Raw genomic sequence first — 70,662 nt, 5'->3', positions numbered from 1 at the left:
CTGCATCGTCTGACTACAGCCAGTGCTTTGCCCATTTTATTGACAATAGTGTCAATATGCTTTGACCAGGACAGTTTGTTATCTAGGGTGACTCCCAGTAGCTTGGATACCTTTACTTGATTGATGGATGTTCCATCTATGCACAGTTTAAGCTCTGGCTCTGCTCTAAGTGAATGATTTGACCCGAAGATGATACTTTTTGTTTTAGTTAAGTTGAGAACCATCTTGTTTTGAAGGACCCACTTTCCAATGTAACTTAGCTCCCTGTTTAGGATGAGTGTCAGTTCTTCTGCTGTTTGCTCTATTTAATAGATAACTTCCCATCCAGGTAGCTGCAGATGGTTTAAAGCCATAGCACACCAGTTTTTCCAGAAGAAGGTTATGTTCAAGGAGATCAAATGCTGCTGTAAAATCCAGAAGGACTGCTCCACATAGCATTTTGTTGTCTAGATCTCTGTACCAGTCATCTGACATTTGCGTCAGTGCTGTGCATGTGGAGTGTCCCTTTCTGTAAGCATGCTGGTACTTTGTTAACAGATTATTTACTGAGAAGTATTCCTGTATTTGATCAAATACAGCCTTCTCCAGAATCTTACTCAGTGCTGGTAACAGGCTTATTGGACGACAATTCGGGCCACTAAATGATGTTTTCTTATCTTTGGGCAGGGGAATAATTTTAGCTTCTTTCCAGGCTTGAGGAAAGATTGATAATTTCAGACTGGTGTTTAGTATATGACAGATTGGCTGTGCAACATAATCTACAGCTATTCCAATCAGTTTACCATCTATCCCATCCATCCCTGGTTGTTTGTCACCACATGCCACTTTCACCAGCCGAGTCACTGTTTCCGCTGTTAGTTCACTAAACTCAAACTGGCAAAGTTTGTCCTTCATATAGTCTTGGATGTTGATAATGGTTGAACTGTTGTCAACCCTCTGTGATGATTCTTTCCTTAATGTATTTACCTTGCTTCTGAAAAAATTATTCAAGTGATCTGCAATTTCTTTGGGTTTTGTGATAAAGGTACCCCCACTTTCAATGAATGTAGGTTGTGGAGAGGTGTTTCTTCCCATTATACCATTAAGCACACTCCAAAGCTTTTTGGGGTCATTCTTTGTCCTGATTAATTGCAGAGCATAATATTGTTTCTTTTTCCTTTGATTGAGTTTTGTAACTTGATTTCTCAGTTTACAGTAGTTTTCTCTGTCCTTAGTACAACCACTATTCTGTGCCTTTTCCTTGGCCTTATTACGCTGAGACATATAGTTTTTTTGTTCCACATCAACCCATGGCGCCCTACAAGTCCTCACTGTCACTTTTCTAACAGGTGCATGTTTATAAATGACTGGTAAAAATTTCGCAATAAAAAGATAAAGTTCTTTTGAATTGTAGACCTTAGACCAACATATATTTCTGACCTCTTCCAGGAAGGCTTCCTCAGAAAAACCTCTGTAGGACCTCTTATAGATAACTCTAGGTCTGGCTTTGGGAACCTTAATTTTCCTAGCTACCACTACAATATTGTGGTCACTACATCCTATTGGGACTGATACAGCCTTGGTATACAAGTCATCTGCACTCAGATAAATGTGATCAATACAAGATGCTGTGTTGATGCCCTTGAGGTTTGTGCTTAGTCGTGTTGGTTGTGTAACCACTTGTTTCAGAGAGCATGCATCAGTTATGGTGGCCAGTTGGTTCTTTAAGGAACAGTTGGGCGATAGCCAGTCAATATTTATATCTCCAGTGAAAACAATTTCCATATTCAATTCACACACCTTATCCAGCATTTCACCCATGGCTTCTAAGTAGTGTTGATCTGAACTTGGTGGCCTGTAGCAGCAGCCCACCAAGATAGGTTTAATATGGGGCAGGTTCACTTGAAGCCATAGCACCTCAGTTTCATCATACATAAAATCCTCCCTAACTTTCACTGGAAGATGGTTTTGAACATAAAAAGCAACACCTCCCCCATATCTGTTTCTGTCCTTTCTGTATAGATTATACCCTTGTATGCCCACAGCCTCATCCTCAAAAGTGTCATCCAGATGGGTTTCTGATATTGCAAGTATGTTAATTGAGTTTAACACCAACAAGTCAGTAATTTCATGCACTTTGTTCCTTAAGCTACAAATATTCAGATGAGCAATCTTCAAACTTTTCTTTGGGAGTAAAGCAGCAATATACATGAAATGTTTCATCACTGTAATAGTGTGTCATTGCGAGTGTAAAGCTGCACAGTGGCCCCCATACATTCATATTGTTTATTATTACTAAACGTATCATTATTGCAGTTACAGAGGGAAAGTAACACAGAATTAATATTGACAATTTATTGAAAAAGAAAATGAGGGGGAGGAAGGAGAGAGAGAAAAATACATAGAAGAGGAGGAGGAGGAGAGAGAAGAAGAAGAGGAGCAACAACAACCAAACTTTCATTTATAGTGTTTTAGTTTTTATGACTCATAACTCAAACCTTCCCTCGCTGTGCTGCCTCCAGACAGGCGACTCTATCTGTAGAAAAAAAATATACAGAGATAAATAAAAGACAATGATAAGCAGACCAGACGGTGTTTTAGTTTCTCAGCAGCAGCAGCAGAGACATACACACAGCCAGATATTGTTCTCAGCAGTGGACGATAATTAAAATAAACACTTATTTACATTTGCCAGGTGGACACGACTTTGCGTGAAGGTTGATGTTCAGTCAATGTGTTAAATATTCACCGCACACTAGTTTGAGGCGGGAGTTTTATGAGGCTCCAATAGTCTCAACCTAATCAATCAAATCCAGCCGTCGTTATTTCACACAAGAGCTAAACCTATCAGGCTTTTTCAAAACAGATAAAAGTAGATTCAATACATAAAGTACATAATAGTACATTAAAATATATTAAAATACATAAAATACTGTCAGATCTGTGGCCTCAGATCTTATCATGACTCAGCAAAGTTATATGAATAACAGACTATGTCAAAAGTAATAGCTTCTTCTAAAATTAAATGTGTTAGAATCTTTTACTGTGAAAATTACCAAAAAAATTATATTTTGCATTTTCATAATAAACTTGAAATGTCAAGAAATAATAATAACTATAGTCAAACTTTGTAGAATATACTATCTACTATCGTCGCTATTGAAAATGCCTTGTGTGGCTGAAATTGAAATTATAGAATCAGTTTTAGTAACAAGGAAAATTCTTTCTCTTCTTATAACATGAACACATTGTGACTCTGGGGAGATTGTGCCAAACACGGTTTCTGCTCAAAAGAAGAAACCACACAAGCTCTGCGGCGCCGGCTGTGTTTAGGAAACTCAAATAAGCTTGAATTGGCTAAATATTGATGTTACACCAACGCTCCCAGAATGCAACGCTCCAGCAGCTGCCACAGCCATCACTGACTGGATGTGATGGACCAGAGGAGCTGACTTCATTCTTTGTAACTTTATTCACGATTATTTAAATTTTTTTAACTTTTCGTCGATTTCTCAGAAAACTAATCCATGGATCTTGATAAAAACAAATCAGACATGTTAAAGGATCTAATATTTATGAGTTTTTGCAAATTGGTGCAAATCCAAATTAAAATCTGGATCTAGTGAATTTAAAAATGGTTTCATTAGGGGACTGTTGGGCCTGGGGGGGTATTTGCCCGTTTCCTATCGTTTGCTTTCAATTCTTCATTTCTTACAATTAAATCACCTTGTTACTATGTTCTGAACAGAGCTATATAAATAACTTACATCATTATTATTATATAGTCTGTCCCTGATACTCTGCTGTTTAATTACATATTAACATTTCTTTACACCATTATTTTCTACGATCTACAACCTCTTGGGCTCAAACTCCAACATATTCTCAATCTTCCAAGTGCTTATATATGTTCTGGTTCACTGTATCTCATCATTACTGGGATCACTTATGTTCAACTTTATCATACAGTTGAAGGTCAAACTCCTGATAATAACTAACAGGCTGGAGTCCAGAGCTCTACACTTATTAGCAGCAGTCATTAGCAGCTTCGAAGGGACCTGGGTACTATTAGAACAGGATTGGTTGATTTGTGCCAGATGCTTTTCTATACATTTGTGTCGAGATTCACATTATTTGGGAAACTGTTGCTGCTCGACACCTCGACAGAAGCAGGTTGTGAATAAAACATCAACAGCAGTTATCCAGGGAAAGAAAGCAACAGCCTTTCACTAGCTTCTCTATTTTTACCAGCTAATCTGAGGATGTAGTTCACAACCTTTACCACACTAGTTTCTGTCTGCCCTCATCCCATTAAACCTTAAAATAAATAAACTCTAGAGGTCACTGCTTGTTTTAGCCTCCTCCCATTTTCCCCACAGGCATTAATAAAGTTCCAACTTTTCATCTCTGCTCATTTTATGCCTGTATTTCTTAAACATTTATGCGCCGTGACCACCAATTGACAGCGGTAAATCCTCCAGCGAACTTCTGTATAATGCTGGAAACGGTTAAGGTAACCCACAGGTGTAGCAAAAATCCTCACGGCTGCTCCATAAATCTGTCCCACTCTCCTCTCTCCCGCTCTGTCTCTCGTCCCCCCACAGACATCTGCATGGTCTGGCAGTCAATTACGTCCCCTCACCTTCAAAGAGCCTCCCTCCATCTCTGCATGGGAGGCAGCAGAGGCCTGTATCTTTATCTGATCTTTGTCCTTTCCCAGCAGCAGGAATGGTTGGAGCTGTCATCCCAAACCTTCACTTAACCTCCCAGTGACCCGCCAGAGACAAACCTCCACCAGTGTGTAGAGAGTGGCGTTGACTGGTTTAATACCACACAGGGTCATCATGCTGGTTAGGACCACATGGCGTGCGTGAAAATTCATTGAGAATGACAAAAGCTTGAAGAAAACAGATCAATAACATGAGATGACAAAAAGATTCCATCCTCAATAGGAAAGACTTTTTATTGTGGAACAGCAGAAAAGCAGAATCTATTTTGGTGATTTTTTGTCAGTGGTCGGCTCTCCCTCTGGTTTATGCTGCAGTGTGATGAGTGATCAATGAGTCCAATGAGTCATTTGCTGACCTGCGATCGGGCCACAGGAGGCAGCACACAGGGGGAATCAGTCAGAGTTCATAGTCCGCCTCCATTCATCCTCACATTTCTTTATCCAAATTCCTCTTGACCTCTTGTCAAGCTCCTATCCCTCTTCAGGCACCTAACCATATCTGCTCAGATCAATACAGGAACCTAACAGGAGCGCTCGTCCCAAGGCACCGACAGACATCAACACTTGCCTTTATCAGCTTTGCTTTCTTTTAATCCTCCCCCTTCTCTTTTGAACATTCTTAAGAGACGCGACTTTGGTAACATGAGGAATGGCTCGGCGAGGTCTCTGCTGCATCACAGCCCCACATCCTCTCACTGTACTGGAAAGAGCCAGATCGAGTTTTGATTGCCTCTGGCAGCTCAGTTCAGCGATCCTCCAGAGGAGTGAGATCAATCCGTCTCTTATCTTTCTGATTTATCCGTCTTGCTCTTTTCTCACCGTCTGCTCATCCCTCTCCCTAAGTACCCTTCTCTTTAGGACGTCCACTTTATCACTGGCCATAGCCTCTCTTAAGGCGCCAAAGAAGCCGTGATAGTGGGCTGTGTTGTGGATCATGAGCAGGACTCCGGCCAGCAGCTCATTGGTCACCAGCAGGTGGTGCAGGTACGCCCTCTGGTGGTTCTTGCAGCAGTAGCAGCCACACCCCTCCACCAGGGGCCTGAAGTCGTCCTGGTACCTGGATAGAAGTTCGAAGTGAGTCTAAATCAATTTAACAGGCGCATAAAAGGAACAAATAAATATTCAGAAAGCGCCACTGCTCATAAAACCCTTTACAGTCGCACAAAAAAACAGCCACAAACCTTTTGTCTTTGAGATTTATCTCAAAGGACGTCATTTGTGTTTGATCGTCAGGATTAAGATCTCCGTTCAGTTGCGTCTTCTCTGCAGTGTCCCTCTCCTCATCGTCCAGCTGCAGCACTGCAACAACATGCAGACGTGTCATTAATCCATCTTCAAACCCTTCACACCCTCACCTCACCCTCATAAACTCCCTTTGTGCAGAACTGTTACTCTCCGTCAGCGAAACTCGACCGCCAACACGTACAGTTTATTAAACCCCTATCAACCACAGCTGTGACCTACATTCTCTCCACTATGATAAAATAATGACTGATGTTCTGACGACTGATGCCTGTCTTACACAGATGGGTGTTCGCTGCTAGTTGACTTCACTTAAACTGATGAGTACAGAGAAAAGTGACAGGGCTGGTGAAGAGCCGTCTTTTATCGAGGGGCAGCTACAGACACGAGGGACGATGAAGAAGAAAGAGACAGAGGGTGGACACAGGAGAGGAAGACAGTGGTCGGCAGTGATGTGAATTATTAAACACAGAGATTAAATGGCAACAATAGAGCAAAATTGGATTAGTTGAAGCTGGAGTGGGTGAAGCAGGGAGCAGAAAGGAGTATAAACAAAGCATTAAAAAAATTGATACCAGAGGGGGTTCTGCGTGGAGCCCGAGGAGGGGGCAGACAATCATCAGAACAAAACAGACGAAATGAGGCTTGACCAAAGTTAAGAAGATGTCAAGGGGCGAAAAGTTACTTTTGCTGAAGAGCAATGGCAACGAATACAGAAACTGAAGCTGAGAAGAAAAGGGTTTTAATTTTGAACCCTTTTCTTTGAGTTAACGCTATTAAAAAACGAATTATAGCACCTTTTACAACAATTATTAACCACTGTCAATGTTTGGACATGAAGGATTAAAGGAAAACACACAAAGAAAATCTTTCCTAATTGAACTAATAGGTGATATAATCAAGTGTCCACTGGTTTGTGATCTGATGTTTGGAAAAATTTAGTTCGTTTTTTGAGGGAAACTAGAAGTAGCCATATTTGGAGAAACTCTGATTGCAGTCAGGAACAAAGCACTGTCGCTGACAATCCTTTTACACTATAGGATACTGTTAAGGCGTGTTGGTTTATCCTATAATATGAGAGAAGCCGATCCAAGATTTTGGTTCAATCAAATGTTTTATTTAAAGATACAATGAAGAGTTATTCATAGCTATGGACTATTATCACAGCCTATGCTAATTAAGTTAGCAGTAGGAAGATAATAATGGCCCCGAACAGCAGGGGTCGTGTATAATTATAACAGTAGATTTGATGTGATTGGTTATGAATATTTGGAGGGGAGTCCCCGCAAATCACTTTGGATCTCCCTTATTGGTCCAGCCGCAGTCCCACGCCTCTTGTCACCGAATCCAGGAAGTGACATAGCAGCAGCTCTCCGTCATGCTCCTACGCTACTCTGCCGGTTGCTAGGGCAACTCTATCTACCCTGACAGTCTGATGTTGTCTCGTAATTTAGCCTTGAGTAGAAAATGTCTTGCTCCAGCCATCTTGGCTGCTGCATATGAGCCATAACAAACTCTCTTGGACTCTCCTATCAGGACAGCTGTGAGAGTGACCATCGTTGTGACTCCAACCTCGAGACTTATCAGACAGCTCTTGGAACTCTATGTGAGTTTAATGAATCTGAGGGAATAACACTTTAATAGAAATGAGAACTAGTGAAACATTAATTCTTAATTTGTAGATTAAACCCTAGGAAGGAAAGGTTATTATTAAAATCATTTGTATGATTGCCTAATATATAGCTAAAACTACTTCTATCTTTTTTGGTTAAAAGATCTTTCAGCCACAACCTATAGTTAAAAGTTTGAAATTCCTAACAATACAGACACAAACTATAATATATTGCATTAGACCATATTAACAACCAGGTAAAATTAAAAAAGAAGTCGCTGGAGGTCGTTGGAAAGTGATAATTCACGAGAATCTGTTAGATGAGGCGAGCACACTCCCTCCCTGCAGTTATTTTAGTTACGGTTTTACAAGTTTTCTAGTTCTTACAATTGCTGCAAATTCTGCGTTTCTACATCATTAAGTTTTCCTTTTTTTTAAGGAAAAGAAATATCACAAACACGTTGTCTGTTGAGTAAATGTCCAGTTAGAGAGTTGTTTGGTTAAACGCACTAAAGAAGAAAGGAGTACATGAAAATGCAGAATGAAAGAGTGCCACAGAGGAATACTTGGAGAAGGAAGGAGGAAAGGAAGGAAGGAAAGGAGATGATTAGCATGAAGGACGTTAACTGTGAAGTGAAGGTGTCAACCCCCTCCCAACACCCATCCTCCTCTACACCCCCACCGGTGCCTCATAATTGGCTGAGAAGGGAACTAGAGTTCCTCTGCAGGTTTGACACCATCGCTGCTCTCACCTCCACTGAACTCCATTACGCTACCTGTGCAGAATCGATTAGTGCTGTCTGACACCTGATGCTGCTGGATACCAAACTTCACTCAGTCTGTCAGAGCAGTTTAACACAACTTTTTAATGAAGCACAGAAGTCCGCGGCGCTGAGCCGAGGCGCTGCGGTTCCCCCAGCTCTTGTCATAACACTCCTGTTGATGTCCACTTGGGACAGCGATCCCGGCTAAGGGCCTGGACTTAATTGTTGCCTTAAAAAGCAGCTGGAATGTGACACACCATTGATTTCATTTCATCAACTGAATATCTCCCCAGCCAATTATTCATCTGACCCGGGGCTACATAAAACACCGAGTCACGACACACAAACAAACAATGCACAGAGTTTCACTGCTTGCTGGATCCAGGCCTGAATTTTTTAACGCAAAATAAATACCCTCATGGGCCGAGCAACACGACCACCATACAGACACACACGCATGTTTCCTATTAATTACTCAGAAACTCACACTGCAGTCACTTGGCCTTTTTGCTCGACAAATTAAAAGCGTTGTTCATTTACTGAAGACACGCAGCTTTTCACAGTCTTCAAACTGAACCATTTGAGTCGGATTAAAAGGAGAGAAAATGCTGTTCTGAGAGATGAATGCCTCTTTACATTTATATAGGAAGCAGGAACATTGACTTTATAAGTGTTTTCAACTGAACATCAATGGCTCCTCATATAGAAATTAATCCACCAGAGTAATTACTGAGCGTCTTTAAAAGAGCGCCAATGCTCTGCACCATTAACATATCAAAGTGGTGCCTCTTCCCAGCTTTGTAGTATTCATTCGCATGTGCTCATGACATTTCTGTGTATATACATTAAAAGAAACATTCTCTCATCGCTTTGTCCATAACTAATTTCAATCAGAAACAATACAAAGGAAATTATTAAGGTAGGCAGGGTTTCTGTAGGTTTCAACAAGTAGATTTTAAGACCTTTTCAGAACAAAATGAATTAAATTCAAGACATATGTCAAGTTTTGGGACTGGTATATCAGTCCCAAAATGAGAGACCCTTTACCCAAACGCCCAAATGACACAGTGAGGCTCATAATCAAGGTGCTAAAGAGGAATGCCAGATTTTCCACCTTTTTCCTTCATCGCACTCTTAACAAAGTCGTTCTGTGGCTTTGGGCAATGTTGCTTTAGCTAAAAGGTTGCTTGCTTTGACAGGAGCAAACCTGAAAATAAGCACTGAAGTGAGGCCAAATTTCAAAATGTCTCATTTTAACCCCTTTTCACCCCTTTGTCCCATTTAAAATCTGGAATTAAAAAAGCATGTGAAAAAATACAATGACATTTACATAGGTTAGTGCCTGAGAGGAAAAGGCAAGCTGTTCTTTCAGAATAAATCTGTACATGCATGAATTGTATATTAATCTATAATGGGGGAGTGAGGTTAATGCGACTCAAACAGGAACGTTAGCAGCAGTTAACAAGACAGAGCTACATCGCCTTATGTTTCTAATATGTCTGAGCATGTTTGAGCATCTAAACGATGTGTATTTATTAATCAAGTTTCCTGCTGAGGGACCACATATAAATTAAAAGAACCACAGCTGTAACTAAAACAAAACTGCTAATTAAAAGTATTATTCACTATTGTCTGGCATATCGATTTACCTCCTAAATAGCTGGAAATTAAAACATTTAACTAGGACTACTCCTCAGCACAGCTATTCACCACACCTATAGGGGGCGCTCTACCTGCGCTTTCCGGGTCCGGGGAGATGTCGAAGCTGAAGCAAAGAGCGCAGCCACGCTCCGTCACCTGGAACGGGAAGAAGCTCTCGAACAGGTCCACGCCGGCCTCCACGCAGGCCAGCACCTCGTCCGGTCGCCCGACACCCTGCAGCAGTCTGAGTCAAGGACAAAAACAACACTGAGCCAAATAAATCATAAAAATAAATGTAACACACACACACACACGTCTACAACATATTATTGGTACACAAGAGTCATCTTTTCTCTATTTATGTTCTTTATAAAAGCACTTGAGAATGAGTCCACGTCCCTTTCCAACAGGAAGCAGCGTTTCTAGAGCGACCAGCGGTGATGGTGCCCCATGGTATTTGAGGAGCTTTTTTACAAAGTGCATCCGGCTCCTTCACACAAACTGTCCCTCCTCACATCCCTTCTCCCTCAAACTTCTCTGAGCCATGACCAGACGTCCGCCAGCGACAGGAGCGTCTCCAAGTCCGAGGCTCTGAAAAGGGGATTTACTTGGAAGAACCAGAGACTCCTATGGTGAGTTTGTCCTTCAGACTTTATTTTCTCAGACTGTTTGCAATATCTTCAGAAGAAGTCATTTACAATTACAACAGCTTTCACAGGATTTAAAATCATCTCAAAGTTTCTGCTTTATCAATGAGAGCTAATACATGGGGCTGCAACTCGAAATAACTTCAATGGATTAATCAATCCTTTCTTTGTATAATTATTATTTGTTTTGTTTATCTAAAATGACTGACAAATGACAGAGTTATTATGAGTGTCTATCACAAGCTCCCAGAGCCCAAGATGACTTATTTTATTTGTCTGTTATCTGATGTTCATTTTTGAATGTTGATTAATTGTCTCAACTCTAATTCAATTGATGAAGAAAGCAGCAACTCCACAGTTTTATCAGATGATTCAAAATCGATAAAGAGAAAAAGTCCTTTCTAATTTGTGATTTCAGCATTTTAATTTTAAATAGTAAATGGACCATTTGTATAGAGTTTTTCCCACAGACCACTCCAGTACAGTACAATTACATTCACACATTCATACAGTGCTTCGACGCACAGCACTTTGTCTGCCACACACCACTCATACACTGGTCGACACAGTCGTTAGTGGCAATTTGTTGGTTCAGTGTCTTGCCCCCAATTTGAATTATATGCTATTAAGCTTTTCTCAGCACACAATCCGTAATTGCAGGACAATAAACATGTAAATTGTAGTAAAACGAACAACCCGGGCTGGGTTGGGCAGAGCTGCTCGGTTTTCACTTGTAATCAGTCAAGCAGGATAATTAATTGGTTGAGTAGGACCCACCAACTGGACCCACTCATCCTGTGAATCACATTGTTTTGCACACAAACAGCTGTGATGTATGGGTAAGTGCACTTTAAACTACACTTCTTCACTGCTTGGCTCATTCACTATTAATGCAGAAAACAAATGAATGAACAGTTTATTGGTCCATGAATCAGAAACTATTCTAGATTGTAAGAAAAAAAAATCTCGTTAGAGCTTTACAACTGATCAACTGACAGCGTAACTGACCGTTCGTGAAACTGAACTACACGATTTTTGGACCTATTCTCCAGTTGCTGAAGACAAAAGCCCCAGATCAAAGGCAAAAGGACATCCTTCAAAAGCGCGACTGGAGGGGCTGGTCGAAACATCACAGACTCTGAGTACATTTCGAGCTTCACACAGGATGGCGTGAAGGTTGTGAGGGTACATGGAGAACTAAGATGACATTTTTGCACTGCATGTGTCTTTTATCAGGGAAAACACGCAATAGCCATGAGTGTGAAGGACAGGGTAACACAGGCTTTGTGTGGTGAGGTTAACATGGCTGTTCTCACATATACTGTTGTGTTTTCTCAATCCTGGCCTTAAACTACAGTTACACTCTTATAAATTGTTCGTCAATCTGTTGGATTTTTTGCCTGTGTTGTTTTTGTTGCATGAATGTGTGTAAAAGAGATGGAACTACAAGCCTATATTAAGCTGTCTGAAACTAATAAACAAACTTTTGCCAAAGTTTTCTTATTGATGTCAAGATAATGAATAAGAGTTCAGAACAGAGGGTACAGTTTGTTTGTTTACTCCCCCTCTATTCTTCTTTTGTATGGTTCTACTTGATTGCCCGTCCTCACTGAATACTTTTCAATTACACACCAGGGAAGAGTGTATGATTGGTGGGAAAAGAATCCCTTTAATCAATAAACGTATTTCTCATGCAGTTACTAGAAGTGCTGACCTGGGTTTGTCCTCAGGCAGCTCTTTGGTCACAGCAGTGATGAGCTGGGTCCTCAGGGCCGGGTCTATGGAGCCCGCCCGGAGGCTGTCCAGACAGAATCCAGCCACGGGCCTCTTGGCCGTCTCCCTGGCCGAGCGCACCCTCTCTTCCAGGATGTCTCCTCCCTCCACCACGCCGAACACCTCCACTCCCTCCAACTCCTGACAATGACAGACAGGTTGGTGATTAAACATCAGACAGAAAGATCCTGCTAGATAAAAGGAAGAGAAGAAATTAGATGGACAAAGAAGAAGGAGATTACTGCAGAGAACCAACAGATATTTTGAACAGATTACAGCCCCATTTTCTAACCACACACACGGTGCATGATGAGGTTTGCAGGGACACATTTTGAAATGTAAAAGGTAAATGCCGCTTTAATCAATAGCTGCTGAGAAAAACACAGATTCTCAGAAAAACATGTCCAACTAGAATTACCACCTTTCTGTTGTGTGCTTTAAGTATTTTGTCATGAGTGTATGAATGAGTTATGGCCACAACCTCGTCTTGTGAGGTCACAGTGACCTTGACCTTGTGACATTTGAACACAAAACATAGAAACACGTCATCGTTGAGTCCAACTGATCATTTCTGCCAAATGAAAGTGTGTTTCTATCTTTGTGTTTCGGAGAAATCTCCTTCACAAAGCCAGGTCACACTGACATTGGACCACAAAGATTTAATCAGTTCATACAATTGAACCGAATTTGAAGGACTACCCACTCAGCTTCCTGTTCATGAAAAGTTGGACAGACGAACAGATAAACAACCTGAAAATAAAATGCATTTTGTGCCATCGCTTCATTGTAAATTCTTTACGAGGTGCAGTGCTCTTTCCAACTCAACCCCAGCACCTCAAGCTATGGATTGCATCTAGCTCTATATATGTGTCAGTCAAGACAACTGACACATGAAAAAAGCTCTACACTGCAGCTTAAAGAAAGAAAATCAGTTTAACCCAGTTTACAAAGTAATTTAAGACGGAAAAAGAGCAACAGTGTGTGTTTAGTGGCTGTTCAGTTTGTGTGTGCGTACCTGTGAGTTTTGGTGCACCAGCAGACACTGGTCCAAGTGAGCGAGAGTTCGATCCACAGACTTTCGAACTCGTTTGAGCGACGTGTTGTTCTGCCACGTCTCTCCGTCGGCCATGCTCTGGTACCAGTCTGGCTGCACGACCTTCTGCAGAGCCATGAACCTGGCCACGGTCAGCTCTATCCTTCCACCGCTGCCCCACACTGACACCGTCTAGAAACATCAGAGGGAGGACATTTTCACTTGCAAACACACATTTCCAAGTAAAAGCTTTGGTGATGCTTCAGCTATCTGCAGGCACAGACTGAGATGAAACAGAGAAAAAAGTGGAGCAACAAATGAGTGGAATCCCATTATGTTGATTTGTTCTTGGAAGTAAAAGGTTAATCTCACCTTGTTGGTAATATAGCCTGGCGGACAGGGGGCGGCCGGGTCGTGGAGCGAGCAGTACAACAAAGTATCATGAAGACCTGCAGAGAACAAAACCCAGAATCAATGTGCATCAGTCACAAAGAACTAAACCAGACAAAGAGTTCTGTTCAGCAAAGGCTGAGCACAAAGCAAGGTGACAGAGCGAGATGTTTTATTACTAATGTGAAAACTCCGGAGAGAGGGATGAGGCCCGGTGGCCTTATCAGCAAACACAGCTGCAGCAGAGGATCAAAAGGTGAAGAAACGAAAGGTTTAAAATGCCCTTCTTATTTCTAATTATTCAATCACTACTCTTCCCTTCTGGGACTTTGGAGACAGCACTGTTATAATCCCCTGACCGTCTACAACGACTGACGCAACACTGATTACATTTATAATTTAAACTTGCGTTTGCCTGAAGCAGGGTGAGAGGCTTAGCACCACTACTGATGTACAGCAAAGCCAAATTAGGCAAACTAATAGGATGTATTTAAGGATGGACGACACATCTCCACTTCCTCCCACTATCCAGAAATGAAATCCACATTTTTTAGCCGGAGTGTAAAGGAGATGGAGCCGTGGTAGTGAAGTCCTGGCGATACACTCCCTCGACCAATCAGAGGCAGCTGTCAATCATTACATTTCAGCCCATATTTTTGGCATCAAATAACTAAATAAAACCATCCTAATGGAAAATGACCACATCCTCTCCTGCTTTTGATGAAAGTAATATTCCAACAATTATGAGTGTAGTTTTTTTCCCTTTCCTCATCTACAGCATCATAATCTTTGCAGTGGAGACGAACTTCTCCAATCACACTTTAATCGAGCTGTGTTACCAAAGGTGCTGCAGTCAAATGACAATTAGAGTCTGAAGAAAACACATTTAAACTGTAATTGTTTTCAGGAGACACATGACGACCAGTGAATTAAAGGAATGAGGAGAAGACGATAAATATTACAAACATCAAGAGGTGGCAACGTTATAATGATGATAATGTTAAGTGCGAAATGTGTGTGGGTGTAAACACAAACTACTGTTGGGGATAATAACACCAATATCACACCTTGATTAAATCTGCTAATACAGATTCCAATCTGATACAAGGTTTGGCTCTTTTAAAAAAACATGTCGACAAAAACCTTGAAAGAAAAAAGTTGAAGAATGAAGAGACCTTCAATCACACTAAAGTTTTTTAATCAATGTCAATGACAATTGTATTTATATAGCACATTTAAAAAAACTTGGTTGACCAAAGTGCTTTACAGGTGTCATGGTATAACAAAAGGGCAGTAAAACGTAATACATCATAGTGCAAGTAATACAAATAAAATACAATTATCAATGTCAAATAAATAAAATTAAATAAAATACAAGTTATACGATAATCAACATTTTGGACCATTGAGGTCTTACATTCAGATTACTGAATTGTTGACTTTCCTTGACTGCAGAGAAACACTGATTTGTGGGTTTAAAACCATATGTCCCCACATCTGATCCAGTGTTGGGCTACATACGAGAGAAAACTGTTAATTAATATGCACGTGTAGTTTGATGCATTTAAAGTAAAACTATGCTGCTTAGATATCAATACAAGCTTTCATGATTTGAATGAATGTCGTCGGAATCAGTGAATCTATTTTCTTCTGATTACTGTCTAAAGAGAGAAAGAGGAGAGGATGAATTGAACATGTGACTGAGATAAAGTACCTGCAAACTTCCTGAATCCATCCTTAAACTCCTCCAACACCTCGTGGTGCTCCGCTCTGCAGGGGGGGGGGGATGGAGATGCAGGTTAGATTTCAAAGACAGGGTTCATACACATTTTGACCAATGGATTTCCATGACTTTTCAATAACTTTAAACCAAATTTCCATGACCGAACATTTTGTGAAATCTCGGTGTATACACAAAAAGTGACAAAATGTAGTATTCAAACTAACAATGAGAATTCCAAGGCACACAGTATACCTTAAATGACACAACCCCAAGTATGCCTGCCTATATTTTGAGCGTATTTCTTTAAAAGCATATGAATTATTTAAAACTCAGCGTAAATTAACTAGGGATGGGCATTCGATTAAATTGTCTAAATCGATCATCTATTAATTATGCCCATCCCTAAAATGAAGGACATGAAAATATGAATATAACACATTTCCATGACTTTTCCAAAACTTTTAGAAGTTTATTTTTTTCCATGACCGTACGAACCCTGCAGAGAGCCCAGTGTGTGTGTGTGTGTGTGTGTGTGTGTGTGTGTGTGTGTGTGTGTGTGTGTGTGTGTGTGTGTGTGTGTGTGTGTTGAACTCACATGTTGGACAGGGAGACCTGGGTGACGGAGGGCAGGTTGCTCAGGGTCTGCAGGGTGTCCTGGGTGAGGTGGGGGACTGTCCCCAGGTGTGTGTACAGGAGACACCCCGGGACCTCCAGGCCGAGCTGCTTCGTCCTGCCGAGCCCCCTCAGGACCCCCAGCCGACCTCCTCCCTGAACCAGCCGGGACAGCTCCAGCCTCATCCCGGTGCTCCGAGCAGTACAACGCCTGGAAGTCCTGTTATCGTTCTGTCGTTTGAATGAATGGGGCTGTTAGCACTGAGCTAACGCTAGCTACAAGCCTGGGCTGTAGAATACGTGAATTAGCCAGGTAGCTAACTAGCCTCCCGCGTACGTGTAACGACTTTGTACAATAACTCGCAGTAAAAACTAAAACAATCAAAACTACACGTTCACGACTATACTTCAGTTAAACTCTTCTAAAAGTCAGGAGTTCATTTCTTTAGCTCACCATCAACACTCAGTGTGACAGGAGCTACAAGTCGCCTAATGATGTCGTCATCACTGGGCTCAGGGAAACTTCCACACAAAACAAAAAAGCAGTAAAAAACGTTAATGTATATAATATGTTTAATGTTTTAGCTGGGTTAAAAAAACTCTTAAACTTAATCTACGTTTCAATTGTTTTATTTTTATGTTACAAATGTCGATTTATGTTGTGTTTGTCTGTTTCTTATTTTTTATGTCACTGGTTTATTTGTATGTGCTGTGTGCTGATAGTTGGAGCCAATATTTATAGATATATAGAAAGCTGGTTAAGTATAAGGTAATATTTAACTAATGATATATAAACCAGGGGGATATTAAATAACTAGCCTCCCGCGTACGTGCAAAACTTTGTACAAGCTCTCGCAGTAAAAACTAAAACAATAAAAACGACACGTTCCAGACTATACTTCAGTTAAACTCTTCTAAAAGTCAGGAGTTCATTTATTTAGCTCACCATCAACAAACTTCCACACAAAAAAACAACAGGTATTTGTTCCCACTTGAGCTAATGAGCTGTTGCATTGCATAAAAACAAGCTAATTATTTCATCTCACTGCTCCCATGTTTCCTTTTGTTCTTCTACTCCCACATGTTTACAGACATCGTTAAACGGTATCGTTATATTATATGATTACATATTTGTGTGGGCGAAGAGAACACATTTTAAAAATGTATATATTAAAAAAAATATTAATTAATTTAATTAAATTGCGGTGCGAATTTGAGCATGTTAAAGCCCTCAAAATGCCTATTAATTTACCTGAAAAAAAAATAATAACAAAAAGCCAATTCATTTGCCTGAATTATAATAATAATCCTTACAATTTCAATAGGGCCTGTCAGTCCTCGGGCCCTAAAGCAGTAAAAATGAATGTATATAATATGTTTAATGTTTTAGGTGGATATACTTTTTTTTAACTCTAACCTAGATTTCACAAATGTGGATTCATGTTGTACTTTTCTGTTTCTTAGTTTTTTCTCACTGATTTATTTGTATGTGTGTGACACCATATTTACATTGGCCATTGTGTGCTGATAGTTAGAGCCAATATTTATAGATATATAGGAAGTTGGTTAAGTATAGGGTAATATTTAATTAATGATCTATAAACCAGGATGATATTAAATAAGTTTGTACTTCTTCACACTCCTTTTTGAATATGCTGATTAAAGAATCACTGTTTGTGAATAATAATTGTTTTTCACTTGTTTGAATAAATTCTCTATTTTTATTCACACATGTTCGACATAAATAAAAATGAATGAATATGTATACGACACCATAGATGGTTATTCAACACACTTACACATTAAAAACTGTTTCAACTATATCATTTTTATCTTTATTTCGTATTTTCTCTCTGTGTTTGGCACATTTGTGGAGGCAAACATTGTTACTATAGTTACCAAGGAGACGCTAGTGGGAAATGTAGTCCTGTGATGTTCCGTTTGTCCGACAATTATCAAAGGAAGGAGGCTAATTTACTACATTACCCAGAACCCAATGCGATCGAACGCTCCGGCAGTTGTGTTGACATCCCTTGTGTTTCGTCAGGGCTTTTTGTTGTGACTTCTGTGAGACTTTTCGTCGATATAATCCACATTTAAAGTATTTGAAGTGGTTAGACTTATAAATAGATATGATGTATAGAGTTATGATTTCATGGAATACACTACAGTGGAGGTAAAAGTCAAAAACGAAGCAGATGATGAGTTTCCCAGGTCACAACCCTGACCTGTTCAGGTGGAGGGGCCACGACAGGAGTAAAACATGCGCAGATAAGGTAAGTTTACTTTCCTTCACCCTTTGATACACAACCTATAACCCCTTCTAACGCACAACATGGGTCCAAAATGACCAGTTTTCATTTATTGTGTTGTTTCAAGTGAGTGTTTCTTTGCTGTTTTCTGTTATAGCTTATTCTTCCTTCTTGATTTTGGAGAAGTCTCCTTTGATGATATGTCATGAAAGGAGCCCTCTTCATTCAGGAGATCTTGATTCCGAGACACCCCCACAACTCCAGCTTGATTCTGTAGAACATAGTCTAGGTCTTGAGCATCAGAGATTTCAGACTCAGAATCAAGACCAAGAACTGCCCCCTCATTTTCCTCATCCGGTTCTTCATGCAGCATCTTTATGAACATGTCAACCGTGAGTCTGAAATGATTGGGACCAGCAATACTAACTCGTTATATTCATAGTTTCGTCTTAGTGTCGTTCATTTTAGGGATAGGCATAATTAATAGACGATCGATTTAGACAATTTAATCGAATGCCCATCCCTAGTTCATTTACGCTGAGTTTTAAATAATTCCTATGCTTTTAAAGAAATACGCTCAAAATATAGGCAGGCATACATGGGGTTGTGTCATTTAAGGTATACTGTATGCCTTGGAATTCTCATTGGTTAGTTTGAATACTACATTTTGTCACTTTTTGTGTATACACCGAGATTTCACAAAATGTTCGGTCATGGAAATTTGGTTTAAAGTTATTGAAAAGTCAAGACTTACATGCATCAGATGTGCAAAAGCAGCTGTGTGAAATGAATGGTAGTTGTTTCGTACATTGAACCATGTGTGTAAAAGTGTTGTAGAAATACAAAAGTAATGAAAACAAGATATTCAATGAATACTTAGAATCTTAAGTGATAAAATACATTTATTTCAAATATATAGTAAAGGAATACTCATGAATACCGATAATGTTTGACCCATGTTGTGCATTAGAAAGGTAATGATACAAAAAGGATTTTTATTCAAAAAGTAACATAGGAAAAATTTAAATAAGGATATGTTAATTGGGGAATACCTGAAATACTGAATGATAACATTAATTTACTGAAAAGATATAGAAAATAAAAACTGAGCAGGGTCACTTTTGACCCATGTTGTGTATCAAAGATTAAGTTAAAAGTCTTCACAGATGTTAACATGTGTCTAGGAAATAAAACCCAAGATGCTCACCTCCACTCTTCTCTTATCTAAAGGGGACGCATCAATTATGTTTTCAGTGTCTTCAATTGTTCTGGATTATCAAATCTCATGGATCATAATTGTACAGAGTGCCCTGTTGCATTTATGAATGAAGTGTAAGTGCTAATGTTAATACTATGTGGCTTGTTTCAGAGGCCAGTTTAGAAATGTCACACAGCAGGCCTCTCTCAGATCCTCACATCACTGCCGCCTGAGCCAGAGATTGCTGCTCGTAAAGCAACGTCTGGGAAATGAGTTTTGAAGTAATCTGCTGGCTCAGGCTCAGCTTTCCTGGAGAACTAATCCGCCGGCATCAGAAATTGGCCCAGCCGTCACATTTGCACATCTTCACCTGCAGTTCAACGTCTCTCACTCGCAAGCAGTGTCAACTCACCTGAATTTATTTTTTTCTTCCAATAACAGGTGCACGTGCAGACTGGGGATATTGATCAGTGGAGGAAGGTGAGGGCAGCTACAGATGTGGCTTAAAGTGTTACAGGGAGGTTGGCTACAGTCTCATGGTCCTTAAACTTCTTTAGAATATAAGCAAATGTGGTCAGGTTGAACATCAAACCTATTGGAGATGATCTAGTAGTGTTTATATCTTTTTTTTATACATGCTTCTCCAATATTATCTTCCGTACCTCCTTAGGAAATTCTCTTCTTTTCTTTCCCCTGTCCACATTCAGCACGGTGCACACAAACATACCAAACAGCACAATGACACATTTTCTCCATATAAATAGGCTGAATGAGTGATTATAAGATTGAACACGCTAATTATAAATTCCTCAAACATAACATTATAATCTCCTAGGTTTTTCACATCCAAGCATCTCTATGAGTCATCATTTTCATGCCATTGTACAATATCTCTGTTCTTTTTGAATCATTGAAAACCTAATATATTTAGCTTTTCCGATTACATCTTTTGTCCATTTCCTCAGCGGGTGGAGATGGCCTCAGAGTTTTCTTTATCTAAAGTCTTCTCCCACAAGACACCTCAGTCAGGAAGCCGCAGCCGAGCCGTTCCACTGCAAAGCTCTGACCAGTTAAAAGAACACGATGATGCTTACAGCGAAGGTAAGTTCGCCCGTTGCCAAAAATAACCAGAGCTGCCCACAGAGGAGTTCTTTTCCTGTATAGCAGAGAGCTGACCCGGTGCAGCAGGTCCAACACAGTCATTCAGGTTGTTGCTTGTTGCTTCTTGCAGCTCAGGCTCTTCTTAATGGTTGGCTGGGCAGTAAGATGCGGTCGGAGCTGGAGGAGGTGGAGGAGGAAGATGACCTGATGTGCTCCACTGGGAGGAGACGCCCCACTGCACAGGCTTATACTCTCCCTACCGCCCGAGACTACGACAGCTTTGATGGTAAAAATAAAACTGTGTTCCTCACCCAGATAACCTGTGGCTCATTATTGCTATAAATCACCAGTTCGGAAAATCTGCCCATCGATCATACCAACCAAAAAACGTACTTTGCGTACAAATGATCTCACGTTAATGACATACAATCCCTCATACAGTCGTTTGAAAACTCCTCACTTGTGCTTTTGCCCTCACTTCTGCAAAATACTTAGATCTCTACAACTGCCTGACAGAGGATGAGGAGTACGGCTCTGTTAAAAGCTTCCTACAAGGCCTGATGGAGCAGGAGGTTCTAGACAGTGGGACGATGGAGGAACTGGTGCTGGATGTCGGACAAACGAGAAAGAAGTTCAGGGACCCGCTCGTCACCATGGAAGCACGACACAAGCTGGTACGTGACGCTCAACATTCTTGAAGATGCGATGACTAATGCTGTGGCTTGTGAAGTGACCGAATCAGCTGGAGAGAAGGGGGACCCACCGTTGTGTTCTCATTTGCACTAATTGCAACTGATTGTCACTGAAGGTGCGAGAGAACAGGGCCCGGCTTGACGCCCAGAGGCAGAGCCAGCAGAGAGAGAGAGAGGCTCAGCGGGGAGCCAGAGAGGAGGAGAAGAGGAGGGAGCGAGAGGAGGAGGCCAGGAAGAAGCAGGAGGCGCACAAACAGGAGGAGCTGGTGCAGCAGGAGATGGTGCGACTGCGGCGTCAGATGGAGGAGATGAAAGGCCCGAATCGACAGAGGTACGGTCTCCACGGCAACCGCCAGCCCTCTGCTGAAGTAGTCACAACAAACCGATATCTAAAATTACCCCCAAGTTTCCTGACTGATTGCGTTGGATTTGATTTTGGTGGCTCCACCTGCCTATAGTGGGGAGAATGGCTTAATGGTAGCTTCCTGACAAGTAAGCCTGTGATGAGCCAGCTCCATGAATTGTGGAAGTGTCCCCACAGAGGCCAGTGCTGTGTAATCATCTCTCAACGTGTGTGTTCTTACAGGCCCAGGTCTGTCTGCCTCACAACTGTAACCCTGTCTTCAGTAACTTCACTGGAAGCAATCAAAGGAGCAAATATTTAAATTTGATACATCATGAGTGAGAAAATGATAAGAAGCTAAAATATTCTTCTTGGAGTAAGGAAGTGAGCACAATGGAATTATTATTTTTATATTATAGCCATAAAATGCTGGAGTAACTAAGTTTTACGGGACAAAGAGATATAATATTTAAAACCAAAAAGGTGTTTGCAATAAAATGTGATGAATTCCTGCACAGTTGTGGAAAAACATTAGTGAATCTGTATAAAGCTGGATGGAGGAGAGAGTCTGTTTTATTTCTTTATGTGGCGATTACTATGATTATTTGGTGAATTATTGAGTGGAAATATCCAGTTTTTATTCATACCGACATTCTGCTATTTCTCAAATATGTGTTGTTCATCTCAGGGCTGGCTGTGGTAGAGTCAGTACTAGTTGTTTGTTTGTTTATTCCACAGGGAGAGAGAGAGAATGGAAGATCAGAAGTCGGCCAGTAACCTCCAGTCAGCCCCAACACATTCCACGAAACAGCCGAAGCAGCTGGAAACACAGCAACTGTACAGGGAACAGAAGATTCAAACCATGCTCCACCTGAGCAACCTTAAGGTGTGTACCTGTGTGTGTGTGTGTGTGTGTTTGTGTTTGTGTGTCTGTGTGTAGTGTTTCTGGTGGAGGAAATGTAACAATGCTGATGATATGTGTCTGTTCAAGTGTTTGCAGAGGCATTTTTCGAATTGGTATTCAGTCGTGTTGGACCGAAAGCTTCGTATGGGTAAGGCCGGGGCCCTCTCTGACTGGAAGAGGAAGCTGAGAGCCTGGCGAGGCTGGCGGACGGTGGTGTGGGCGGAGCAGAAGCAGCGAGAAGTGGCGAGTACAGAGGAGAGGCTACGGACCGATAACAGGCAAGAATCATGAAGTGGTAGAGTGCATACCTCCGCCAAGGCTCACAGAGTCCTTAAAATCAATCAAGCTGCACCAAACTGCACACTCATATATATCAGTCCACTGAATATACAAAAATTGTCTCATCAAGATGCATGTGGCCATCCTTGGGGAAGGTAATAAATGATGAAACGTCCCGTTAACCTGTCAACGCCTTTATCACAAATTACACCCTGTCTATCACATCCTCTTTTCCAAATTAGAATATAAATTGTGATATTATCTATTCAGTTCACTCACTGATAAATAAAACATTTATATCCTGTTACTTCCACCAAACAATAATTTATGTTTGAATATTAAATCCCATCTGTCTCCTCCTCCAGACAATGCCAGCTGGCTGTGGAGAGTGACCGAAGGCGGCTGCTGAAACATTGTGTGAACGGGTGGCGGCTGTGGTGTCGCAAGGAGAAGGAACAACGAGAGCTTTTGGCCCAGCAACAGGAAACCCGCCGAAAAATGGCGGCTTTAATCAGCGCTGCATCAACAGGCAAACTCAAGCCCCCAGTAGCCCCCCGTGATCGACTAGTTATGTCCCCACCCGAGGCAACGAATCCACCAAAGACCACGAAGAAGGTGACAGATGCACTCACACATCTGCAGATTCAATGTAATAGTGGCTCAGATATAACACTGAGTGGAATCATGACGAAAACATAAGGACTGTTCTCAGTAGATTCAAGATTCAAGATTTTTATTGTCAAATGAACAGAGATAACATGAAGTAGTCACTGTCAATGAAATGCTTGGGTCACACACTCTCTTTAAGCAATGCTCAGTAATTTCAACCCCAAAAAATAAAATAAAAGTAGAAATAGTATAAAATAGAATAAAAAAGAATAAAATAGAATAACAATGAAATAGAATAGTAGGAGATGTGAAAGGCCTCATCACTGAGGCAATAAACAAGCAGTTCTCTTCCAAGTCTTATCTTTTTGCATGCGGTGAACTGAACCTTTTTCGGTGCTTCAGCCAGGGAGAAAAAGTTTTCCTGCTGAAATGTTCGCAACTCTGGAGAGAAGGCGAGCAGGAGGAGAGAAGGGAAACAGAGAAATTAGAGGTGTAGGCCATTGGAACACAGCTCGAGGGACAGAAAGAGGAAGTTGGAACTGCAGGAGTTCATGGCAGAAGGGAGACATACTTTCCTTATATATCAGGATGTAGAGATAGATTGGAGCTTGGTGCTGTTTCTGTGTGCCCCCATAAGCTCTTTATAGACCTCGGCCTAAAGGCAGTGTCTCTGTCCGTGATTCTGTCATCAATAATTTACCAACTTCTCCTCTGTTCTATTACATTCGCTTTAGGGGGATCACCACAGGTCAGGCTCTTTGGCCCGCAACGCCTCTGCACTACATCAGGTTAAGATGCCTGCGAGAGCAGCGGCACAGCCCACTCAGCCGTGGCAGGTGACCCGAAGGCATGCGGCTCCGACTGCTGCTGAGCTCCAGGACGCACGGCAGCAAGGTGTCGGTGGCGAAGCGGAGAGCGACACGTCACCCGGCGACAGGTTTGAGAACAGACACGCCATCCAGCAGCAAGTCATCGCACAACAACGGAGGCTGCTGAAGGTGCAGCAAGACCAAATTGCACAGCTGAAGGAGGAGCAGAGCGTGAAGGGTTTGGAGGAGGAGCTGAAGAGAAGTGCACAGTTGTCCCAACCATCAAAGGGAAGAGGCTCGAGACCAAAGAGCCGCGACTCTGAGCCCGCAGAGCAGAGGTAATGTGAAAGGCACTGAAGATGTCTGTGGGCTTATCGCATTCACACTCAGTGGTTTCCAGTCAGAGAGGCCTCGCGGTCCCCTTAAGTTCAATCAAGTCCCAACAAATTGTTCCCACTAATTAATATCTGTCCCCTAAATATGCCTGATACATGAATTATTCCCTGTGAAATTGGTGAAAACCCCAAAAGTGGTTTGCCCCCTGATCCGGATCCACACACAAACATTAATATGTTCTTTCCTGACGCGATTCCTGATCTTCCACCAGGTTTTATGGTAATCCGTCCTGTAGTTGTTGTGTAATCTACCAGACTAACTAACAAACAAACATAACCTCCTTGGCAGAGGTCGTTATCTCACTTTGCATCATTGTGCCGTCACGACTGCTTTGACATTCATTTGCACAATTAATTCTGTAACTTGGAAACAGCGGTGGAAACCTCAGGCCCCATTAGTTAGCAGTACTGGAGCTCTCAGCCATTTCACACAGTCCTCATCAGCACATGGACTCCGCACAACAGATGTTACATATCAAATTGTCTTTGTATTTTATAGACTAACTTTCCATGTAGGGCGACAGTGTGAAAGATTAATATCTATGACAAGGATTTAATTGAAGTGACATGGCACGTCCTGTTTGAGATTTCGAGTGCTGTCGACTAATTTGAAGTTTAATATTTTTAATTATTATGGATTCACTTGCATTTGAAAATGTGCCTGAAATAACATTTCAGAAAAGCATTTAAAATAAGGCTTCAGTTTGTTGAACTCGACACTCATTATTAATTTTTCCGCCTCCGGGTAGAAGCATTTAAATAATACACCACATCCAAATCAGCATTCATGTAAAAGTTCTCAATAACCTCAAAAAAACGCTCTATCATTAATGCAGCAGTTTCAATAGAAAGTAATTTACTAAATGACTAGTTCACCCTTCCTCTATTCCTTACTGTTTGGTCGAGCTCATGATGTGCGCCAGTTTTTGTTTACTATCGATTTTCTGCACCAACGTCACAGCAGAGCAACAACAGAAACAGTCGGGCAGATCCCTTTAAACATGCTGCATCATCGTGGAGCAGATATTAAACTTCATTTCAAATTTAAACAACATTGTTTATACATTGTTTGTATAATCAGTAACTGAAACCCTGGACTGAATTATTTTTGATTGATTGAATATTTATTTAAGCCTCGGAAGACACATTGAGGGATAAGACCCTCATTTACAATGGTGCCGAGGGTACAATAAAAAAGTTGATACATTAAAAGTTAATACATTGAATAAATAGGAATGAAATAAATATGCATATATATATACACAGTAATACAAGGTATAAAACAATTCAATAAAATACTATAGCCAAGTCAACTAGCAGTTAGTACAGTCACTGCAGGAGAAGTCAGCTGTACATGAGACCAGACTCGAGAACTCCGTCAATGAAGCAAATGAGCGCAAAGATTTTTGGATCTCATTCCAAATGTAGGGTGCTTTATAACAGAAAGCTGTCTTCCCCAAGTTGGTCTTAACACTATTTTACATTATTGATTGAACACACACACACACACACACACACACACACACACACTGAGACGAGAGGAAAGCAGCATTTTTATGGCTCCACGCCGTCGAACAGCCAGCGGTCAGAGGAATTACTTGAGGAAATTTCTTCAAATCTGGTCCATACGTTCCCTTGGACACACACGGATGAACTGATTCGAATTTTGTGGTCAAAATACCCTGTTATCTTTCAAAGCCTTGTGAACATGGCATCTTCAGAACGCCTTCTAAGACTCGGACTCATGTATTAACTGATGGCCACACTAAACACATATTTAGCCTCTTGAACAGAAAACTTCAAGTCTGGCTTTCGGGAATTTCCTCAAATATTGATCAGTTGACACTTGGAACACAAAGATGAACTGATAAGATTCCAGTGGTCAAAGGTCAAAGGTCACAGTGACTTCATAATACTCTGAAGAAAATGTACGTAGACTGAGACCGCCCTGGTTGGCGGAGACATCAGCATCGGACAATAATCTTAGTTTTTTTAATTGATCAATCGAGTCTTTGCTGATGTATGGGATTATTTAGTCACTCGGACAGTGTGTATATACTGTGTGTATGTGTTATCCTGTACTGTATGATGCCTGGTCTCCCATTCATCCTTTCTCTTTAAAGCCCCCCTGACAGTGCATTATAAGTTTGACAGCCTCTCTAACTCCACATACCCTCAAATGTGCTATTAGCTCTGAAACTCTCTCAAGATGATGAATAGTCCTCAGCTTCGCTCCCTTCTCTCTCCAGAGTGGAGACTAATGGCACAACGAGTTGGCAGGTTTGTGTGTGTGCGCGGACTCTTGAGTGGCCGAGCATGGGAAGAAAGTTTTAACCTTTGTCCGTTATTAGCTTTCCCCGTTAAAAGCAAATCACACAGGAGTAGAAGCAAAGAAGATGATCAGTTACAGGAGAATTAAAAGAGGACAGAAGAGCAGGAGGTCGTGTAAAGTTAAGGTTTTGAGCTTGTGTAATTATATTTCTGTGACAAAAGATGAAATACGCTTTCCAATAACCCTCTGCAACCCATCGACTGTATATAAAGATGGACGACATGTCCCTTCTTTCTCACACTATCCACTAATTAGACCAGAATATAGGGAAATATGCGATCTTGCACACTTGGCGATGGAGCAAGGTCCAAGCACTCCACCAATAAAGAGTGAATCACCTGTTTTTAAAAGCATCAAATAACAAGTTAAAAAGAAGAAACATCTGTATGATAAGAACTACCTACAATTTATTTGACATGAACTTTGACTTTTTTAGATTTGCCCATGACCCATCTGCTATTATGGAGGAGGCCGAGCCTGAAGCCAGGTGTGTGTCTGTGGTTCAAACCTGTTTTTGAACTTTTCGTATAATTAAAAAGCAAAAAAGTCTGAATAACATTTCCCAGGCAAGGATCAGGAAGATGTGAACGCGCAGACAGGTGTGTGACGGCTCTTTGTCTCTCTAACCTCTGGCTGTGATCGTTACTGTTGCAGGGAACAGAGAGATTCTGCAGAGACTGACAGTCCGTTGACGCCTCCGAGGAAAGCTGTCGCACGCCAGACATGCCCTCCTCCAATCCTCTCCGGTCAGTCCTGCACTATTCAAGCTCAACACAGCGACTCACATACAGTATTACACAGGAACACAGAGACTCTTATAGAGGAAATTGCTTGACCTTAGGTCACGAGTGTGGAGACGGGCTGCAGACACTATAGCCTGTAGGCAGATGTATAGAGAAGTCCTTCGACAGTAGCACTGCTGCTACCTTAACATCCACGTTGAGAATATTATACAAGAGTGAAGCATACATAAACACTCATATCCTTTGTATGGAGGGATGATTGTCCTCAGTTGACAAAGCTGGTTAGTACATTACATACAGAGGGAGTTTGAGGATGGACAATACTCTATTGTCTGCTTGTGTTAAAGGGACTCTTACCTTTGTTGCATTTTTACACTTTTTTTGGATAAGGTTAAATTGGTATTAATAAGGTAATGACACTCTAAAATGCAAGACAGACCCACCAGGAGTAAAAACAAACAATTATTTCACTCTCATAATATTTAGTGAAAACTTCAACCAATAAAATTCTTCGGACCGAAGGACCTTATTGGCCGACAGACCTGTCTGTTTGCTGCATGGACATGCAGGTTTTCCGTCTGCTTCTTGTGGCGCATTCGGGCCCGCGTCATCAAGGCATGTGAATGTAAATGTATATAACTTACCGAATCCATTGCTTTGGTAAACAAAAACTCACGTGCGTGCGCGGAGGCAGTATTGTAAGTCTGCTTGTAAATAAAGTTTCTTCAAAAAAAACATCGCGGATGGGAACGAGGGGGTGGGACATTGGAGGAAGGCGGGATGATTTGAATGTGCTGTAATTCTCAAATGCAACCAAGGTAAGAGTCCCTTTAAGACGTTGTAAAGCTGCGATGAGGAATTCTTTCTGCCATAATGCATAAAAAAGTTAATAAATGTATATCTTGAAAAAAATGCTACACATTCCTGAGAATAACAGACTCACCCTTATCCCTTTAGCCATGGAGGCCCGCGCCCGCCAACGCACAGAGCGAAGGAAGGAGATCGAGGAGCTCAAGAGAAAGAAGGAGGAGGAGAAGCTGGTGAGAGATCGGGAAGTCGAGTTCAGGAGCGCCGGAGTGCTTTGTAGCGTCGGAACAAGTTGTAATTGTCTGACGGCGTGTTGTGGGGGGGGAAAGAATGTAACCAAAGAACCCGATGTTTTCCAGGTTGAGTTGAAAGAAGCTGAGGAGCAGAGAAAGAGGGAGGAGGAGGAGGAAAAACAGCGAGCAGCAGAGAAGAGGAGGGAGGAGAAGAGGCTGGAAAGAGAAGTGAGACGTGTTACATATTTCATGGATGTTCACAGAGTTATGAGCCGAAATACGTGAAGCTGTCGAGGAGATGACTGCTTCACGTATTCCGACTCATATTTATAAGCTAGTGACACATTGTGACACATTGCAGAATATTAAATGAATGTCACCTTCTGTGTGTGTTTTCAGAGGGAAGAGGAAAATAAGAGGCAGGTGAAAAGGCAGCAAGATCTCCTGCAAGTCGCCCGTCAACACTACAGAAAAACCTTGTTGCTACGGAGAGGCCTGGCGCCGTGGAAACGCCTCATTCAGCTCAAACGAGCCAACACACAGGTAAATCACCTGTCGTACGTGCACACACACACAGACACAGACACAGACACACACAATATTTCTCTTAAAAACTTAATCTGCTCTCAGTCCTCCCAGAGAACCCAGGAGGCGTTCTTGCATCTGGCCTCAGCTTTTAAAAATCTTATTCAAATAGGAAATTGTGCTTTGGGCGTTTCATTATCTCACATGTTGTCGGAAACGAATTTCAATAAGCAGACGAGAGAAATGTTGACATCCAGAGGTAAAGGTGACACAAGCCTCCCAGACGAAGTAAATGCCAAGAATGTGAATAATACAAAAAAAGCCTCCACGGTTATAGACTTATAGACTTGCTTGAACATTAAATAGAACACATATAATAGTGCATGAGAAGCTGCTGTAGAGGTGATGTGCTCCCAGACTCCATTGAAGGCTTTTCATCATTCAGAAGTGGCCACAGCACACACACATTCACAGAACCTGCTACTTTTCATGTATTTTCTCTTTGCTGTCAATCACAAAGGTAGAAATCATGTTTGAAAATGTCATGAATTTCCAACTTATCACTTCTATCAGTATTGTATAGTTAAAATGTCCTGAAAAGTACTGATGCACAAAGTTAAAGTTATTTACCAAAGTTGCATTTGTTTGTAAAGAAACTTCCCATGATGCAGATTTAAATGAACACAACGTCAGATAAGTAAATGTGCAAAGTCGTGCATGTTGTTTTCTAAAGTCTTTTAGAGAATGTCAGCCAAAGTAATTTCAGAAGATCATGTTACTTCTGGATACTGCTTGTTTGGTTCCAGCTCCGTGTGAATCTCCGCTGCATCATTTACAGTCTCTCTCCGAGCAGCAGAGTCAGGTTGTTTTGTCGAGTGCAGACATTGACCCCAAAATATCAGCGCTTGTTAAACGCACACAATTTGCTGACAGTGGAATGATATCAGCTGCTGATCATGGAGCGCAAGCAGCTCTCCTGCTGTCACTGCGTAGCCGCTCCTTCTGAATCACAATCGGGGGTTTATCTCCAAATAGGTTCACACGTATACAGGGAATTTGCTGCCGTGTGCTTGAGCGTCAGCATAAATATACATATATAAAAATAGGAAAAACAGTAAGAAAAATACTCTTCACACTAGAAAAAAAAATGTGTGCAGTACGAATGTTGGATATGTATAATCTTATGTGAACAGGTTTGTGCAGTATGAGTGTTATTGGCACCGGAAAGTGATGGATGAGAACGTCCTCCATGTTTTAACTACATATAACAAATCCACATTGTTTGGAGACCTGTTAACTTTGGTTGATGCTGGAGAGTTTTGACCAAATCACCATGACAATAACAGCAGTTAAAAAAAAAACGTTTTTACCATTTTACTGTGGTATATATATATTTATTTTATTTGTTTTTATTTGTTCTATGACGAATATTCCACCTTAGAGTTATCCATCTGTTGGTGCTGTACTTTCCCTGATATTAAGCACTTTGATTTTCAGAGGTGCTATTGAAAGTTTATTATTATTATTATGAAGTAACACAAACCACATGCTGTGTATCCACAGGCAACCCACTCCGACGCCTTTAATAGTCTGATGATTGTGAGCAATGAGCAAACTGTTTTTGGTAAAAATACTCACTTGGCAGCACAATGAAACCCGGCAAGCCAACAGCAAAGACACAAACCACACAGATAGCCTCCATGCAACAACACTTATACTCTTGGAATGTGCGATCAAAGCAGAGACACGCACTCAGAGTGAAAACATCCACACCAGCTCACAACACAACTTTCCAACTGAACTCCCTCGACGTCCTTGTCCAATTCATCTTCCAAATGTCCCCGTCCCTTTGTCCCAACATCATAAGGAAATAGAGAAAATCCTCTGCATACATGCTTCACAGCGAGATAAAACCTCCTCTGGGCCGTTCAACATTTCATACCACTCCGTTATTTCTACCTGGCACATGTGATTGAGTTTGGATGCATTCACCATTGCCGCTTTTTCTTTTCAATCACCGCCAGCTGGCCGAGAGTCATCACAATCTCCTCCTCCTGAAGAGCTGCACGCTGGGCTGGCAGCAATCAGCAAGAGAGGCCGTGTCTGGGAAAGAAGCTTCTGCTGACCGACTGCACCGGCACCGTGTGCTTCAGACCAGCTTAGGCTGCTGGATGAGAGTGTGTATATACACCCACATTCACACAAACACACACACAAACTCAACAAGGACTGCAGCTGCCCCCGAAATCTTCTGACACTAACCTTTCCAAATCTCCTCCAAAAACAAACGTTATAAAGTGATGTTCTTGTTTAAGTCGGTGCAATGTCTTTCACCTCACCATAACTTCTGTTGATTTAACTGCCCAGTTGATTCAATAAAGGGGTTGAGTGACATTGAGCAGCATTTTCCAGCTTTGGAAGTGAAAGATAAATCATTTGTGTGGCAAATGTTGCACTTTTAAACTCGAGTGACACACAGTGGAGTAAAGCTCGGCCCAGGCCCAACAATTCAAACATGATTATCTCATTGTTAAAGAACAAAAATAAAAGAAAAAAAGATCTGAGCAATATTCCATGAAAAAAATTAACAAATATTTTCAATATCGAATTTCGCAAAAAACACTCGTACCCCACCTTTTCACCAAGTTTCAATAAAATCAATCCAGTAGTTTTAGCATAATCCTGCAAACAGTCACAGACTAAGTGGGCGTGGTCTGTTTCAGCTGAGGGACTGGCGGCAGATTCAGCAGCAGCGAGCCGAGCACTTCCATCGCACTCGCACTCTGAGGAGGTTTCTGCTGGCGTGGCTGCACCATGTGACCCAGGAGAGGCTGGACGACTGGGACCGTCGGGAGCTGGCTCAGGAGCACAACAACAGGTCTGCTACACAGCACTGGGCCACATGTTCACCGTATGGATGCTGCAGTGTGTTCCCCTGGAGACACCTACACACAGGGTGTCTTATAAATACAAGTTGGAATGTAAGATCAGACCGATGGGACTAACAGTACACAACGATATTTAATATAAAGACTCTCAAAGGCCTTTTCTACATTAAGTTTAAGACTGGGCTCTATTTTCCTCTAGTGTAAGTACGACAGATAAAGATAAAGAGTCGACACTGCAGCATGCATTGAATAAGAAGTTGTTGGACATTTACCACGATGAAATATGAGCTGTGGTGACGCACCGACATATTTTATCTTTTTTACAGCAACTGCCTGAGCACTAGATTGTAAATTACACCGTCATCTCGTCTTCAGCGGAGTGACTTGCATCTGTCTCTTTGGGTTATAATTAATGGAAGTCGGTTTCTGCTCTTGCCAACTGATTTGGTGTAGAGAGTGGTTCTGGACTAAATGGTTTCTGACCCAGAGTATCAGAACATTTATTTGCAGCATTAATCCTCTTCCCCTCTATCTCATACTCAATTAATTTTGTAATGTGGCTCTAACGAGACTCAGAATTGGTTGCTATGCTACCAGATTTTCCAGGCTGTCGTCGGGCACAGCAGAGATTTGTGATAAATGGAAACTTTACTATTTTATAACAACTTTAACTAACATAACTGTTACCGATATGGACCTGTTCCTACTGAGTTCAATGATTAATGATCGCTGTAGCAATGTTCCAACTTTCTGATTTAACTGTCACTGCCACTAAATATGAACTTCAGCTTGCAAGGCGAGGTCGGCTAAATGACCACAGCCTGCCGGTGGATTTTCAATGGCCGCCCAGCTGCCACTGTCACCGAGCCCCAAGTAACGTCATGTGAAAACTCATTAGGTGTTGTCAACTTGCAGGTCTCTGTAATTTAGCTTCGTATTGCCCACTTGCTCAGTTCCCATCTGTCCCTCCATCTGCCTTCCATTTAGACGGGTGCTGCGGCGATGCTTCCTGGCCTGGAGGCCGCTTCCCTGTCTGCTGCGCAAGGAAAGGCAGCGGGAGATGCGGCGGGAGAAGCTCGGACGGAAAGTGACCGAAGTCCTGCCGGATTTCTGCTCGCTTCCACCGCTGAGCCTCTGGGAGAGAGAGTCGGAACCGCCCACCCACACAGAGGACACACAAACTGTGCCGAGGACACTCGTAGAAACACAAAGAAAGTGAATCGAAACTCTTTTAATAAAAATAAATAGAAATCCATTTCATACAAACACATGTTGACCAATGTAATTATTGGATTCAAAAATGTTTTTCAATCCCTGTGACAACTTAAAATCAGCGAAAGTTAACTTCTCTAGCTGACAATGTATATTGATTTATGAGCTTCTTTCATAATAGGAGTCAGGCTGAACAAGGTCAGAGGACTATGTAATAAATTCATATCTTCCCCATCGTTCATTATGTTTAATGCAATGACAGGTCACAGAATTTTAATTAGACTGATGATCTGGCCTGTGCAGGGAAGTTTCATTTACCTGTGACATAAATATGCGTGGCACGTTTCGGAAGACCAGGTGAGCTGTTCACCTTCGTGAAGGCACTGCAGATGAATGCGTGTGAAGGATGGAGGAGGAGGAGGTGAAGTGTGCAGAGAGACCATCCTTCTCAATGACGTGCAGCCCATGTGTTACTGGACTGATGCAGGAGCATCATTATGTCGCTGTGCTCAGAGTAAACACCCTAACGAGGAGCCGCAGATCACTCGCTCTCTCGTTCCTCTAGTTTGTCGGCTCCGACCAAGGCACTGGAATGTAGAGGAAACACAAAGGCAACGTTCGGATCAAAGGAAGACATCCAGTGTTACATTAAAGAAAGTGAACGCATCTTGTGTCCTCGTTATTGCTGCGGGATAAAGTCAGGGAAAGTCAGGTGGCATCTGAATATCCGCATAGAGTCGGTGATAAGTCCTCCAAACAAAAGACGGCCAGCGAAGGTAAGTCAGTGTGAGAGGAGCCATGCTGCCACCCGGTGGACAGGAACAGGATAGCAGCCATTATAACCCACCACAAACAGTTTTTTAAATCAGGCTGCGTAACAATCTCTTACACCAGGTCTGTCCGGTCGGTAGGACTCAGTTTGTCCCCCATGGCCATGAACTCGGCCCAGTTGCCACGGAAACCCCGAGAGTAGACGCCCGTGTGGACCACGAGCCCCCAGCATGCACTGCGGGCGGTCCTGTCTCGCAGGGCGCCGCGTGCCTCTCGCTCGGTCACGTTGTGGCTGACGTTCAGGACCTGCACCACGAGCAGGTGAAGCAGCCCGGCGGTGACGATGCTGCTGTACCAGGCGCAGGTGAAGCCGAGAGCAGAGCTGGAAACAGAAGAGGAGAAGAGAGATGGTGTAACCTGCTGCAAGATAACAATTAGGGCTGCCGCTATCCTGAGTCCAGAACATGTGGACATGCTGACATTCTTACATTACAACCATAGACTGTATATATAGATTACAACACACATGTCTAACTGACGTTTGAGTCGGATTTTGAGCTGGACACCACTGCTTCTTATACTTTAAACATGTTGCACTTTGTTTAATATGCAGACCTAACTTTTATTTTGATAAGGGGTTAAAACTTTGATATCTTTTTGAGTTGCACTGCTGACTCAACTTATAAGCCCTCTTTAGATTTATTTTTATCCCGTTGGAGTTGCTAGTTTAAACCTACAGTTTTGCACTTTAATATTTGAGCCTTTGTTTACATTTTCTTTTGTGCTGCATTATACGATGACACAGTTTGTGGAAAATTAACTGAAATGAAATGGTCAATTTGATTTTTTTGGAGGAAAATTAATCGTTCAGATTAATCGACCAATCGATAAAATAGTCGACCGATTAATCGATATAATAGTCATTAGTGGCAGCCCTAATAACAATGAATCACCACATTCACACACACCAAACTAACAAGGTCATTACTCTTTAAACAAATGACTGGGTTGGCTTTTAACATCAGAAAATGTATTTGGCCCAAGCCTGCACAAGATTATGAAGTAGTCAGTGTGAGCCTTCTAACAGTGGACGTGTTGTCTGAGGTTGAGAAACATCTTCTGAAGAAGACTCACTTATTTAATCTACCGCTCCTCTCCCACTCTCTCTCGTTGCTCCGAGCACAAACAGCCAGTCTCCTCTCCAGCAGCTCCACAGGACGCACTCCGAGATGCTCTGTGAAACTGATTCAACCCTGTTCTGAAGGACGCCTCGTGTCCAATAAGCAAGAACCTCGCACAAAGTTATTTTATCTGTATTTTATGGTCGAGTTCTTGGAAAAATATCAGAAAGCCCCACAGTGCCTCGGTTTGAATATCCACTTTCTATTAGCAATTAAAAGAAGAACATTTTGAGTGCTGCTACGAGGTTATCGGCAGTTTCCTGTTTCCATGTGAACTGTGGATAAACCCTGACGCCGAGTTTTTCCCTTTCGGCATAAAATGTTAATTATTAAACGATTCAGGAGATGTTTCAATTTGTGTTGTGCAGAATTGTAATAAAAAATTAATGTTTTTCCATTACATTTCTCAGCCAATATTCATTATGAAAGTAAAGTAAACAAATAATGGTGGTGGCAGTTCTTTATACAATGGAAGGGAAATTTATGTCAATATCGATATTAACATGTAAAGGAATAGTTGGATATTTTGGGAAATAACCCCTTTTGCGTTCTTGCCACGAGTTAAACGAGTAATCGCACCATTTGCGTGTTTGTGTCAGTGTGTTAAATACCTGTACTGGTCGTAGACGCCCGGGCAGTAGAGCAGGGAGGTGAGCAGCGGTCGGGTCGGACACACGCTCCGCAGCACCAGGCTGATCCCGTACACAGACGTCAACAGGAAGAGGAGGAGCAAGAGCAGGAAGCTGCGGTGATTGGCCTGCCCCACACAGCTGTTTATCCTACCCCGGCAACGACGGACAGGGAGCAAACACACAAGTACAGACACACAAACACACACACACACACAGAACATTTAACTAAGACCCGAGGGATATACAACACATAAAACAAGCAGGAACACACACATAAACTGTAGGAAAGGACTGGCATGGGATGTTTGACTGGACATGCAAATACGGCCAATGAAGACGAAGCAGAAACTCTATTAAACTCACAAAAAACTACTGAATGTATTTCCACTTTCCCTCCATTTGGCATATTTATTTATGGGACTGATATCTCTGAGTGTGTGTGTAGTTAGTATTTGAATTAAAGGAGAGAATGTAAGCTGAACAGGGAAACAATTAGATGAAATTGAATCCCTCATCCATCGGCTCACTTGATAACTCCCTCGTCCTAATCTATTCTTCTGAGTGCATCTCGATGAGTTTTTGGGTCCTGGCAGAGTCGGGTGCTTTACTCGATGCCCTTCATGTTTAGAGAATGTAACTAATGTTTGCACTATAGATTACGTGTGAAGAAGAAAAGCAGACAAACCACAGCGGTGTTTGAGATGCAAGACAAACAGCGGCACAGAGACACAACAGCTGAAGGAACAGGGAAGACGGGCCGAGCGAGAGGCTTTTTACATGGAACCCACCAGACGCAGTGGTGGTCGAGCCGCAGCACGCACACGCCACAGATCCGACAGTGTCCCGCCCTCGGGGGCTGCACCGCCCTGCACGCTGGACACCAGTTCCTCTGGCTGCTCTCCATCGCCTCCATCCCTGATTGTGACGCTGTCCGGTTGGGTAGTGTCATCCTCACATCCTGCTTCCCTCCGTTGGCCTCGTGGTCCCGGTCTGCCAGAGGGCTGTAATACGTCACTGTGCTGTGGATGTCATCTGGCTTTGGGAGCACGACGCCAGGTTCTCTCTTAGTGTGGACGAGAGCTACCAGAGTGAGGATCACCCCCAGAGTCACCACCGAAAGCTGGACCGGGCTGATATCCCCCCGGGGATACACCTCTGTGACGAACGTGTAGTACGTGTAGGCCAGGGAGAAGAGAGCGAGGCTGAGGAAGAACAGCGTCCGGCCCTTCTTGCGGTGGGTGACGTAGTAATACCACAGCACCAGAACGGGCAGAGCCGTCAGAACCACAATGCCGATCAGGAAGTGAAGAGCAGCCAGGTGCAGCAGGACAGGAAGGAGGATAAGAGGAGGGATGACAGACAGCTCCACTTTGCGGGCTCCGCCCCAGAGCCAGGGCACGCGGATCCGGTCTGAGACGACTGCTGAGACCTGCGACAGGGATTCAGGTTTCTGGGATTCCCTCTTCAGAAACCTGACGGGGAAAACAGGATTATATTTTTACAACATGAGCAAAAATGTCCCATTCACTCAGATCTCTTAACTCTTAAAAACCCAATTTGGTCTTTGCAAACTGAAGAGTGTTTATTTATTTACAGCAGGGATCCGATAACAAGTGGTCACCCGAGACAAGCATGGAGACACACACACTTGATGAACTCTGAGTCCTCCACATGTGATGGGATCATTTTGAGGTGGATGTTGATACCAGGTCTGAACGGGTGTTTTACATTTATTTGGCCAATTAATCAATTAATTCCCAAAACAGTGTCAACAAGATAAAGTCATTTCACTCCTTGGTTTGTAAACTTTTGTGTTGGAAAGTTTTTTGAACACAGACTTTAATAGAGACAACTTCTTTATAGAGCCAGTTAGGGACGGGAATCGGCAGGGACCTCCCGATACGATACTATCACGATACTTACGTGGCGATACGGTATGTATTGCGATTCTGTAAGTATTGCGATTCGATATTACGTTTTCCTGGGATTTCTTTTGGTTATTTTTTTTTTAAATACTGGACCATGGAAAAATGTTGAATCATACCTTCAAATACAACACAGTCAAATTCACTTAGAGCTTTACAAGTTTTATTTCAAATATTAACATTAACTTAATGACTGCCGGGCAGCCAATAGAGAAAATAAATAAAAATGTGCCCTATTATTGTATAGCCCCTGTCAACTGCACACAAACTGACAGATTAAGAAATGTAAGCCACTTAGGCTTCTTTTAAACAATAAATAAAAGGTCAATTAAATAGAATGAATAAAAGTTTACTTAAAATATAAACTTTGAAATAAACAAAAATAAGGCTATTGTTGTTTGCATGTAGGCGATGCAAAGCTAGTGCTTGGGTATGTTTAGATTCTTGTGCAAAAACAAGAGCTGGTCAACATGCTCTGGGTTGATGTTGCTCCCCCTATAAATCCCCCCCCCCGTATAAACCAATAAATATGTTTTAAAAAAAATGAAATTTTTGTTTTTTAAAAATCGATTGGGGAATTTTAATTTTTTTAAGAATCGCAATTTGTAACTGAATCGATTTTTTCCCCCCATCCCTAGAGCCAGTGTGGTCGCTCTTGACTGGTCATTCAAGCTAATACAGTTTCAGGCACTTCTGCTTTAGCTTCACTTTCCAGACCCGGAGTCTACGTCAATTTTTGTGGCTGCAGCCCTAGAGTTGAATGTCTCTCACTTGTCACAGATGTCGTCCAGGTCCTCACAGTCACAGCAGCAGGCCGCCACATGGCTGCGCTCCCCGAGTCTGTTTACGTACTCGCAGCAGCACAAGGACTCCTCCTCCTCCCGCACCTTGTGGGCTCGTTTCTTCATGACAAACAGCCTGGCAGCCTATGACAAGTTAAAAAGAAAAGCATCAATAATCCTTCACTGAACTTGTGTAGGCGTTATGAGAAAGACAGACTTTTAAACTCCTCTGAACTGCAATAACTCCACCAAACCAGCACCCTGGAATATTTGCATATTTGCACCAGCGCCATAATAAGCATATTGGAATATTTGCACTACTGCACAAATTTAACATTCATCCGTAAAGATATATATTTAGATGTATATATTTTATTTTCTATTTTAAATTTTTGATATTCTATTTCATTGTTATTCTATTTTATTCTTTTTATTCTATTTTATACTATTTCTATTTTTATTTAATTTTTTTTGGGGTTGAAATTACTGAGCATTGCTAAAAGAGAGTGTGTGACCCAAGCATTTCATTGACAGTGACTACTTCATGTTATCTCTGTTCATTTGACAATAAAAATCTTGAATCTTGAATCTTGAGTTTAAGGCAAATGAGAGACAGAGGTGAGATAATTGATCTTTTGCTTTAGATGGTGGATCCGAACTGAATACCACCATTATTGCCAACACAGCAAAGCAGACCCAGCTAATTTGATCCTATGCAATCCACCTCCTGTCCTCACATCTGTCAAACTGTAACAAAGTGAACAGCCTCAATGCTGCAACTTTAAAGCCCAACGGGTTCAGAGAACAGCCGAGTCAGCAGGTCTTCAGTGTCCTCTCGATCACAGAGAGCAGCACCGGATGAGAGGGATTAATCCTTCAGCTCAATTAAACCTCTCTGGAGGCATGCGGCCCTGTTGAGGAGGCCTGAGTGTGTTATTATTACTATTGTTCAGCAACTGATCCAACTCACAGCAAAAACAGGGACGTAAAGGTCAGCAGCACCAGAGAAGACAGATAGCACAACATGTTCTGATTAATGGGAGTGTGGTAGCGTGGACCAGCACATCTGCTCCCTGACAACAACATAAAAAAATAAGACAAACACTGCTGCAAGGATTCATGACAGTGGTGCTAAGCAGTTTTATGTCCTGATGAAACACTGTATTTTCTGTGGTACACACTTCTTTTGACTTGCAATTGCTGAAGGACATTGAAAAGCTCTGTAGAAAGAAAGAGAAACAGCCCGGTATCCCTGTGAGGACATAAAGCAAGATGTCTGTAGTTCTGAGGGAGGCCTCACACCAGAAGACAGAAAATCAATATGCAGCTATTTTGATAAATGGGTAGTTGACAAATAAGGGTGAAACAGTATTTTTTTAATAAGGTTCTAATGAGGATTACAGTTTTATGAAATTATAATGTTCAAATGCTGAATTTTTTTAAACTGCTAGTGTTCCGTGTTTTTTGTATAATTTCATTGTGGTGTGACTGGTCACGCCACAGGAAAAGCATTTGTGTTACGAAAGTTATTTTGCTGTAAATACTAATATACTAGTTTAGTCTAGTAATTAAAACCTAATATTAATAAAGTCATTATATAAAATATAATGCCAAGGCAGTTATTACCTTCTCCAGATATTTCTGGTTTATTTTGTTAAAATGTAAGTTTAATGCTTCAGCTATTTTACGGTCACACCGCAGGACATTTTGCGTATTCACCTTAATATAATCAACAGATATTTCATATAAAATCATACGTTTAAAACAAAGTACCATAATGTGCATCACATCCATGTGTTGTTTAAGTGGTTAAATGCATCTAAATAAACATTCACACTTAGTTACAGAAAAATCATGCGTCATGTCATCCACCCAAATGCTATTTTTCTTAGGTAATTGTGTTTTTTATGTGAAAACCTCTCTAGCTGTACTTCTTTTTTATTTATCCTGAATATTGCAGGGAAAATATCCAGTCTTCGGTGCTCAAATCTGAAAGTAGTTTACGAAATGTGATTGTGGCTTGATATTTTACAGTTTAACCATAAAATCATGATTAAATAACTAGAAATAAAAACAAAACACTAATACAACCAAATGTATAGAACCTGTATCAGGAAAATAAACCCGTTTATAAACATGAATCTCTTCTGCATTGTTTATTCTCTCAATTAAAAGTTTTTATATTTAAAAACATGAACACTGACACTGGCATGTCGGTGAAAGGCTTGTATAGATAGATAGATAGATAGATAGATAGATAGATAGATAGATAGATAGATAGATAGATAGATAGATAGATAGATAGATAGATAGATAGATAGAATTTCATCCCCGAAGTGAAATTAAGTCGTCATAGCAGCCGGTATATTTGAATACAATAAAATACAATACAATAGAATAAAATAAAAAATATTGAGGTAGAAAGAATAAAAACAGAAACACAAGATAAATAGGTAGATAAGGTGCAGTGGCAAGATGCTGGTAATAGTACTGATGATATGATGGTTGTGTTATTGTTAGACAGTATATTAAAATAGTACAGTATATAATATAACCTAATATATATTTATATATGATAGTAATTATACCAATATAATAAATAATGATTAAATAAAAACAAAAGACTAATACTACCAAATTTATAGAACCTGTATCAGGAAAATAAACCCGTTTATAAACATGAATCTCTTCTGCATTGTTTATTCTCTCAATTAAAAGTTTTTATATTTAAAAACACTACCACTGACACTGATATGTTGGTGTATAGGACAGTTTTTATGGACTAAACGATTAATCGGTCTGTTTCCTGGGCAGCACTGACACGTCATGTTCTTCATGTTTCTCGTGTATTGTAACTTTTACAAAGTTCACAGTTCACAGTCTGCAGGCTGCTCGTCACAGGCTTCGTGTAAACATGTCCGGAAGCGACACATGGCGACAAATGAATATCAAACACAAAGATAAACAGAAGATGAACAGAAGATAAACAGAAGATAAACAGAAGATAAACAGAAGATAAACAGAAGATAAACAGAAGATAAACAGAAGATAAACAGAAGATAAACAGAAGATAAACAGAAGATGAACAGAAGATGAACGGAGGAGTTCACAGACCTGCACACCGAGCTGCTACATGCCGACAGGTTCCGGTAAATATCGACTGGACCGTAGATATATATAAAGACTGGACGGCTTCTTCCGCCGGGCTCCTGAGCGGAAGTGTCAGTCCCGGGGACGGCTCTAGTTTCCGGTGTACAGCACTGTGCTGTTGTCGTCACAGATATGGTTGTCGTGTGGACGATACCGGAAGTAGAGCAGCAGCTGCAACGGGAGACCAGACGTTTATCATGGAGTGTGTGGTTCAAGCCATAGATTTATATATAAAGACTAGATGTCTCGTCATACTTATGAATAATTATGTTTTTTTCTAAAAAAAAAATAATAATTTATGCAGTTTCATAACTACATCTTTGACGTTTATAACAAACCAGATCGTTTAAAAATCGGTTGAAAATTTAGCAAGTTATGGTTATTTACCACTACCAACACAATGTTATGGGTGAGCGTGGTGCCCCGTAGCAAGATGGCCGCCATGTGGTGACGTCCGGCTCCGTTGGCCGGCAACGCAGACGAGACATCTAGGTTTATCATGGAGTCTATGGTTCAAGCCTGGGTTCAAGCTTCCGGGTGGAGTGCTTACCGCTGGTGACGTCACAGGAGGTGGACTCTCTCTCTCTCTCTGCACACACACACACACACAGTAACAAAGTAGCACACAGACACAAACACTGACACACAAAAACACACGTTTCCACACGTATAGAAACACACACACTCTCTCACACTGTGGTGGAAAGCACCTACTGGGAGTTTGAGGTACTGCAACTCCTTTCTTTCTATCAATCTATCCATTCATCCTTTGAAATAAAATTCAAAGGAGCAATATTGTTTTTCAAATCTACTTGTTTTACCAATTTAATTGGTATCCGTGTCTATTGTTGAGATATCTATGTTTTGTTCTTTATCTTATGACTATATTTTACCTATATCCTGTTAATGAATATTAGCTGTATAGTCTATAGAATCAATAATACTACAACTGTTTCTTTTAATTGGAATGATGTATATCTTTTTGACTCGGGGTCAGACACAGAGCACAACCTCAGGCAGAGCAACGAAACAGGAATGAGACTTAGCAACCAACTGGTAACCATGCACATGAGAGAGGACGTCTCAGAATTAATACAATGAGGTGCTTCATGAAATATTGTGAGAAAAAGATATGAAACCTCCTCTAAGTCTAATGTGCTGTGTCTCTCCGCTGTGGCAGACTCCCTGTTTGATAAGGGCACAGTGGTGGGACACCTGGTGGATTGGATTTTCCCTTACAAGCAGAGGTGTCAAAAGTATTCACATTCATTACTCAATTAGAAGTATAGATACGAGGGTTTAAAAATACTTTTGTAGAAGTTGAAGTATCAACTCAAGCTTATTTACTTAAGTAAAAGTGTAAAAGTACTGGTTTCAAAACTACTTAAAGTATAAAACTAAAAGTAATGTAAGGGGAAAAAAAAATTCCATTAAGGACAAACTCTTAAGCCGCGTCTCAGGGGCCTATAGTGCACTACCCCCCCTCCTGCAAAAAAACACATTTTTGGCCACTATGACTATAATGTTATATTAAAATGTTATGTTGAAAAATGTGGGCTGCACTAGGCTACCCGTTTGAACTGCAAATATGCCTATTGAAAATTATTAAATTTTATTACAATGCAAATACATATATTGTTGGAAGAGACCTTTGGACTCAACACTACCAATAATCAAACCTGACTATCTAGAGGAAGTACAAGTCGTAACAAGGTCGTGTTGCCTTTTGTGTGTTTTTGAACGATGACAAACCGGAATGAAAACAAGCCAAAATTAAATAGGAGTAATGGGGCTATTTTTTAAATGTAAGGAGTATAAAGTACAGATATTTGCGTGAAAATGTAAGCAGTAGAATTAAAAAGTCGTCTGAAAAATAAATACTCCAGTAAAGTATAGATACCCAACATTTCTACTTAAGTAAGGTATGTTACTTGACAACCCTGCTTACAAGTCATATGCTTGCAAAAAACTGCACTTTGAGGAGACAGTATACATCTGGCCAATTGCTGAGTTCCTTCAAGGAAAGAACCGCCTCTGTGTTGCACTCTGTGTCTTTACAAATACTGTGGACTTATGATGCGGGGGGGCTTCTTCTCGACATGATCCAGTGACCTGTGGACGTGTCCGGCAGAACCCCAGAGACTCTCTGTAAGTATTGTTCTTATACAATAAACGTATTACTGTGAAACTTTTGAATATTGAGCTTGTCTAAATTATTAACCTTTCCCATTTGAATCTCGAATCTACGAACACGCTGTCTGGTCCGGATGGGAACGGGCTCGACACTATTCATGTGTAATCATTTTTAATCTGGAGTGAGACTAATCCTTAACCACGATTGTAAAGTATTTTCTACACCAAACAATTTATCAAATAAGTGACTAGCAGAGTAATCGATAACAAGAATGATATTTCAACCCTGATAGTGTTTGTTAGACAGAAATAGTGGCAGCACAAGTGATTAAGAGATCATATTTATTACAGCATTGCATTGGAAATATATCTAAAACTGTACAACACAAACAAGTGGTGGCTCTTAGACGTGGTTTCAAATGAGAAACGCTGAGTAAGATTCTCCAGAGAGAGTTGGGCGACACTGTAAACATCAAAAACGGCTCGAGAGAATTGTAGTTGTGTGTCATCAACAAGTGATTATAAAGAAAGAAAACAACCAGCGTTCATATTGATGTGAAAACCACAGAACAGACTGTTGTGCTGTTATAACCTGAGATAGTCCCACTGACCCCTACATGCACAAGAAGACAAATACAGACAAGTGTGATTATTCATGTCGACAGAGATAAATCCAACACGTCACCATTTTTTGGACTCTTGGTCCAGAGCAGAGCTATAAATTAATAAAATATGTATTAAATATGAGGCCGTCCATCAGCCAGATCTGGCTCCATGCACAGTAAAATTCAAAGTTTATTTTTCCGCTTGCATTCTTAGGTCAATTTAAAGTTGCAGCTTTCCCTGCGGTTTGTGTAGAGCAGCAATCTCATGATTACAAAGAGAAGACAGTTTAAAATGAGAGTGGCAGATACCACCATTTAAAGTGGAAAATATAATAATCTAAAAAGATCTCTAAAATAAAGCCTATAGTCTACGAGGCACTTGTGCAAGTGTTAAACTGTGCAAAATTAAAAATTGTGAATCAAGGTTATTCAACAGCTTCTAAGAGTTCTCAGCAGTTCACGGGATGTGGTGTGAGGTCAGAATACAGTCAGGCACTCGAGGGAAGTTTTCTGAGATCCTCTCCCCTTGCTCCACCTGTGGAACGAACTCTGATGTCACCGTGTCCTCGCATCAGTCAGTTAGCGTTTTAAAAACATCCCGACGCCCCACGGCAGGCTTAGGGTCAGCGTAACCCCTGGCAACACATCACATGGCATGTCAGGGGGTCTGGGGGCGGTCTTCATGGCAACATCAGCGGTAGTTCGGTCCTGCTGTCCTGTCTTTCCTCTACAGGGTGGTGCAAGGGGGGGAGGGGCTGGCGTTCTGTGGTCATCAGATGAGGAGTGTCACTGCGGCGCCGCCGTCTGATTGGCCGTGGCGAAGTTTTGTTGTAGCACAACGAGAGAGCTGCGGAGCTGTGAGGAAAAGAGCAGACTCAGCAGATATGACAAAGATATGATGGACTCCATGTCTTTCCTAGAGCTGGAAAAGATCAGATATTCAGTGAAAGGTAGCTCTAACAAATTTTATAATAAGTGGCTTCCCTTTCTTACATTCTTCCACTCTGATTGACGCCCCCCCCCTCTCTCTTTTTTCTTCCTTTATATTTATTCGTTTACTTATTTTTTTTTAATTTAATTTTATTTGTATATTTATTTATACTGTGCAGCTTTAATACTTAATTATTACTTAATAGAATTTTCAGTTATTTATTTATCATTATTATTCTTATTTTCATTGAATTGTGTAATGTATTGTTCACAGGACCACGTTCATGTGGTCCTTTTATTAAGAAAAACGTCCAAGGAGGTAGACTGTATCATTGATTCTTGTTCTACTGTGCCTTACCGCCTCATACAAATATTTAAAAAAAAAAAAAAGTAAGGTGGACTCCTGCTGGCTTTAAAAATAAAACATGAAAAAGCTGCACCTCTGTTTTATCTGAAGGAGAATCAGAGCAACGCGTTTTCTTCATTCAGCAGATTCCTGTCACATCATTCCCTTCAACATGATCTCTTTTGTTTGTCTGACAGCAAGATTACGCAAAAACTACAGGTTTCCATGACACTTGGTGCAACAGCAACACGTTCGTCATTAAATAAAATAAATCCTACTGTTCATCAAGGTTATAAACAACCTGTTTTAAATGTAAAGACCTGGAGCAGTAATGGCCTCCTGTGCTGATCCGAGCTTCTCTTCTCTGTTATGGTGACCAGTTTCGATTAAGATACATTTTATTATCCCACACACATGCACACACATGCACAGGGGAAACAAACACTGAGCTCACCTCCACAGTGCGATTACATCAGAAACACGACGGCTGGTGAAGCTTGGGTGCGACATCTAGAGGCGATGCATATTGTACATAAAACCTTTCATTAAAAGAAACTCATGTGTTTTGTTTTGGATTCTCCAACTATGTATTGTTGTACTCTGACAAAGTAGCTGTTCAACACCGTTTGCTGTATTATTAAAAAGAAAAAAGTTGCGTTGCTACAACAACCAAATTAAATCATAGGGATCATATCTGTCCATCTTAGAAATGGACAATGCCTTCCTATTCCTGACTCGCATTAAAGTTCACACTGGCCGACACCTCAGGGAGTGCAGTCGCAAAGGTTGCACATCTTAATACAAAAAAATTTGCCAATCGAGATTATGAAACTATTTTCTTACTGAAAAGACTCTGGCACATTTAAATATTGACTTGTCAGATTAAAGTGCATCATGTTGTTTGTGATTTTGTCCAGATTCCAGTCACAAAACCAGAACCATTTTGCAAAAAAACAAGGAAACGCTTCACTTACGGCCTTATTTTAGCTGTAGCTCTGACTCACCTGCTCTAAGAGGTTGATGGAGTCCTGCAGTACAGTCTTCAGAAGGTACAGCTCGTCTCTGGTTCTGTGCACAGGGCCTTGGGCCAGGCTGTCAAACCAGGTAAAAAAGAGAGCTCGGTCATTATGATGTGAACACTGAGCTGCAGAAAAGACGGCAGAAGGTACAAAAACTGAAATAAAGTGGAGGAAATGCGAGTAGAAGGTCAAGAGTAGAGTAGAGGAGCGCTGATGGAAGACTGTGACACACACACACACACACACACACACACACACACACACACACACACACACACACACACACACACACACACACACACACACACACACACACACACACACACACACACACACACACACACACACACACACACACACACACACACACACACACACACGCCCTTTAAACATTGTGAGTCATTTGTACAAGAGCTCACTTGTATGTGGGTCGCTTAAACGCAGATAACAACAACAACAAAAAGATGGAGGAACTAACTCCTTCCTCCTTCCACCCACACACCAGGACAACTACTTCCTGAGTGATAGTGACTGTTGACGATCCAAAGTTCTCTGACCTGGCTTCGCTCCTCTCCCTCAGGCGATGCTTCGTGCTCAGGTACATGCGGTTGGCTACGTCCTCCATGGCCCACAGCTTGAAAAACAGGCCCAGATTCAGCAGCGTCAGAATCAACAAACTGGGAGAGACGGAAAGGATGTGGATTAAAGTACATACTGGTGTGCACAGCAGCAGCAATACCAGAAATCACCATACACAACATTTAGATATAACGACTTATCCACTCAACAACAGTTCTCAGCTAGTTTGAAAAAATACGGGCGCAATTTACAATTGTCATACCCAGGTTGTTTACTCACATCAGACTCATCCCAGCTACTATCGTTGTCATGTTCCATCCGCCCGACCCTTTCATTTCCATGGAGCCTGGAACACAATCGGACAGATCAATAAATGATAGATTTTCTTTCCTAAATGCTGCCGTTTGAAAACAAAGACCCGGCCCCGGACAATATGAGACATTTTGGTTTGCAACATTTTGCTGGTTTCCTGCCAGCGGGGTTCAAGATTTTGCAACAGCTTGAGATGTAAAAGTTGCAGTTGTCGGGGATGTGTCACAGAGTGTGAGGTGCGATCGGTGATTTTTAACAGTTGCATCTTTGCTTTCGAGTCTGTCAACACTTTGAGCGTTTGTTGTTGAGGTAGAAGCAACTGGGATAAGTTTTCTACATCTGTCTCTATTGGTAACTGCCGTCACAAGGAGGAAATTGGTCCCGAAATTAAACATTTACTTATGTTAAACTGATATTTGCAGAGACTTTTTCATTTTATTTTTTTGCATAAACACACAGACGAGGAAAAACAGCCGGCCTGGATTTAGCGAGTGCATCTAAAGCTCACCGACATGTTACACTTTGGGTTTTGTTTTTACGATAAGAAGGAATCTGTATATCCAGTGTTTGGGATGACCTCATTTTGTGGTCATGTGGTGTCGGAATAACCGGAAACATTTGTTGAAGACTGGGGAAATTGCACATGAACACACCAAGGTCAGAACAACTACTTCATAACTTGGGACTTAGGACCCTCTGGCTGCAGCTTTATTAATAACAGTGAGACGTACGAGTGGCATCAGTCCTTTCATCCAGAAACTGGCCGAAACGGCTCCTTCAAATTAAATTGACTGTTGAAATAAGTCACGTACCCATGTTGCCATCTCTGTGCTGCTCTGGATCTTGTCCATACTGCTTGTTGGGCTTCATGTGCTCCTGCTGCGTCCGGCTGTACGTCCTCCTCCTCCTCCGCAGCCCACCCATCTTCCCTTGGTCGCCGCCTCCCTGATTCAGCTCGGCTTCCTCCTCCAGCAGCTCCGTTTCTGTTTTGTGTCACCACACGGCCACAAATATGGAAAAACACAATTATTGGACAGTTTCGGGTACGTTAGCTATGTAAAAACACCACATGGTTGCAAAGCCAGAAAGAAATGCACACATTAAGACACTGTTTTCTCAACATGTGACTATGAACACATAAAAAAAACTTCAATCATACATTATTCATGAAGGTTTCCTGTTAAAGCTTCACTGACAAGAGCAGCTGCAGTGTGCCTCGTGAAGTAATGCTTGTTATTTTCCCTTTTATGGCGTCAGCTGACTGTCATGCTCTTCCTGCGCACTTGAAAACACAGTTGTAATATGTTGCTCAGCAGCAGAGCCGGCCAATGAAAGAGGACAAGGAAGTGCTCTCCGCAGTGAGCGATGTGCTTCCTACTCACCGAGCTGTCTGAAATTCTCCTCTATGCTGCTCCAGGAGTGTTTGGTGATGAAGGACTTGACCAGGCCCCACGGCTGCTTCTTATACTTCAAATCGGTGTAAACGCTGGAGACACAATATGAGTTTTAAAAGCCGGGCATATAGTCCAGGCAAAGTAGCCCATTTTGGAGCCAAAAATAGAAGTAATTGTAAAAGAATTTTTTTCAGCATAGATCATTTCTATGAGGTGTCCAGAACAACATACTAAAAGTCTTAAGAAATCTTAGTTGAGGAAATATGTTTAATTCTCATCAATGTGCCAATAAGGCCCGGCAACAATACACCCCATAAAGACTATTTTTTTCCTTTACTCCTATCAAAATGAAACTTTACACAATGAAAGTAGCCATGAAACGTAACATTTTTTGTATTACAAGTTTCTTTGAAAATGAATTTATGTATGTATTTGTAATACATATGAATGGTGTTTGCCTATGCAAATTAGGACATATTCAATAAGTGCGGAGCTCATGTGCTTGTCAAATTCATTTCAAAAGAAACTTGTAATGCAAAAAATGTTACGTTTCATGGTTACTTTCATTGTGTAAAGTTTTATTTTGATTGGAGTAAAGGAAAAAAATAGTCTTTTTGGGATGTATTGTTGCCGGGCCTCATTGGCACACATTGATGAGAAATAAACATATTTCCTCAACTAGGATTTCTTAGGACTTTTAGTATGTTGTTCTGGACACCTCATACAAATGATCTATGCTGAAAAAAATTCTTTTACAATTAGTCGGTCGTAAAACGCTACTTTGCCTGGACTAATATAGAAAATATGGAAATCAGCAGCTCAATTACAGAGCACCTCACCTTAGACGGCACTTCCGCTTGGAGCAGCTCTTGATGCAGTATCTGTTCAGAGTGTAGAAGTAATCGTGATACGGAATGTCGTGAGCGTACACCTCACAATCCACGATGTAATGTTGACCATCACTGGATTCTTTGTAAATCGTCTGGAAGATAAATGGAGGACGACAGTGAGACAGGAACGCGTTTTTTCATCCGTTCAAGGGCGCACCAACACCAACCCACCTGGTTCTCTGTGGCCGCGGAGAACTTGCCAATCAGAGGGTTGCTGATGGTAACTATGTAGTTCAGGCTCCTCTTCATGTTTCCCGAGGCGTCTTTTTGCCAGGCGGGGAAGGAGGGATCTGAAAGCACGAAAGGCCGAACGTGCCAGCTTGGATTAGGTGGAACTAGAGAGGGAGTTTGAATTCTGGACAGGATAAAAAAGGATTGAGCCTTACTGGTTATCTTCCTGATGCTCATAAACCTGCGGATGAAGCTGGAGTCGGTGAAGATGAGCTCGAACATTTTGTTGGCGCTGATGTGGAAGACCTTGTTTAAATGGACTCGACCCTGCACCTGGGTCAGACCCACTCGCTCCTCCACTGTCAAAATCATGAGAAAAGTATTGAAATTAGGGCTGGGCAAGTTAACTCGTTTCAATCGAGTTAACTCAAGTGATGAGTTAACTCGATTGTTAATCCGCCAATTATTTTCTTTTTTCCTGTTCTGCAGCAGTCAGCAACAGACTTTCACAAAATAAAATCCTGACTTTCACAATAAAACAATAAATAATCAAACCTGAGTTAATGCGAGATAAAATAATTAATCGAGTTAACTCATCACTTGAGTTAACTCGATTGAAACGAGTTAACTTGCCCAGCCCTACTTGAAATATCACAAAATACATGCACTCAAATATCCCTCCAGCGCCTGGGGTTGTGGTTTTTCCTAACCTTCTTCAATGCTCTCTGAACAGCTCTGCTCAGAATCGCCATTCTCATTGGCGTTGAGGTCGAGGGACAGCGAGGAGCGCTTGGAGGCCCGTTCTGGCGCCAGGCGGTCAAGCGAGGGGGCGGGGCTGCGGCGCTGGGTCGGGGTGTTCCGAGAGTCGTCCTACAGGAGAGGGATATTTAAAAGTTGAGCTGTTGAAATATTTGGATATGCACGAGGCACACAAGAGAGGAATACGCTGCTTTAAATACCATGTTTGCTGAATTCTGCGAGCCAAAAGGGGAAGGCAGATCCTCCCCCTGAGGGGTGGAGGTGTCTAAGGGCCCGTTCTCCAGCACAGGCAGGCGAAGGGAAGGGGGCCGCTCCAACCTGCTGATACCATCATCCCCACCGGGCCTCGCTGTTAAGCTGCAGGCAACCGGGAGGCGTCAATATACACATCGCCAGCACATTATAATTGTGTGTAATCATGGGGAGGCCCGGTGTGCTCACCTGTTCTGCATGTTTAATTCCGACGCTATCTGCATGCACTCCATCTCCTCATGGCTCAGGCCCAGGTCATGCCCATAATGCTGTTTCACCATCTGCCAAAACTCCGAGCAGGTCAGAGGCTGAAAATGGAGAAAGGTGGAGAGGTCACGGGGGCACGGAGGTGTCCAGCGGGAGGCCGGGTTGGAAATGAGCACCTGCAAAAAACTTTAAACCGTAACGTGAAGGCCAAAAAAACACAGGGTTGTGTGTAACCAGGAAACATCCACACAGTAAAATGTAATCTTATCTCTCTGCGTGACAACCAACCTCCAAACATTATTGTCCCTCAGACACTTGGATACTCATCTGACATTTTGTGTGTGTGGACAGGACGAGAGAAGCTCAATCTCACCACAAAGAAACAAACAAGTTATCTGACTTATATTAAGGATCGAATAAAAACATCTGGAGCCACACGTGTTCAGAGGAAAAGTTCAGTTTTGACACAAAAACAAAGTCTCCAATAACAGGAAATGTAACCAGCCTCTATAACTCCAGTGTTGTTAAGACTTTTTAAACCACATGGAAGCGCAAACAGTTTCTATAACAATTACCAAGAGTGGGATCTATTTCCACAGGCGTCACTTACTTGTCGGTGGACATGTCCCCACGGCTGTGAGCTCCGTCACGCACTGATCTCTAACCTGAACCCACTCACATCCAGGAAGTCCCACTACTGATCCTCCTCCTCCTACTCCTCCTCCGCTTGTTCGAGGCCGCCCCGATTTTTTTTTCAAACCACAAGATAAGTCAATAAGAGCCCGTTGGACCTGTCGAAAGTCTCCTCCTCCTCCTCCTCCTCCTCCTCCTCCTCCTCCATGCAAACCGATGCCACACCTGCAGGTCATTGAACTTTACGCGCTGCTGTTGTCACAGGCCCGAAGCTGTTTGTGCTCCTGCTCCCGATCCCAGCAGACACACACTCTTTTCCCCCGTGGGGAGGCTGCTGCTCCACAGCCCTTCCTCCACCAGAGCTGGGAGACACTAAAGAAGGAGTAATGACTGCCTGGAGTTTATTATCCAACTCCAAGCAAATAGACCCCAAGCAGCAATGTTTGCTTTTCTTCAAAAGGATTATGATGACATGTCATATTTCTTATAGTGTAGCCTCTGCAATTACTCAGACAACAGCATAAATACATGTACAACAACAATTCTTCAACTACAGACATTAATCCTGCGATTTCATTTGACAAAAGCGGCCCATCATCAAACATGTATAAACATGGATCCAGTTCCTGTTTAGGATCCTCACCAAATTAATCCACATCCACCTAGTTCACTGTATTCCATCCAGTAGTTCTCTTATGAAACCACATTTCCAGGTTTTGATCTGCACCAAATTGCACATAAGTAATAACTACAAGTCCCCTTAATGACAGAATTTTACATCAAACATGAATTATTCTTTGAGAAATCAAGGAAAATGTCAGAATGTTAAAGAAAGTGAAATAAAAAAAATGCTGCATCCTGCTCTGCACCAAAGTTGAATTGGTTCTTACCTGATCAAATCCTTCCACTTAATTCTGTGTTTAACCGTCCAGTGGTTTTCAATCCTGACAACTAAACTTTACTGGCTGCAGTAAATACATCGTGCCTGCTCCATGTTAGCAGATCGGACATGGGCAAACATAAAAAGTCTATATATATATATATTTGTTTTCTGGTTTGGTTGGAGGGAGCCGTCTCTTGTGGCTCCATCCCCTGATCTCCACTGCGCAGACTCTGGCTCCAAATACACAAGATGACAGCGTGTATATTCTGGCTTCATTTCTGGATCGTGGAGAAGCGTCACCCATCTTTATTTACAGTCTATGGCTTATATCCATTTCCAAGTTTTTTAATGATTCGAGCATTTATGCTTTAACGGACGGTTGCGCAGCTTTTTACTTTCAAACTGACTGTTTGAATTAATCCCAAATATCACTTCAACTGTTTCAAACGACAGCTGCTTTCACTTCTTTACTCTTCAGCTGTTTTCCAACAGTTTGCATCCCCTTCTCTTCACTCTGGCCTCATTTCAGGTCTTTAACTCCTCAGCTATGTCCTCTGCTTCACTGTCAAGCTGATATTTCATCCTCCTGTAGGGAAATGTCAAACTACCTCTCACTTGCAAATAACATTTCATGACCTTTTGACATATGTACTGTGTTGACTCCTGCAGTTTTCAGCCTGAGCGTGCACGCTTACACTTTCAAAGTGATCTCGCCTGATTTATTGTTTCTTATCGATGTACGTTTACAGCACAAAGACCTTGGTGAGAGATGGCTGAGCTGATCTCCGTTGTACACGAAGGTTAGTTATTCCAAACAGTTCCGCCGTATATTGAACAGTAAATACAAGCTTGTGTCTGTCGAACCCATGAGCAAACCCTGCTGCTGCTGCTGCTGTGTGCAGATCTTTACCCTCTGGCCCACAGCAGAGCAGCGCTGATAACCTCTCATCCAGACGGTATGTCAGAGCGACGTGTACTCTGGACACATCAGATAAGTGCAGCAGGAAACTGGGGGAGAGCCACAGACGTGCCGGCTGCTTTACCTTGCTCAGCAGCGTGTTCTGCCACATGCGGAAAACCGTCTGGTAGCTTTTCTCTCTCCCCGAGAAGGAGGTGAAGAAGAACTGAGGGGGGAAGACGTGAAGAGAAAATGATCATAAATCATGTGCTTGTCTACGGCAACGGCTGCTTTTGACTCTTTTTCCAACACTGCATTATACCTTCTCTGAGCCCATGCAGACCTGGATCGCGTTGGGAATCAGTCGCGCCGTTTTCTCTCGGCTCATCGTCGTGATGTCTTTCAGGGTCAGTGTGATCTATAAGAGGTCAAAGGTCACAATGCGGGCTAATCAGGTGCTCGCAGCAGTGAGTTGATCTGGCGCTGTATCGTGGGGCCGACTGAGGCGGTCTCAAGTGGAGCAATTAGTGAATCCTTCCTCTTATTCTTCCTTTAGCATCCGGGCTCTGTGAGTCTTGCAATCTGTTGCACCCGATTGCAAAATGTTGCATCTTAGAGGTCTGACACAAACACCTGAAATACATGTGCTTCAGATTCTGTAAAGTTTAATCAGTTCATCATCATCTCTAATTCTAGGGCTGTTATTATTATGCAGCATCCAGTCAAAAGGGGCTGAAAAACATCATTGACTCCAACTGTTTTAATCTACTGCTTTATGGTGGATCTTTAATTTAAAAACAGCTCTAATATCCTGAATGATTCTCCTGAACTTCGAGGAAGTAAAAAGTAGATAAATGTAAGAAAAAGTAGTTAACTACGGTGGCCATTAAGTGCAAATCACAATGGAAAATAACAAATAAGAAAAACACAACAACAAATCACAACCGCAAATATAAAAACACAATGACAAATGAAAACCATGATAGAATATAAAGGTACAGGTAGAAGATAGTATTGTTGTGTTTTGTGATTTGCACTCCAGCGCCACTGAAACAAACTTTCATTACATGTGCTTCAGATTCTGTAAAGTTTAATCAGTTCGTCATCATCTCTAATTCTAGGGCTTTTATTATTATGCAGCGTCCAGTCAAAAGGGGCTGAAAAACATTATTGACTCCAACTGTTTTAATCTACTGCTTTATGGTGTATCTTTAATTTAAAAAAGACTCCAATATCCTGAATGATTCTCCTGAACTTCGAGGAAGTAAAAAGTAGATAAATTAAAGAAAAGGTAGTTAACTACGGTGGCCCTGAAGTGCAAATCACAATCGAAAATAAAAAATAAGAAAAACACAACAACAAATCACAACCGCAAATATAAAAACACAATGACAAATGAAAACCATGATAGAATATAAAAGGTACAGGTAGAAGATATTATTGTTGTGTTTTGTGATTTGCACTCCAGCGACACTGAAACAAACTATCATTACATGTGCTTCAGATTCTGTAAAGTTTAATCAGTTCATCATCATCTCTAATTCTAGGGCTTTTTAATTATTATGCAGCATCCAGTCAAAATGGGCTGAAAAACATTATTGACTCCAACTGTTTTAATCTACTGCTTTTTTTAAAAACGGTTCCAATATCCTGAACGATTCTCCAGAACTTCGAGGAAGTAAAAAGTAGGTAAATTTAAGAAACTACGGTGGCCCTGAAGTGCAAATCACAATGGAAAATAACAAATAAGAAAAACACAACAACAAATCACATCCGCAAATATAAAAACATTATATTTTTAAAAAACAGGTAGAAGATAGTATTGTTGTGTTGTGATTTGCACTCCAGCGACACAAAAAAACTATCATTGAAATGTTAGTATAACAGTAAAGAGGATGAATGAATAGAATGACTTGAAGTTATACATTTCTGTGTTTGTTTGCTTCATCCACATGTGACATGGCCGTGTGACACTCGACCACACAGCTCCTCCCTCTGGCTCCCACCCTGTCTTATTATTACCTTGGTGCCCCGGAACACATTGCTGTAGAAACAGAGCCAGTTGTCCGACAGGTAGAGGCGTCCCTGGAGGAGGATTTCCCTCTGGAGCGCACATGGGTAGTCTGAGGAGAAAGGTATCTGGAGCTGATGAATCATTAATACAGATGAGTGTGCCTGAGGCGGTGTATGACACACTACAGCTCAGTGTAGTAAGATATTGTGTTGTTTTCTTTTTGAGTGAGTGCGTGTACAGATGAAATGTGTACCGTTTATTTTGAGCACTGGAATCATTTCTTTTTAATAGGGCTTGCGTATATATATTTATTCAGACTATTTCCCAGCAGATATTTTACTTTTTCATGACACGAAAAACTCACATGTAACATTTGCGATTAATACTGAGCATTAATTCCAAAGTGCAGTGGCCCTGAAGTGCATAACACAATTACTAAATCAAATAAATAAATATCAAATCAGCAGTGTGCCAGCGTGTTTTCTAATTTGCTGGCGTGTTCTTTTAAATTTGTTGTTGCCTTTTGTAAATTTGTTGTGTTTTCTTGTCTGTCTTTAATTTGTTGATGCGTTTTATTTTCTTATTTGCTGGTATTTTTTGTGTTTCATCTTTGGGTTTTCTCATTTGTCTTTGCGTTTTATTTGCCGATGTGTTTTCTTATTTGCTGTCAGGCTTTGTTGTGATTTGCACTTCAGGGCCAAGACAAAGAATACAAAGACAAATGAAAGCCCTATGAGATGGGAGATTTCTGTCTGTACACAAAATGCATCAAACAGTCTCATAAAAAATACTTAAAGAAGTTGTATGAATACTTTCCAACATATTTTAAAACTGGATTTTTATAGAAATGGATCGTAGATTTCCCATTTCCCATTTGTCTAAAAGGTGATTTAAGAGCCTGTTCCACCCAAACTAGTGCAACATTTAGAATAATATATGGACACTGTATTTTCATGGAATTTCAAAGCAGCTGCATGTTACACAATCACATCAGTATCTGGATTAAGAGAAGAGACATCCAACAGAACTCACCCACTATGAGTCTCTCGGACTCCGGCAGCTCTTTGAACAGCTTCTTAAACTCGTCATATTTCTGCTTGTAGGTCTGCTGAGGAGTCGTGGGCGCGGCGAGACACTGGGCCTGAGGGTCGGAGCTCTGATGGACGAGAAGAGGAACATTACTGACACCAAGACCAAGACCGTACAAGTTGAAAGGATTTGTTCTGTCTTTGTGCAGAGGACAAGATTGACTGATAAGCACGAAGACAACATCTGACGGGGGATCAGAGGGAGGCAGACAGACACAGTGAGAGTGAGGAAATGAGTTTGTGTTTGGATGATAAACAGCATCATCAGTCGTCTGGGCTTTGCCTTTAGAGGCCCAGCAGAAATCCCACTTGTATGAGGTGATGCTGTAATGAAGCTGAGCCACAAGAGGGCAGTGAACGTTTATCTCAATGTCATTGTTTATCATTACTTACTGAGTGAATGAAGTGAATGATAGCAAAGATCAAATGGTTCAAATGTCACACACAAGCAACAGTCATGACTTCACAAAGCAGCAGCAGCTTTCAATGAACAGAGGGAAGTTTAGTGGTTTTACTTACATCTTCCTCGGAGCTCCATGTGACGTCCACCATTGATGTGGTCTCATCTGTAATGTCATCACTGCCCAGTCCGGACCGGCTGGACACCTGATCCATCTGCTCGGCTGCACTGCTCACATCCAAGTAGAGACAAGGATCTGCTACAGAGTGTCAAGTTTCGACCATTATTTAAAGGGTTTAGGTTGAAACACGTTGTTCTCAAACAGGGACATAAAGCAGCAGCAGCAGAAGCACCTAAGGGGGGTGTTGTAATTATCACTGCAGCAGAACTGGTTTGACTGGGAGAACTGCTCTGGGAGTTTACTCATACCAATGAACGCAAGCTTGGAGCACTAATGAATCTTATTGAGCACAGCCGTGGGGCGTAATGAGGTGGACACACTGCGCATAAGGAACAGATTTGTGGGAAAACAGAAGAAACCAGTAATAACTCAGCATAAAACTAAAACCTCCCTGACCCAACATCTCTCATTTTGTTCTCGCAGTGATATAAACTGACTCGACACTTGAATAAAGGACTATCAGACATGTAAAGACGTCCAGCGTGTGAATAAAACGCCTTTACGCACGGTGCCATGCGCGCACGGCTGTGCCATGGCACCGTGCGTAAAGGCGTTTTCAGCAAGTCTCCATATGCGCATGTTCCGGGACAAATCTGCTCCCGTCAGTGACTTACCTGGCACGGCACGGACCCAGGACTTCCTCTGTGTGTGTGTGTGTGTGTGTGTGATAAAGTTTCCACAGGGAGACACTGCTCGTCCCTCACAGATCTGAGAGAAGTGAGCTGCAGGTGCATGTCACCAAACCGGGGGAACAAACTTTAAAGGGAGTTGTCACCTCGTTGATGACGCTCATTGGTCTCGATGCAACTTTCTAATGGCTCCAAAAAAATGACCTCTCCCTTAGGGTTAGGATCATGTTGTTTCTAACCCTAAGATTCTGTTTTTGAATCAATGTTCCTTTGCATAAAAAAAAAACATTGTTACCTACTTAAACAAACGAAAAGCAAACTCTGAGGGGGGGGGGGGGGGGTATTGTAGTCAAAGCATTGGAGAGAATATTCTGACATAAAATTAACTTTCCACTTTTTCCCTATGATTGTTAGAACTCAAGCATTTCTCAGAAAAAACTCAAAATGTTACCTTCAAAATTTACAGTATTAGTGACACCTTCTCTAATGTAAAGACTAGTTTCATTCCAATTCAATAAGTGGTTCTTATCTTGAAATTGTATTAAAAAATCTAAGTCAATTTAACTATTATTAATGCGTTAAGTTCCCTTTATATAGAATTGTTACGTTTACCTAAAATGTAATAGTATTATCTTTTTTTTATTAAAGGCTAATGATTCCCTTTGCTTTTCTCAGCCTTTTTATCTTGAGACTGAAATAAAATAAAGATTTTTCTTAGTCTAAGCTTCACAAAGCCTCAATATTGAACTTAAGAAAACAAATCTGATATGGTGAGGTATGTGTAAAAATATATAAATAAAAATAATCAATAGACACCCACACACCTTGAATTTCATTGAGCTGAGCCTGATTGCAACTTTCTAATGGCTCCAAAAAAATGACCTCTCCCTTAGGGTTAGGATCATGTTGATTCTAATTATAGATCGGTACTTTTTATTCCAAGTAAGGTGAAGGAATGTAGCTTTGTGATGCTTTTCCTTTCATTCCGTTTTATTAACAAATAAAAGGCATTTAAAAGCTACATCAGGACATCTGTACTTTTGATTGCAAACATTTAAATGATCTTAGACTAAGGACAGTTATTAAAAGATTGTTATTTTTAACCAAGGAGCATCTTAGAGGCAACAGGTGAGTGTTATGCAGAAAGACCAGTTCCACAGCATGTTGAGAAACCATGAAGTCAAACAGTGAACAAGCACAAACACACACACACACACATTATTCTTTTCTCCCCACGTTTTAATTCTTTGGGAGTAACACAATGAAAGCATTGAACAGCAGAGCGTCAGAGCTCGACACATTCACACAGTGAAGTACACACAACAGCATGAAACACAACCATAAAAACCAAACAAGAAAAAACAGAACAGCAAAGCCTTCACGTCAAAATGCTGGCAATAAATAGACTGATCTTTTTTTAATTTATATTCAATACTCTTCTGTACAGATGGTCCATGAATTACATTACATCAACTGAACGCGCCTCTTCAGGAAGAGCAACACAGCTACACAGGCAGCAATCATGTAAACAACAGAGGAAGGAGGAAAGAAGGCGAAGAGGTCCCTCATTGGAACACATTAAATCAGAACACACACGTGACCTTTGACCAGGCAGAGGATCCAGGGTGAGCCCATACGAGGCTACAGAGAATAATGAATACAGTACAACTTTCTCTTTTTCCTTCCACGTACAATTGTGCACAAAATCACCGGCAGAGGAACACGGGGGAGCACACACAGGTTCTGGGAGTTCGAGGAGGAGGCGGAATGTGATTCTGCAGTGGAAGAGGTCAGAGATGAAAATCGAAGAGGTCTCCAAAGGTGGGAGTCTATTCCTCCAATGTACGGAAGCTGTTCTGCATGTCCTCCAGCAGCTGAGCGTACTCGGCCTTGATCTTCACCTCGCCGTCCTTCACCGGGTCCTGCACAGATGGAGGAACACATTCTTAGAGCGTGAGAAGAAAACAAGCCGGCTGAGCAGGATCTTTAGTATCATCTGTGGAGTTTTAACAATGACCTGTGTTCTCACAAACACACGGTCCTCTCAAGGGAAGGGAGTTAAACAAAAGAAATACACTTTCCCTTCCTTCTGGGATGATGCACAGAAGGGCTTGGCATTGTCAGAGCTTAGTACTTTGTCTTTCTTAAAGTTATTTAGTTTGGAAACTCATGCTACATATGCATCTTTCCTGTATCGTGACAGGACATATCTGGGCCTGTTTCTGTTTTTGAATCAATGTTCCTTTGCATACAAAAAAAACATTGTTACCTACTTAAACAAACGAAAAGCAAACTCTGAGGGGGGGTTATTGTAGCCAAAGCATTGGAGAGAATATTCTGACATAAAATTAACTTTCCACTTTTTCCCTATGATTGTTAGAACTCAAGCATTTCTCAGAAAAAACTCAAAATGTTACCTTCAAGATTTACAGTATTAGTGACACCTTTTCTAGGTTCATTCCAATTCAATAAGTTGTTCTTATCTTGAAATTGTATTAAAAAATCGAAGTCAATATAACTATTATTAATGCGTTAAGTTCCCTTTAGGGCTGGGCAAGTTAACTCGTTTCAATGGAGTTAGAGTTAACTCGATTAATTATTTTATCTCGCATTCACTCAGGTTTGATTATTTATTGTTTTATTGTGAAAGTCAGGCTTTTATTTTGTGAAAGTCTGTTGCTGACTGCTGCAGAACAGGAAAAAAGAAAATAATGCTGCAGAACAGGAAAAAAGAAAATAATTGGCGGATAAACAATCGAGTTAACTCATCACTTGAGTTAACTCGATTAAAACAAGTTAACTTGCCCAGCCCTAGTTCCCTTTATATAGAATTGTTACGTTTACCTAAAATGTAATAGTATTATCTTTTTTTTTATTAAAGGCTAATGATTCCCTTTGCTTTTCTCAGCCTTTTTATCTTGAGACTAAAATAAAATAAAGATTTTTCTTAGTCTGAGCTTCACAAAGCCTCAATATTAAACTTAAGAAAACAAATCTGATATGGTTAGGTATGTGTTAAAATATATAAATAAAAATAATCAATAGACACCCACACACCTTGAATTTCATTGAGCTGAGCCTGTAGAGGATTTCTCCCATGTGCTCCTTGATCATGGCCCAGGTGATCTTGTTGTCGCTCTGAGCCGTGGTCTCCACCGCGTGCTGCGCCATGTCGTAGAAAGCGATCGTGTTGGAGAGGATGCCCACCGTCTTATAGAAGGGACAGAACCTGAAGAGAGCATCAGTTAAAGTGATCAGTAATCAAGAGATGAAATCAATAATTCTGTTTTAGGCTTTAGAAATGCATATTTAGGACTTATCAGATTTACAGTGACAAAAAAAACGTAACTTCAATGTCTCACTTTGAGTCCAGTAGGAGGAAAAGTAACGTTACCTGTCATAAGGTGTGTAACCGTTCTGCTGCAGGAAGTCGTCTTTAATCAGTTTGGCCACCTCCAGTGTGATTTTATCTGTTTCTGCGAGTGAGGCCTGTTAAATCAAAGTCGTGACCAGGTCAGCAGATGCTTTACAATGTGATATTTCTGCAGAATCAGTCTCTCATTTTGAAGCTAATTATAACACTGAATTACCTTTCCAACGAGCTGCACAATCTCAGCCAGGTCCTCCTCCTCCTGCAGGATTTCCTTGGACTTGGTTCGCAGGGGCACAAATTCCGGGAAGTGCTTGTCGTAATACTCGTCGAGAGCTCGGGTGTATTTGCTGTAGCTGATCAGCCAGTTGACAGAAGGGAAGTGCTTCCTCTGTGCCAGCTTCTTATCCAGACCCCAGAACACCTGAGAGAAGAGAGCACGGTCACTGAAATACTGAAAACAACTGAGCTACTTAGTTCAAGTGAGACTAGAGTTTGATTATTTACCTGTACAATACCGAGTGTGGCTGAAGTGACAGGGTCAGAGAAGTCACCACCAGGAGGTGAAACACTGAGGAGAGAAACATTTTCATTTAACTGTTGTTGTCCTCCAGTTACAGTCAACAGAACATGTGCGTAGTACTGTCTCCCCCTAGTGATGTAAAGCTGTACTCACGCCCCTACGATGCTGACGCTGCCCTCTCTCTCAGGGTTGCCCAGGCACTTCACCCGGCCGGCACGCTCATAGAAGGAGGCGAGACGAGCACCGAGGTAGGCAGGATATCCACTGTCTGTGGGCAGAGTTAAAAATAACTGATTTTTATACACAATATATGTGACAAATCTGCTTTACGGAGGTAAATCGACTGAACACTGCATCACCCAACTGGCTCTCGTTCAAAACAAAGAGGCGTGAGCTCCAATGTGAACACAGGGGACTATAAATGTGAATTCAGGTGATATTCTTAGCACAGATTCACATACACATCATCTCTGCCAAGGGGATTATGTTTTCATTGCCGTTTGTTTGTTTGTCTGCAGGTTTACATAAAAACTACTGATCTGATGGTCATGAAATTCTATTATAAATATTACTATAACCCAAAGAAGCACTCGTTCAAATATTCATAGACTCCTTGTTCTAAATTTGGTTTTGGGCATTAAAGAAACTCAGTTCCCTCTGTATTGTTTCTGATTCATTCTTGATTAGTCAAGTTCTTATTGGTTTAATCAATCCAGCTACAGTTAGATTATACAACCTTGTGCTATTTGATGGTCTGACTAAAAGGTTTAAGATCCAGGAAATAAGCAACAAACACAAACTCACAAGTCTTCCTATCCTTTACTTAATCAAAGGTTGTTTCTTCTCACACTGATTTGAGAAGTCAAAGGAGGAAATGAGAGTGCGGTTCTTTATAGGACCAGCAAAAAAGAATTGTTCACGGTCACGGCTACTTCCTTTTATAAAGCAGAAGCCAGTCACTAAAAACCATGTGATTTACACCAAAATGATTTTCTAGTCTCTTGTAATCCAGTTTGAAATTTGAGTCTGATGCCGTAGCTGAATTTACCACCTGATGCTATGTGAAGGTTTTTTTGATTTCCATTGCCAGGAATTTATTGCTGAAGCATGAATCCTTTTATTTATGAACTCCAGCAGCCTCCAAACTTACCAGCAGGCATCTCAGCCAGACGGCCAGAAATCTCCCTGAGAGCCTCGGCCCAACGAGAGGTGGAGTCGGCCATCATGCTCACGTTGTATCCCATGTCTCTGAAGTACTCGGACAGCGTGATTCCTGCCGAAACAAAGTCAATCAGTGCACAAGGCTCGTGGGAGATAATCTACAAGCAGGATCACAGGATAAGAATGAATGAGTCATCCATTGAGTTACGCTGCTGATTGATTTCATTGTGATTGGAGAGGGATTCATGATAGTTTTTTTTTGCAGTTACCTGTGTAGATGGAGGCTTCTCTGGCAGCTACAGGCATGTTGGAGGTGTTGGCCACCAGTGCTGTTCTCTTCATGATGCTCTCTGTCTTCCCACCCACCTCCATGGTCAGCTGTCGGCCACACCACACTAACAATGTCAGTGACCCTGTCAAGTCACTCTAACCAGTATGAAGAGTGATTGGTGTCACTACTCACCTCAGGGAAGTCTCGCAGTACTTCTGACATCTCGTTACCACGCTCCCCACAGCCGACGTAAACGATGACATCACTGTTGGAGTACTTGGACAGGGACTGGGAGATGACAGTCTTACCACAACCAAAGGCTCCTGGGATGGCCGTGGTACCTCCTTGCACACATCTTCACAAAGGAAACAGTAGAAAAAAGAAGTTAAAATGGCTTTAAAGAGAGGTAAATTGTCTTTCTCTGAATGTTTTGATTGAAAAGGTGGATGTAGGACTCACGGGAAAAGGGCGTCCAGAACTCTCTGTCCAGTCAGCAGCGGGTGATTGGCAGGCAGCTTCTCTGTGACAGGCCGCACTTGTCTGACAGGCCACACCTGCACCATGGTGAACTTCTCCTTGATGCCCTCAAACTCCAGCTCCATCACCACATCCTAACACAGACACAAACACACACGTTAACAACAAAGCAACAGCTAAAAGTCACTTTGATTTTAGCAGTGCTAACGATGGAGGCTTGTTGAACTCACGGTGACGTCATAGTTCCCAGGCGGAGCCACGTAGGTCACGGTGCCTCTGTTCTTGGGGGGCAGCATGATCTTGTGCGTGATGAGGGAGTTCTCAAACACATTGCCATAGATGTCTCCCCCTGTGATGTGACTGCCAACCTAACAGTAAGAAAGGGAAGTAGATTTACTACTGTGTAATTCAGTTAATTATTCCAGCGTGAAAAGAAACAGTTTGCAAAGACACAAACCCGCAAGCTCTTGCAGGGAGTAAACTCCCACTTGAGGTCTCGGTTCAGGGCTCCGATGTTAACGCCTCTGGGGATGTAGATACTCTGTGTCATGTCATTGATGTCCTTCAGGGGTCGTTGGATGCCATCAAAGATAGACCCCATGATCCCTGGACCCAGCTCGACAGATAGAGGCTTCCCCGTCCGCAGCACCGGATCTCCAACCGACACACCAGCTGTGCTCAAGCTCAGGAAAATCTAACGTTTGTGTGAGAGCTCAGAACAGTTTCTCAAAGAAGATGAGAACACACTCCTGAGTTCAGTCTGATACAACAGCTCCACACTTCATCTTACAATCATGACCGTTACAAAACACAGACTATTAAACACAAAAAGTCAGCTTTCCCTTTGTAATTCATTAGCTTTTGAATTACATGAACTAAAACTGGTACTATTAGGGTTATCAAGTCACCAAATTATATCAGCAACAGTAATATTACTACCAGGACTCTGGGGGGGGACATTGTTTAACAGTAAGGATACATGTCTCCTCGTAGACCTGGATGGTCGCCATGTCTCCCTCCAACCTGATGATCTCTCCCACCAGCTCACTGTGGCCGACACGCACCAGCTCGTACATGGCTGCTCCCGCCATGGCTGTGGCTGTCACCACTGGAAATACAAGCGTGGTGTAAATCATGAGAACAAATGCATTTAGCCTGGTATCGTTAGACGGATGTGGACGTGTTTGTTGTGGCAGCTTTATCAAAAAACTACTGTGTCCCCACTAAATCGAACTGGCACAAGATAATTATGGAATGTTTTCCCCTTGAGTACCTGACCTGTCTGCTTCACTCTTCAGAGGGACAGTTCATGAACATTTGGACTCCATATCTTCACTTTTCCAGCTCTACAGTGGCTTCAGTGCTCTCGAATGTTGTCCTCGGCTAGCCTTAGGCTCTTTATCTTTATCTTGTTGTCATTGCACTGATTGGGTGAATGTGAGTTGTAATACTGAGTGTTGTTTTATTGTTGTTATGTCAATCAGGGTTCATACACATTTTGACCAATGGATTTCCATGACTTTTCCATGACTTTTCGATAACTTTAAACCAAATTTCCATGACCGAATTTGTGAAATCTCGGTGTATACGCAAAAAAGTGACAGAATGTAGTATTCAAACTAACAATGAGAATTCCAAGGCAAACAGTAAACCTTAAATGACACAAACCCAAGTATGCCTGCTTATATTTTGAGAGTATTTCTTTAAAAAGCATATGAATTATTTAAAACTCAGCGTAAATGAACGACATGAAAATATGAATATAACCAATTTCCATGACTTTTCCAAAACTTTTGGGAGATTCTTTTTTTCCATGACTTTTCCAGGCCTGGAAAAACACATTTCAAAATTCCATGACTTTTCCCGGTTTTTCATGACCATACGAACCCTGGTCAATATATAAAAAGCTCAATAAACATATTTGTAAAAAAAAAAAAATAATCGACTGTGTGTGTCTGTGTGTGTGTGTGTGTGTGTGTGTGTGTCTGTGTGTGTGGTGTCTAACCTGGTCCAGAGACTCCATGAACATATCCAAACTCGCTCTCCCTCTCCTCATCCCTGATCATGGGCAGCTTGGACGTGTCCATCTTCACGGGTTTAGTCGTCTAACTGTGAGGAGAGTGGGGAGGAGAAGAATAAATTGAGAGAAACATTCAACAAAGAAGAACAGAGGGAAAGGAGAAAATAAAACAGATGAGTGTTACAGTAGCTGTCAACAGCAACAACAAGATCTACGTCTCCATTTTAATAACTAAGGATTTGATTAGCAGCCGGTCACCTGTGTTGAAGTGAAAGCTTTGATTACTGAGATGACAGCTCACTTCATCTGAGGTAAAACGGCACCAAGTCTATGACATCTGTGAAATCTAACTTTGCTTTTCCGCTGTGTTAATGGCGCTGTTCACAAGGATAAGGGATTATGTCCCGGGAATTAACTGTACCACCAAGCCAAACTTAAATGGGTGGATGACATGACGCATGATTTTTCTGTAATTAAGTGTGAATGTTTATTTAGATGCATTTTACCACTTAAACAACACATGGATGTGATGCATGGTGTACTTTGTTTTAAACTTATGATTTTGTATGAAATATCTGTTATGTTTTGATTATATTTTAAGGTGAATACGCAAAATGTTCTGCGGTGTGACCGTAAAATAGGTGAAGCATTAAACTTACATATTAACAAAATAAACCAGAATTATCTGGAGCAGGTAATAACAGCCTTGGCATTATATTGTATATAATGACTTTATTAATATTAGGTTTTAATATGCACAAAACTAGTATATAAGTATTTACAGCAAAATAACTTTCGGAACCCAAATGCTGTCCTGTGGCGTGACATGGAAAATCTGATTTTTGAAACGGCAGTTACATGGACAACTACAGGGGCCCTTAGTTTATTCCACTACCAGGAAGCCCCCCAGATGTTGGAATGTACTGTGTATGTTGAAAGGTGACTGTTAACCTCTGATTTATTTCATAAATGTCACTCTTTCTGTCAGACAATGAATGTGTCATTTTTTGAGAGTCCTGTAGTGTGACGGCTGTAGTTAAAAATGTGTATACTGTTTCACCCTTATTTGTCAACTACCCATATATACTGAACAATGCCATATCTCTCAGTGTTACAGATCTAGGCTGCAACCCCCCTCCTCTTGGCTGCACACACATCTCAGGTCCTCAGTCCTACAGTCAGAGTGACGTGTCAGGCTAACAAAAGAGGGGAATCCCACGCAGTGCAGCATCTTCCTCTATTTCCCCGTCACATGTGTACAGACAGTAACACAAAGCTTGCTCCTTTTTTTTATTATGTTTAATATCTCTAATTCTAATTTTCTATCCTATTATTCACATTTTCCCTCACTTGTTTAGGTCATATCTGTAGCATCGACCCTCAGCTACATGCAGGAGCAGCACAAACCAGTCACCAGTTGTGAGTCGTGACTGCAGATGCGGTTTACACACTGAGGGGGTGGGGGGGGTATGAGCTGCAGTGTACTGTGTGTTCCAGAGAGGAGAGATCAAACACACACGCTGGTATTGAATCCCTCATTTCTCTTTCGCTATCCGACAATCCCATCACACACTAGATCTGTGTCCTTTTCTTGTCCTTCCCACTGATGCACAGATCTTCCTGTTTACGCTCGGATGCTTTCACCATCTGTGCAGGAGAACAGCAGCTCCACCAACAGGTCAATGCAGGAATTACAACTACAGCTTGGAAAGGGGGTAATACTCAAACCCCCTGGTTAATAATTTTTTTTGAAAGACCCAAATCAGACCACATTTTCCTTAGGGCTGGCGATATGACCAAAAATGATAAATACATCGATAACAATCACAATGAATGTGATTTTTATCCGTGTTAAGTTTAAAGAATGATTTTTGCTCTTAAGTGAAAGTTGTGTTTTTAAAATCTTCTTTTCTAGATTATTTACGTAGTATGCCTACTCACTGTGCTCCCCCAAGGCTAATGCAATATATTGACATATATATTGAACTTCATATTACAATAATTATAACTTTATTGCCCAGCCCTATTATCTTGCTTTTGTAAATATGTAATTAATTGTGTTTTAATTCAATGGCAAACTGGGAAGATCTTGAACATCCACACGTATGCTTGAACTCTCGAGGTATCAATGTCTCAATCATGTTTTTTTAAAGAGCCTCAGACTGCAGAATACAGAGGGAAGATAAGGCCTATTGTTTTCATGATTAATTCATCACAGACAGACAGTTTATATAAACCAAGCAGATCAAACTACAATAACGTGTAAAACATGTTATAAAGACTTTTGTGGTGTCAGAGGATTTGACATAAATTCTCATTTAAATACTCCTACATTGGCTCATAACTCCCAGATAAAGGAGTCACGGGCAAAAAGCAGTTGATCATGTGATCCTGGCACATGACTGACTGGCATCTGAGTGAGCCTCTTTAAGGAAGTGGAAAAACAGGCATGGTGCAAAACTGGGAAGTCAGCACTCGATCGGTCTGTGGAAACACTGGAGAACCACGGTCCCTCTGCAGAATAATGAGAACGTGTCTTACTAAAGATAACTTCCTCCTTCAAGCATCCCACCACTGACCTTAGCTGGAGCTGTGCTAGCTGTGAAGCACTGGTAGAGGGGGAATAGAGGAAGGAGGGGATCTGATGATGAATGCCAGATATTGAAGTAGAAAGAAGGGAAGCTAATGAGTGAAACAGAATAAAATAGCAGCACCTAATAGGATATATATTATTTGTAACTAACTAATATTATGAATAAGAGAACGTTATTTTATCTAGGCTTTTGATTTGATTGATTGGAATTTTATTTTATTTATTTGTATTTGTATAATTACGTCTTTATTTACTTCCATTTATTCTTCTATTTTATATATGTATTTTTATTTTATTTAATCTTATTTTAAGTTATTTGATTTCTGCCCCTTTTTCCTTTACCCTGAGTGTTTGATTGTGGGTTGGGGGGTGTTCATAAAGGTTTGTATGTTCATAAATGTTTGAATGTATGTTTCTTATATGTAAAACTCAATAAATATATTGTTAAAAGAAAGAAAGAAGGGAAGCTGGGTTGGTAGCCAGGCCCAGAGAGGAGAAGGCTGATTTGTAGGGATGAAACCCAACCTTCGGGGATGAATAAAGTAATCTATCTATCTATCTATCTATCTATCCATCTATCATATTAAAGTAGAAAGAAAGGAAGCTGGGTTGGTAGCCAGGCTCAGAGAGGAGAAGGCTGGTTGGGTTTCATCCCTACAAATCAGGATTTGTCTCCTGATGCTCATCTTTGAACATTGCAGCAAAGGATAACAGTGAGATAACACTGAGTTGTGTACATCTACACAATGAGGTCTGTGCAGGCTGAGAAATGTGACATGTGTGTGTGAGAGGGACACACACAACCTCCTCACACACTCCTGGTAACTGCAGGTGGAGGATCACATGACTGAATGTGACTGTTTATAACACCAGACAAGTCCTAGGTGTGGTATCATGATTATAAAGTAAAACATGGTGACCAGGGCTCTCTGATGTGGAAAGGTGGATTTCTGATTTAGCTAATCTACATCCTGCAGCGTTCAGATCCAGCTGACACATCATAAACAATGTCTGTCATCCCCCCTTAGTCCCGTTCCTTATTCCCAGTATAACGACCCCCGTTAGCTGCGTTGGTTGCGGGCTTTAATGGAAACGACTCTGGTCTCTCGGCCTGGTTCGCGTTTGCTGGCACAAGCAGGTTTTTTTTTTTCAGGATAAACGAACGTCTTCCTCATCGAGTCACGACCCAGATGAAGGTTTGTAAACATGGCGGAGGAGCAGGACACTCACCGTGTGATGGGACCCGGCGGTTCGGCGTCTGGACTCGGCTGAGACACGACGGAGCTCCGGGGAGACGGTGACAGGACTGAGGTCAGCTGACTTCATTCACTGGCCTCTCTTCTGCTGGGAGGGAGGGGGGGCCACTGCAACCGCCGCCATTTTGGATCCGCCTCCCAGGATCCGCCGCAGAGATTTTAAAGGGCCGAGCACCAGAGCAAGCGAAACTTTATAAGCTTGTTTTAATTCAGTTTGTAGGTTCATAAGACTTTAACTATTCAGTTTTCAAAACCACTAATGTTCTGTGACAAAATAAACAAAACTGCATCCAGGATCATGTCAAACTGATGAATATGAGCTGAAATATACCTAATATGACTCACTTTATACTGAACTCTTAAAATTGGCAGTATTTCAATTACCTATTAATTGCAAAACATATTACACTATGTCAATTTAAATTAATTAAATATAAAAAAAAGAAAAAAGAAAAATTAAATTAAATTAAATTAAATTAAATTAAATTAAATTAAATTAAATTAAATTAAATTAAATTAAATTAAATTAAATTAAATTAAATTAAATTAAATTAAATTAATTTAAAAAAAAAATATTAAAAAACCTGCACGCGCAATTCCTGCGCAATGGTCTTCTGCGCAGGATGTGCTCAGTAGGTTTCTGCGCAGGATGTGCGCGTGCAGTTTTTTTATTAATTTTTTTTTAATTTAATTTAATTTAATTCATTTTTTTATTTAATTTAATTTTTTTTTATTTTTTTTTTTTATATATTTAATTTGA

The 70,662-nt window shown here is 41.4% G+C and overlaps 5 protein-coding genes across 5 annotated transcripts; 1 reads left to right on the top strand and 4 right to left on the bottom strand.

Moving 5' to 3' along the window:
* Positions 1-4,926: 4,926 nt before the first annotated feature.
* qtrt2 (queuine tRNA-ribosyltransferase accessory subunit 2) lies at positions 4,927-16,607 on the bottom strand. Its single transcript, XM_061093984.1, has 8 exons — positions 16,129-16,607; positions 15,525-15,580; positions 13,793-13,869; positions 13,403-13,612; positions 12,329-12,528; positions 10,060-10,211; positions 5,890-6,007; positions 4,927-5,765 (listed from the first exon to the last, which is right to left on the bottom strand). Exons 1-8 carry the CDS (start codon positions 16,329-16,331, stop codon positions 5,504-5,506), a joined length of 1,278 nt encoding a protein of 425 aa, XP_060949967.1. The 5' UTR covers positions 16,332-16,607; the 3' UTR covers positions 4,927-5,503.
* Positions 16,608-18,346: 1,739 nt separating this feature from the next.
* On the top strand, positions 18,347-33,474 carry ccdc191 (coiled-coil domain containing 191). The gene is made up of 17 exons (XM_061094270.1): positions 18,347-18,421; positions 20,037-20,075; positions 20,561-20,696; positions 20,827-20,982; positions 21,192-21,370; positions 21,505-21,719; positions 22,470-22,617; positions 22,723-22,913; positions 23,280-23,529; positions 24,258-24,670; positions 27,714-27,805; positions 28,760-28,842; positions 28,969-29,070; positions 29,242-29,385; positions 31,392-31,544; positions 32,091-32,245; positions 33,243-33,474. The coding sequence occupies exons 1-17, from the start codon at positions 18,347-18,349 to the stop codon at positions 33,472-33,474; spliced, it is 2,763 nt and encodes a 920-aa protein (XP_060950253.1).
* On the bottom strand, positions 33,471-42,003 carry zdhhc23b (zinc finger DHHC-type palmitoyltransferase 23b). The gene is made up of 6 exons (XM_061093828.1): positions 41,873-42,003; positions 38,748-38,902; positions 36,840-37,523; positions 36,031-36,198; positions 34,357-34,620; positions 33,471-34,054 (listed from the first exon to the last, which is right to left on the bottom strand). Exons 2-6 carry the CDS (start codon positions 38,882-38,884, stop codon positions 34,009-34,011), a joined length of 1,299 nt encoding a protein of 432 aa, XP_060949811.1. The 5' UTR covers positions 38,885-38,902; positions 41,873-42,003; the 3' UTR covers positions 33,471-34,008.
* Positions 42,004-44,369: 2,366 nt separating this feature from the next.
* gramd1c (GRAM domain containing 1c) lies at positions 44,370-57,636 on the bottom strand. Its single transcript, XM_061094269.1, has 17 exons — positions 57,541-57,636; positions 56,966-57,089; positions 55,942-56,042; positions 54,242-54,337; positions 54,065-54,145; positions 51,488-51,606; positions 51,247-51,403; positions 50,998-51,157; positions 50,503-50,646; positions 50,288-50,406; positions 50,066-50,208; positions 49,215-49,318; positions 48,645-48,815; positions 47,800-47,866; positions 47,499-47,618; positions 46,927-47,014; positions 44,370-45,501 (listed from the first exon to the last, which is right to left on the bottom strand). Exons 1-17 carry the CDS (start codon positions 57,634-57,636, stop codon positions 45,433-45,435), a joined length of 1,959 nt encoding a protein of 652 aa, XP_060950252.1. The 3' UTR covers positions 44,370-45,432.
* A 1,606-nt stretch (positions 57,637-59,242) lies between these two features.
* On the bottom strand, positions 59,243-69,957 carry atp6v1ab (ATPase H+ transporting V1 subunit Ab). Its single transcript, XM_061093461.1, has 15 exons — positions 69,877-69,957; positions 66,039-66,142; positions 65,013-65,141; positions 64,491-64,705; positions 64,264-64,401; positions 64,016-64,167; positions 63,749-63,911; positions 63,555-63,663; positions 63,275-63,397; positions 62,278-62,392; positions 62,109-62,172; positions 61,822-62,025; positions 61,626-61,720; positions 61,289-61,460; positions 59,243-60,153 (listed from the first exon to the last, which is right to left on the bottom strand). Exons 2-15 carry the CDS (start codon positions 66,118-66,120, stop codon positions 60,061-60,063), a joined length of 1,854 nt encoding a protein of 617 aa, XP_060949444.1. The 5' UTR covers positions 66,121-66,142; positions 69,877-69,957; the 3' UTR covers positions 59,243-60,060.
* Between the last annotated feature and the right edge of the window lie 705 nt (positions 69,958-70,662).

This window comes from Limanda limanda, chromosome 20, assembly GCF_963576545.1.
Source record: "Limanda limanda chromosome 20, fLimLim1.1, whole genome shotgun sequence".
Classification (NCBI taxonomy): Eukaryota; Metazoa; Chordata; class Actinopteri; order Pleuronectiformes; family Pleuronectidae; genus Limanda; species Limanda limanda.
Note: the sequence above shows the minus strand (reverse complement) of the source record. Positions and strands in the feature narration are given on the sequence as shown.

What these genes read in the sequence shown, in the direction of transcription:
- qtrt2 (XM_061093984.1), bottom strand. Translation starts at nt 16,331, where the DNA reads ATGAGGCTGGAGCTGTCCCGGCTGGTTCAGGGAGGAGGTCGGCTGGGG. An exon ending in CAGGTCTCCCTGTCCAACAT is followed by an intron (nt 15,581 to 16,128) that starts GTGAGTTCAACA and finishes CCCCCCCTGCAG; the next exon opens with AGCGGAGCACCACGAGGTGT. An exon ending in TGGATTCAGGAAGTTTGCAG is followed by an intron (nt 13,870 to 15,524) that starts GTACTTTATCTC and finishes TGTTCTCTGCAG; the next exon opens with GTCTTCATGATACTTTGTTG.
- ccdc191 (XM_061094270.1), top strand. Translation starts at nt 18,347, where the DNA reads ATGAGTTTCCCAGGTCACAACCCTGACCTGTTCAGGTGGAGGGGCCAC. An exon ending in GCTTAGGCTGCTGGATGAGA is followed by an intron (nt 31,545 to 32,090) that starts GTGTGTATATAC and finishes GGTCTGTTTCAG; the next exon opens with CTGAGGGACTGGCGGCAGAT. An exon ending in GCTCAGGAGCACAACAACAG is followed by an intron (nt 32,246 to 33,242) that starts GTCTGCTACACA and finishes CCTTCCATTTAG; the next exon opens with ACGGGTGCTGCGGCGATGCT.
- zdhhc23b (XM_061093828.1), bottom strand. Translation starts at nt 38,884, where the DNA reads ATGAAGAAACGAGCCCACAAGGTGCGGGAGGAGGAGGAGTCCTTGTGC. An exon ending in CTCGACCACCACTGCGTCTG is followed by an intron (nt 36,199 to 36,839) that starts GTGGGTTCCATG and finishes TTGCCGGGGTAG; the next exon opens with GATAAACAGCTGTGTGGGGC. An exon ending in ACCGACCGGACAGACCTGGT is followed by an intron (nt 34,055 to 34,356) that starts GTAAGAGATTGT and finishes TCTACATTCCAG; the next exon opens with TGCCTTGGTCGGAGCCGACA.
- gramd1c (XM_061094269.1), bottom strand. Translation starts at nt 57,636, where the DNA reads ATGGATCAGGTGTCCAGCCGGTCCGGACTGGGCAGTGATGACATTACA. An exon ending in AAGCGGAAGTGCCGTCTAAG is followed by an intron (nt 49,319 to 50,065) that starts GTGAGGTGCTCT and finishes TTGTGTCTCCAG; the next exon opens with CGTTTACACCGATTTGAAGT. An exon ending in AGGGAGAGGAGCGAAGCCAG is followed by an intron (nt 47,015 to 47,498) that starts GTCAGAGAACTT and finishes CTGGTTTGACAG; the next exon opens with CCTGGCCCAAGGCCCTGTGC.
- atp6v1ab (XM_061093461.1), bottom strand. Translation starts at nt 66,120, where the DNA reads ATGGACACGTCCAAGCTGCCCATGATCAGGGATGAGGAGAGGGAGAGC. An exon ending in TACTGCGAGACTTCCCTGAG is followed by an intron (nt 63,664 to 63,748) that starts GTGAGTAGTGAC and finishes TGTGGCCGACAG; the next exon opens with CTGACCATGGAGGTGGGTGG. An exon ending in TCAGCTCAATGAAATTCAAG is followed by an intron (nt 60,154 to 61,288) that starts GTGTGTGGGTGT and finishes CCATCTGTGCAG; the next exon opens with GACCCGGTGAAGGACGGCGA.